Raw genomic sequence first — 72,089 nt, forward strand, 5'->3', positions numbered from 1 at the left:
CTTATTACACTGGAAAACGAAAACCATGAGAAATGTAAGCTAAACAGTAATATGGAATACTTTTAGTGTTGCTCAGGAGAGGGGACACTGCTCGCATCTCGTCTCGTCTCGATAGCGAGACCACAAGAGATATTTTTTTAATAACAAGCTCAGCTCGGCTCGGCTCAACTGAGAAGATGGCTCTAACCGGCTCTATTGGGGTGAACCATCGGCTCGAGCTGGCTTGGTAGGGATGAGCCATTTGCTCGGTTCGGCTCAACTGAGCCGAGGGTTCTAGCCGAGTCGGTTGGGTGAGCAGTTGGCTCAGCTCACTTCTCGGTTCGGGTCGATAGTGAAAGAGTGGTGAGCCGAGCTGCTCGAGTCGTTGACAATTCTAAACCCAAGCCGAGCAGTTTTGGAGATATTTGGCCAGTGCCCTATAACTTTTAACAGTGTTTAGCTCGAGCCAGAATACTCAACCTAGACCTTCAACCCAAATTCAGAAGCTCGTGAACAATGTCCTTGACTCCTAGACTTCACGACTAACGAGGTTGGCAATCAACTAGTTTTTTAGTATTCAAATACAAACCGCCTATCTTTTGTTTATACACAGTTAAATAATTAATAATAATAATAATAATAATAATAATAATAATAATAATAATAATAATAATAATAATAATAATAATAATAATATAAGTTGTAGTAGTAGTAGTGTCACTGATAATAATTATACTGTCTATGTAATATACTTGAAGAATGTACTCGAAACTACATACCGGATTTGGCTCGAGTGGACTCGAAATTCGACCCCAATTCGAGTCGAGTTGGAGGAAATTTTTCGAGTCGAGTTCTCGGGTCGAGCGCAAAGATGTCTGTTTCTAGTCGAATCGAGTGTCAAATAAAAATCTCTCGAACTCGCTTGTGTCCATCCCTACGAGTACGCAGTATGGCATTTTATCAATGTTACATTATATGAAAATGTTCATATATAAAGTAGGAATTTGTCTTTGCATTTACATAAAGCGATTCAGAACGTGCAATAATAATCTTATATATAAAAGAGAACGCACAAATCCTTTGTTAGCTCATCACGGTAATACGGCTGAACCAATTTCTTTCATTTTTGGGGGGTTATTAGGATTTGGACCCTAGATGGTTTTTATCATATCACTTTAATTTTTAATTACCAGTGTCTTGAGATAATGGACCATTCAAGTGTCCATAACGTACAAATCCTTTCTTAGTTCATCATAGGTAAAAATAAACGTATTTATATGCAACCCGCATGACCGTGTCACTCGGCGGGTTAACATAAATGACAGGCGATATAATGTTAACATTTACTGCAAGCATATTTCACGGGTATTAAACACATGAGATATGGAGTTGTGCATTTAAATTTTCATTTCAACCCAGCGAAGCGGGTAATATATGCTAGTAATAATAATAATAATAATAATAATAATAATAATAATAATAATAATAATAATAATAATAATAATAATAATAATAATAATAATAATAATAATAAAAATAGCGGTAGTAGTAGTAGTACGGAAAATTGAAGTCATAGTTTTTTTCACATTTTTAAAGTTTCGCACCTAAAAGTAACGCGTTAGTAACGCGTTACTTTCGAAGTAAAGTAACAGTTACTTTTGGGGGGCAAGTAACGCGTTACTAACGCGTTACATTTTTAAAGAAAGTAAAGTAACTTATAACGTGTTACATTTTTACAAGTAACTTACCCAACACTGGTCTGTATTAATGCTCCGAGAGGCTTCCTTTTATATGGTCGAAGACCCTTATGTTTTTTAGTTTACGTAATTTTATTTTCGCTTAAAAATCCGCAAAAAAATCTTTTGAATGCGAGCAACCGTCCCAAGCCTCTGAAAAATTCCATCGATCACTATAAGAAAAAAACTATATAGAAAAAAACTTGAATGTTGAGTTCGTTAAATAAAGCTGGAAGAAATCCAAGTAAGAAATACACAGTTTAAACAGATATAACTAACTAACTCTATGGCCTATGGAACCCGGAGGTTCAGTGCCGCGTTCACAAAAGCTCTCCACTGACTTCTATCCTTAGCTAATTGCATCCAGTTTCTACTTTGTATTCCTATCTCTGCGAGATCCATCTTAATATTATCCTCCCATCTGCGCCTAGGTCTTCCTAATGGTCGTTTTCCTATGGGTCTACCAGTCAAGACTTTGAAAGCGTTTCTACTTTCTTCCATTCTAGCTACATGACCTGCCCACCTAAGCCTCCTAGACTTGACGACCCTAACAATGTTGGGTAAACCGTATAAACTACGTAGTTCCTCGTTATGAAGCTTCCGCCATTCCCCATTCTCGTTCCTCTTGGGTCCGAATATTCTTCTGAGGATCCTGTTCTCAAATACTTTCAGTCTATGTTCTTCCCTCAGAGTAAGCGACCATGTTTCGCAACCATACAGAACAACAGGCATGATTATCGTTTTATATATTTTAAGCTTCAAATTCCTCGACAGAATTCGCGACGACAAGAGATTTTGAACCGAGTAGTAACACGAATTCCCTGCTTTTAGTCGACATTTAATTTCTTCGTGAATATGATTTTCGTCTGTTAATATTGATCCTAAATATTTGAAAGTATCCACTTTATCAAAAGCATTATTTAATATTTTAACGCCTCCACAATTTGCCGTATTACGGTCCCGACGCACTTCCATGTATTTAGTCTTCTCTGCATTTACTTCTAAACCCATGTCCCTGCAAGCGTTTAATAAGATCTCTGCTTTTATTTCTACTGTTCTCCTATCATCCCCTATTAAATTTACATCATCAGCATATGCCATAACCTGGTGAATGCCGTTCAACTCTAGGCCCTGGTTGCTATCTTTGATTTTCCTTATGGCGTATTCCAGCACAAAGTTAAATAATAATGGCGACAACACATCTCCTTGTTTCAGGCTATTTTCGACGTGGAAGCTCGGGGACAAAAATTTTCCTACCCGGACTTTACTTTGGGATTCACTTAAACATATCTTAATTAATCTAATTAGCTTTCTCGGTATTCCAAGTTCTGTAAGAACGTTGTATAATGTTTCTCTCCTAACCGAGTCGTAAGCCTTTCTAAAATCAATAAATAGTTGATGTACCGGGGTATTGTATTCCCACTTCTTTTCGAGTATTTGGCGAATGGTAAATATTTGGTCGATAGTTGATCGATTTCGTCTAAATCCGCACTGATAATCTCCAATAATTTCATCTGCGTATGGGGTCAATCTTGCTAACAGAATATTTGAAAGGGTTTTATAGGATGTTGACAGAAGAGAAAAGCCTCGATAATTATTACAGTCAGTTTTGTCGCCTTTCTTGTGAATTGGAACAATGATTGACTCTTTCCACTCTTGTGGCAATTCTTCCTTGTTCCAGATAAGGAGAATGAGTTTGTGTATCTTGTTCCACAATTTTTCGCCTCCAGCTAAAATTAACTCAGCCGGAATTTCATCTACACCCGGAGATTTGTGTTTCTTTAATTTCTTTATAGCGGCTTCCACTTCTATTTGATTGGGTTCTGGAATATGCGGTTCTGCGGTGTGTATCTCCTTTTCTCCACGCACATTAGTTTTTGGCTGCGTGTTCAGCAAATCGTCAAAGAAATCTTTCCATCTATTTAAGAGGCTATCCGTATCAGTGAGAACTGTTCCGTCAGATTTCTTTAATATATAAGCACGAGGTTGAGAGCCTTTCTTAAATTCGCTGATCCCCTTATACATGTCCCGAATATTTTTATTTTTACTATTATCTTCAAGTTCCTTAATTTTAGATTTCAAAAAATCCCGTTTCTTTGTTCTAAAAGTTTTGGAAGTTTCCCGCCTGATATCTGCGAAATTTTGTGTAGTTATTTCATTCGGATTTTGTAGCCACCGTAATTTTGCCTGTTTTCTCTTCTCTGCTAGTTTAATGCATTCTTGGTCGAACCATGGTTTGTTCCTACGTATTTCCGCGTGTCCCAATTTTTCTATTGCTGAACTTTTAATGCTATCTCTAATTTCAATCCAAGTATCCTCAACACTAGTGCACTCCGAGTCTTCTAAGACCGAGAATCTATTCGAAACTTCAATCTGGTATTCCTCTCTTACCTGGCTCTCTTCTAATTTCTTTAAATTAAATCTCTCCGTTTTCGGACATTGAATATTACCTTTATTCAACGATAATCTCTCCCGTATTAAACAGATATACACATACAAATAAATAGGCAGCCAATAACCAAGATGAAATTATAAATATATAACACATAATACTATATATGTAATTAAATATATGTCTGGCCAGACTTACCTTTATCAGTAACAAAATTATATACACTTTTACACTAATCCTTTATTCAAAAAATAAAACACAGTAAGGGCGAACACTCGTCCTTACAAATTAATGTGAAATTAGGCGTCATTGTAGCAAATGAGTATGCGTTTTTCAAATCTGGAATGATATTTTGGTAACGCACCATTTTAGGGGGCACAGGGGGCGAAGCATTAGATGATGGATCTTTATAAAAATTCAAAATTTTGTTCCGGAAATGCCAGTGAGGTGAACGCTCTACCACTGGGCTACCGCGTCCCCTTCTAATGGTAGCATACCAAATTCTACTTAGTAGGTCAAGTACTTGACTTTATCACACGTTCTTTAGGTAACTACGGCTGAGCCCGTATGGATGATGATGGGATGAATTGGTGGAATGAAAACAGTGGGAGGAAGCGGGACCACCCCGGAAACTCCCACGCACACGTAGTTTGTCCACCACAAAGCTCACATAGCACGAGCAGGGATTAATCCGACGACCTCTAGCACTAGATGTGAGTGCTTTTCCTAATGAGCCGCCGTTGTCCCTCGTAGATCAAGCATCGGTTCACATTCTACGCAGACCGGCCATAGTAACTAGTATTTCTCTCTTTCTTCTGTACTTAGAAGGTAAATTCGGTACCACCAGACATGTCAACTCTGACGCGAAGTCGTAGCAGTTGTAGTAGTAGGCCTATTAGCAGTAGTCGTCGTAGTAGTAGATGTAGTAATAGTAGTAGTAGTAGTACAGTACTTTAGAGTCTTGAATAAATAAAGAGTTAGTTTCCCAAACACATAGACTGCCAACATTAGTTTCCGATCCATCCTTCACCGTTTCCGGACCGAGCCGGGACGGCCCGGCCCGAATATACGTGTGTCCGATTCGGCCCTATAGCATTTGTGTAGGGATGCGCACGAGACAAGATTTGTGGCTGTCTCGTCTCGAAAACGTGCTGTAAAAGTGATGTCTCGACTCGAAAAATGTATATTTCTCTTTTGGAAGAGCCGTGTCTCGACTCGAATTTTGTCAGGAAAATCCTGTCTCGACTCGTCTCGTGCGCATCCCTACATTTGTGTCCGGCCCGGAATGTGCCTTGCCCAGTTCGGGCCCGGTCCAGTTTCGTATTACTTGAAACGGGCAGTTCCGGGTCGGGTAATCCGCCGGGTCGGGTAATCCGGGGAGCCCGGCCCGTGGAGGGCTCTGATGCCTATTATATGACTACGAGTGGAGATCAGACGATTAGGCCCGATTTTGCTTCCATGAGGAGGGGGGGCTTACAGGTTAACCTGTTAGACCCACTACAAAATTATGAGTATTAGCCTACGTCACTACGCTTGGCGATCAAACAAGAAACAACGACCAAATGATCTGGTGCAATTCCGATTACTTTTTCTTTCATGGGGAGGCTAACAGGTTACCAGTTACCGAATAATGTTGTTTTGTTGTTATGGTGAAGGCCCAAGGGAACAATACGGAAATACATAGTTTCATTATCTAAAGAGAGCAGATTGGCTATTTTTATATTATAATTTCCGTTTCTTTGGATTCGCTATTTAAACTTTTCATTAGAAATAAGGGAAGAAGTGTTTCATTGTGCTTGGCGATCTACATTTTATCACATCCTCTCGCCTTATAGTTTCTGGTTTGTAATAAGCTTGTGTTGGATTTTTAACATATCTCTTGCGCAGATCTAACGATATCCATTTCTTTCTATAATAGTAGAATCCATTTCTTGTATATAGTAGATACGTTAACTATCCTAAAAGCAAATGGATTAAAACTAAATTTGGCCAGATCATTCATATTACTCGAGACCGGATGTTAGGCAAAATGCCTATTCTTTAATATTAAAGATATGGTCAAAAATAACGTTTTAAAGTTTTTATAGGTTGTTATAGTTTCAATTTAAGCCAATTTTATTTTGCCTATTTTGCCTATTTGGCCCCTTCCTGCCTAAATAATTGCTACAGTGCCTAATGTTGCCTATTTTATGCATTTTCTTCGAAATAAGGCTTTATTGGTAAAAATATATAATATAGTATCTCAAGAAAGGATTCTGCCTCTTCGAGAAATAAGTGCTGTTTGTAGTAATAAGATGCAATAAAACTTTGGACTGCTATGTGTACTAATAAAGTGCTGTAAAACTTTGGACTGCTGTGTGTACTGATTAAAATGTATAGAATTGGGACTGTTATATGTAGTGATAAAGCGCTGTATAGAATGTATTTACAAAATACACATGGAATACATGTCAACCTTCGTTTTTATATATACATTAAAAAATATTAGAAAACAGGTGTTTCTATATTCTTTGAACAATATCTATGAGTTGAATTTATTTTTAAATTGTATTGAGTATTTATCTTCGTTATTTCGAGTTACACTTTAGTGCCTATTTTTTAAATTTTAAGTGCCTATTTGCCTGCCTAATTTTCTAGGTTTTTAATGCCTAAACATCCGGTCTCTACATATTACAAATATCGAATCCGATCCGTCATACTGTTTGAAAATGGAGACCTTTTGAAAATTTTAAACTTCATGACTCCCTTAATTTTGGGTAGTATAATAAAAAATAAAATGCTTTCTAATTTTGGTTCAAAAGACTTAAAGTTGTTCAAAAAGTTATTGAGTATTTTAAATGACTTGATAATGTGTGTCAAGAGAATTGAACCGGACATTGCCACACTAACGCAATGAAACCAGGCTCAGGTATCTCATTAGCTTCCAACTTTAATTATATTTCAATATACAGGTTTTGGTTGCATTTATATTTTTCTGGTATTTTAATGTGCAGTTCTCATTAGTTTCATATCGTACTTCTTTCATTTAAACTGGTTTTAAAACACCACTGCACTGTTGAAAATGTTTAGTAGAGCTATTTTTTGTTGTTCGTAACAGTTTATGTAAAAATAAAAATATACCTATTAGAACAACATTCTGATTATATTTCTCTTCCGCTTATCTTTGCGACCTCCATTAAACCCTCTCGCGACCTTCTTAGGAGTCGCGACTTCCAGGTTGAGAAACCCTGCATTAAGCTATTCTTCACGTGTGTAGGACGTACATTTGTGCTCGTAATAGTATAATGTACTGTGCACGACTCTGAAATTGTAATGTTTCGCATTAGCGTTTTGGTATTTGTTATCATGAGTGAAATAGATTACTTGAGTTTCTGTTTGATTGATGAACAGTTAATACAAAATAAGCTTGTTTATTTAAAGGAATAATACTCAAAGTGAAACAGAAGCAGTGTTATATTTTTTCTTGCATTGTACAGTCAACTGCAAAATGATACCTTTATTGTGTGAATAAGCACTTTCCGAAAAGTATTTCAGCCTACCCATTTTAAAACTTCACGTTACGCCGAAACGACTCGTGCAATTAGAAAAATTCCACCATTTTACATTGTAAACCATCTATTTCCAACAACTTTCCTTCCATTTTTTTCCTATCTTTACTCATAACGCAGTTGGTCAATGGCTCTGGACTTTTGATACACCCGGTATATGAATGTCCCTTTAATAAGATTTTTTACATATATGAATAGAAACTGTGATCATGTTCTTTCTACATAAGCAACCTCCAGCAAAAGAAATAAAGTCTTAATTTATATACTTTGCTAGTTTACAATTGGTTTTAACTGTTTTTATTTCAAAAATGCGTTCCATTATTGTTGGACAGCTTTTGATTATTATTCAAGAATGGGTATATCGGATATCGTTTTTCTTTTATTTACAGCACTATAGAAACCAACATTCGCGATTGCAAGACGGCGTGAAATTGGATGTGGAAGCGGAGGTACAAGACAGTGAGTGAAGTATATAATATTTTTTTGTGTTTTTTTTTTTTTAAAGTGAATTTGACTTCAGATTAAGGTAAGAAAAAAGGTTTAGTTAATTGAAAAAAGTCACGTTGAGCTAGCTGAGTAGTAAAAAATGGTATAGATTATATGTATTGAACTTAGGCTTACATGGTAGTTTAGGCCTAATATATAGATGAACATCTTGTGTACATTAGTGTAACATCTCAAGTCCGACTTTTCTGCTAGTGAAGCTTTATTTAATCAGCTAATAGTCGATTAAGTAGTTTTGTAGATTAAAACTTAGCTGTAGGCTTACAACTATAACTCAGCAGAAAATCCATTGCGTATTTTCTTAGTGTTCTTTACATGTTAATTTGTAGATTTAGGCCTAATTTATGGTTTTTAGTGTGATGCGGTGGTTATTTCATTTTTCGTTTCGGTGGCAATTTACATCAAATAGGTGAAAACTTCATAGAATAGGTTAAATCAAGATTTCTTCAACGTTAGGATTGCAAAACACGCGTAGGAAAACAATATGGAAGGTAAAAAATAAAAATTAGGTTATTTTATAAAAAATTAAGAATAAATTGAGAAAAGCAAGATAGTTACTTATGCAGTTAGGGACGCCGGCTACAAGACAAAAGAAGATGAATGGAGGGTAATTAAAAAATGCTGACCATTGTAATTATAGCCATAACTGTTGAGATCTAAAGTTTTTGTGGTATAGAAAAGGCTGAATTGCTTAGTACTCTTGCATTCGTACAAAACAGTGAGCTCTCTCGTGGCGAAGCGGTTAGCATACACCAAGTTCGGTTAAAAGGGAATTATCGTGACCTCGTATTTTTCAACATTTTTGGGTTTAAAATGTAGATTTCGATTAGCTATGTCCAATGGCACCACTTTTGATTTCCTGAACCGACCGCTTCAAGGTCAAATTAGGGGTCAAAAATAAAAAGTGGGACCATTTGGGCAATGCGAACCAGTGACCGATTGGGACGAAATGGGTGTCATTCGATTAGTATTTACATGCACATGAATAACTGATATTCCATTTTCCCGAAAATGTTATTTTGACCCCAAAAATTGAATTTTCCGAAAATAGCATATCAATTATTCATATATGTGTAAATCGAATCAAGTGACACCCATTTCGTCCCAATCGATCACTGGTTCGCATTGCCCAAATGATCCCACTTTTTATTTTTGACTCTTAGTTTGACGTTGAAGCGGTCGGTTTCAGAAATCAAAAGTGGTGCCAAAGGACACAACTTGATCTAAACCTACATTTTAAACACAAAAATGTTGAAAAATACGGGGGCACGGTAACTTCCTTTTAACCGCGTTCGTGTTTGAGTTTTTTTTTTTTTTTAATGAAGAAACTTACGATTTGTTAAATTGTAGATAGAATAAAAACGATCATGTTGAATTCCAAGAATTAAATATTTTAAATTGTTGATTATGTTAGAAGAATGCAAATATCCGATTTTTCTTTCGAAAAGTCCAGAACTAGTGGTGATGCAGAAGAAGGCAATTGAGTCGGGCGCTTCCCTTGTGATTACATCCGCCCCGACTGCTCCCCGGATATGTTGTATTGTAATGTAGATTACGTAATATGAAACTACCCTTTTCGGTATACAAAAGAAATAGCTGCCCTCCAAAACTTTTCTCTGACCGCCGTTTGCCGCCCTAAGAAATTAAAACTGGCACCGTCATTGCTGGAAACCCAAACTCATAGGTGTATGTTACAAGCTTGAACTTATATATACATTAGGTGTATAAATTAGGATTATTGAAGTTGTAGATATCTGTAGTTCCTTTGCTATTGGTTAGACAACTATTAAGTAGCCAATATGCTGATAGTTCAATTAGTTTCATGTTTCTTTCCATAAAGTAATTCTGTAGACCAAACAAAATGTTAGTCATCTTAATGATTAGCTATAAAATAATTATTTCTCTTGTTTATGTTTTTGATTTTTTGTTCTCGGTGGACAAGGTGAAAACTGTCTCCGAAACACTGGGAAGTTTTCAGTGATTTCCAGACGGAAGGATCCTTGCAGAGAGAACGTAATGTTAAATTTAAGGAAAGGTTGCATAGTCGATGGTGTTAGTTTACTCTTCAATCGTTTTCCTCCTTTTCATAATTACGTCAAATAAATCAATATTCATGCTTGATTTTCGTAAAAATACAAAAGCAGTACTGACGGAAGATATACGCATCGCGATTTGTGAGTAATAAAGTGTGTGACGTGACACATATTTCTTCTTCCCCCCCTCAATTGCAGATTTGAAAGCTCATTTCAAAAGCAAAGGGTATACTTTATTGCTTCCCCAACAAGTGAAAAATGAAAATCAAATCCGTAAGTTTTACGTCCCACAAGCTGAAGGAGACAGTGATGATGATAAATGAATGAAATGCTGGTATGAAGAAAGTGAGAGGAAACGGGAGAACCCCGAGAAACCCCACGCACACGGTATTTGCCCACCACAAAACTTACTTGACGCGAGCTGGGATCGAACCAAGGGCCTCATGCACCAGAGGTGAACGCTCTACCATTGAGCCATCACGGCCCCTTTCCGTGTAGTATACATGTATCAGTATTGTTGGTGTCACGTATTCCAGTTTTTATAAATGTAGGGTGATAGTAGAACTAGGTAACATCAGAAACTGCGAGTGGCGTTTCAGTTAAATAGCGGATGAAGGATAATCATTTTAAAACTTCACCAAGAAAAGTCGGAACGATGTAGATTTTGTAATAGGTCCCAAGCGACCGTATTTGATTATATAGCGACTATGAATACCTGTACTTAATTGACTTTCTTGTGTGTTTGGTGCGTGGTGGACAGGGTGTACTTCTCCAATAAAATATTAAATGATTGATGTGCTACTAATGTACAACTTCGGTTTTACGGTGATCCTAGGAGCGAGTAAAAGTGTTATATCTGTTTATTATGTATATGTATACACATTATATGAATACGTATCCGGTGGATAAGATGGTCAATAATACAATAGGTAATCTTAGCGTTATCCAACTCATTGTATAGTGCAGTGGTTCCCCACCGGTCTGTCGCACACTTCCATAGCTTGTGTCATGAAGTTTTAGAATTTAATGAACCAATTAGAATCAATTTCGAGATAGACTGTAGCAGAGAACGCCTCCGATGGACTTCATTTTCAACCCTATTAGTATTATTATACTTGCAAACGCTCGAAATAACGATTATCCACAAAGGTAGTAGCATAGATCATCCTTGGTTGTACTACTTGGAAGCTACTGTCCTTTGAAATACGTTTGATGACTCTACCAATATTTAACCGCTGTTACATAAAACAAAATATAATAGACTTTTCCCTTTATAACAAACAACCTGGGCACATACTGAACTTATGCATAAGTATATAGGTGTTTTTCGAATTTGCAACTACATCTCAAGTCTGTTCATAGGAGTCAATTCTCAAAATATGTTTTCCACAGCCCTGTGATTCCGTAAGGGCTCTACTGCTTTAGTATCTGTACGTTAAATAATGGTAAATATCGCAATTTTTAAAAAAAAATCCAGGAAACCGTACGCACATTCCTCTTCGTGATAGTATTAACTTTGTTCAGGGCGCAAACTTTCCGGTCCCCAGATCGCCATTGGCGACTAGGAATTTAGAGCTGGCGGTCAGCATTCAGTAGGAATGGTTTCTGTCTAAACTCGCAGGGCTGCACAGTTTCAGTGAAGCACGAAAATAATTGTGACTGAGTGAGAGAAAACAGGAAATATGAAGTGTTCACAACGGACATGGAAAGTGAAGTCTTCACAACGTTGTAGTTTGCCCCTCCTTTCCCATCCTCAATCAAAGGTTTGCCTCCTGGTACGTCAACGCGAGAGATAGTTTTCCCCACTGTTTGAATCTAGAACAGCTGCGGGGACAGCCCAGTGCCTAGAATACATCAACCAATCACGTCACGATGTCAGTGATAAATAAATAAATAAATAAATAGCAAAATAAATATATAAAATATTGTTAAAAAATAGATATTTGCGTGGGATACCATTATCACTGCAAGCGACAACTGGTACTTCAGTGCAGAGAGAGAGCGTTACACAAACGTGAAGTCTTAAGGTAAGATATTTTTTAACATGTATGTGAATTGCCCAGTTCAAAATTGATTATCCTGAATCTGAATGTCTGGTTTTGAAATTTTATGCCCTGATGTAATTTATTTATTTGTTAAAGCAAAGGCCGTTGGGTGGGGGTGGAGGGGACTTCTCATAATATGTATGTGAGAAATACTAGCAACCATCATTTTTGGATTCTAGATGCATCTGATTTTGAAATTTTGCGCCCTGGTTTGTTCCTTTAAGTGTAAACACTAATTAACAGATTGGATGTGAATTGTAACTTAAAATTTTCGATTTCCAATTTATATAATTTATATAGATTGTTTTGATTTTATTTTCTCTAATAAGTTATTTATTTATTTATTTTTATTTTAGAGTATTTTATTACAGGTTGATAATTACTGTTAAAATATATCCTGTAATTTCATTTGTTTTTCTTTTTCATTCTTTTTCTTTTTTATATCTTAAATTTGATATTTTGTAATATATTTTTAGTTTAGTTTCAAATTTTTTATCCTTGTTATTGTTTAATAAATTTTAATTCTCCAATATTATGTAGTCTTAAATTGTCATCTCGTTTAATACATTCCATTTTATACAGCCCAGCCGTAGTATCTTGGTTGCTGAAAAAGGTAGAAATTTTACCTGAAATATCAACCAAATTAATAAGACAGTATCTAGGGATTATTATTTATTTTCGATCAAGCTGTGTTAGCTCATATGAAAATTTTATAAATTTCCTTGATTTTAGCATCTCAGAAATCAAGGCATAGTGTTCGATCTGTATGTAATGTGAATCAAAATGCGTATTCACGTTTCTAAAGTTAGAAAATTGAAGAGAGAGATAAAAGTCATTTATTTGAAGTATTTCAGAAACAATAAAGTTGGTTTAATAATTTTTTATCTATAGAAAAAGTACACACTTGTACTCATGAATGATAAAATTTAATAATTTAAAAACAAAAAAGTGAAATTTTCGTATTTTAGGTTTACTCCTGTTAATATTTTAGTAGGAATTATTTCGAGCATTAGTGTTGACTTTCATTACAAGAAAACTTTCGATTTTGTTTTCAAATATAAAAACTAAATAGCATACGCTTATGAGATTTCCCCGAGTAACATTTTTCGTATTAATCATTGATGAAATCCAGTTTAGAGTCCTAATATTTTTAAATCATTCAAGTTTATTGGAAGTTAGATGTCTCGTGTATTGTATAACACACGTTGTGAACTATTTATATCTTTCAAGAATTCTTTGACGATAGACATTAAAATTTCCGATACCTTAACAAGCGAAATAGTCAAAATTAATTCTAAGAAACACAACGTGAACATTTCACTTTCTCGCATTAATAATTGTTCTTCATTTCCTCCGTAATTCGTGTGAACTTAAGTAATGTAGGATTTTAAATGAGATTATAGAAAATAGAACGGAATATGATAATGGTCTAAGCACATCCTAACCTATTTTCTTGTATTCCAATGTTTTAGCAACTTTGGTTTGTTTCTGATGCTAAAATGTTAATCTGAAGGATCGTAGGGGCCCTCGATACAATGATTCGATTGATTTATGTTTACGAGAGATCTCCAATATTTGTGCCTTATGCTGCGCTGACAATTCTTTCGGGACCCACCTTGCACACGCTTTCCGAAACTTTAGCCTATCGATTCATCGCCAGTCGTTGACGTCGATGGCCTGCTTGATCTTTCTTCGTCACATAAAGAAGTTCTTCCCTGTTTGAAACGCTCTAACCATTCGTAGATCTTGCTTCACTATAAACAGCTGTCACCATACTGTGCTTGCATTCAACGAATAATTTCCGCAGGTTCAACAACTTCCGCAAACAAAAAGCGAATCACTGCCCTCATTCCCTCCTTTGTGCAGCATATCGACAATGGAGCTACCATGTTTAACGGTCTGCTATACTCCAACGACTAATGCGGGAATAAAAGTGACATGTTGCATAGAAGTGTTGCAGTCGACACTAATTCAGCGCTGGATACTAGCAGGATACCAAATCCTAGTGCGAGAAACTGCAAGTGTCCCTTTACTTTCTTTCCCGTCGTAGAATATCGTGGCACCTTCATGAGTTCCAACACGGCTGCCAGTTCTCTATTGAATAACGATATAACTGACGTCTCCCTCTATCTCTGCTAGAGCTTTTTCGTTATGTAACATGAGGTACACATGCCCGCATAAATTCCTATAAGTTATCGTTGATATTTTCTTCAGCTTTTCCATATCCTGACCGTGATGTGTTTTTAAGAAATTCTTCTTTCATTTGACCGTTTCTTTTATATCTGCTACTGCTCCTAAAGATAGCAGGAAGAATTATAAAAGGAATTGAGGGAAGTTAGATACGACACGATATTGTGATATGACGGAAAAAGATCTTCCTTTGGTACAAAGTTAAGAATATAAAAATGGGGTCAATAAAAATAGGTTGGCAATGAAATAATCTAGAAGTAATAAAATCTTTAAAATTTTAAAAAATTCTTTTAGGTATATTAAAATTTTTGTATTGTTTATTATATAACGTCACTTTTAGATATTAATTTTTTATATTGTTTTTATGTGTCATGTGATTTTTATGTTTTATTCCATTGTTTTATATATTTATTTATTATGTTATATATATATAGTCTAAATTGTACAATACAATTTGTCTCTCTCTTCCTCTTGATTTCAGGCTAACGCCTATGATTTAAGTTTTGTATTTTCTAGCGTGAAACAAAAGAAAATATAATAGTTTACATACAGCCTGTATATAAGCTTTGCTATTTTCTTTTGTTCTTGACTATGCATAATGTAAACATCATTTTTGTTTACATTATATAAACAATAAATTTCCGACCCCATTGAAGGGCATTATATGAATAATGTCCTCCGTTCACTTCATGCCTATGAATACTTAGAACATGGCATGAATATCCACCTTTTTAATATCTTTTTTACAAATTAATTTTAATGTTGTCTGGTAGAAATTTTTCGAACTGTTCATTTTTCTGCGTTAAATCATTTACAGTATTTTTTTTCTTTATTTCCATTTCTTGTTATTGTATTTGCATTATATTTCTATCTTATTTGTATATTCTTTAATCACTAAAACACCACGTTAAATTTACGTTATAAAAATGCATAACTGTATTTATTATGAATATTTATTAGAAGTAGCTCACTGCTCAGGAGATATTTCTTTTCAGCGTTTCGGATAACTCACTTTACTAAAACTTTGTACTCTGTCTTCTCGGAGTAAGATTCCATTTCAATACAGATTCTTTAGTAGTAAGTTAAGAAATTGGTGATTTCTTATTTGTTTATAAATTTAAATTTTGTAATTAAACATGAAGGTTTGATGTCATTACCAAGTCCCTTCCCCTCGTAGAAAACACAAAATGAACGAGGTTCCAGGGATGTGTTCAGATGTGCCTGGCGATTTCCCCCCTTTTCCCCCTTCAATTACCACATTGTATGTATGTACAAACATTAATAACAATTTTGTGTATTTTTGTGCTTTTTTAAAAAATCATTTTGTGTATAACGTAGAACTTTTCTCTTAATGTAACAATTCTAGTGCCTATGAAGTCATATACTTTCTTGAGTTGAATCCAATGTATAACTTTCTCGCTTTTCTTTTCAGTTTTATTATTTTAGTGTTTGTATGCAAGTAAGTGTAGTAATATAACCTTGAATCTTTTTATTATTTCTCTCAAGTTGTGTATTTTTATGTATAATACATACCTTTCTCTGTTTCTTTTCAGTTATTGTTTTATTTTTATAATTTCTTTTACATTTATATATTTACATTTCAATCTTTTTTATGTTTATTGACATTATTTTGGTTCTTTTTACCTATTTTATAACATTTTTATAATTAAATTTTATATATTTTTAATTATAATATTCTTATATACTTGTATAATCTTGACTTTTAGTTTTTTTTAAAAAAAATTATATCATATTCTTAACTATTATTCTTTTAAATTTTGTTTTAGAATAGTTCCTTTTTTTTTACAATCTTTTTTCAGACATCTTTCACATTTTAAATTTTATACTTTCTGTACGTACGTATTACTCTGTTTGTGTGTTTTAAAATATTTGGATGTGTTTTTATATGTATATACAATTTTCCTATGAAACATGATATTTTCTTTCGTTGATAATTGTGTGTATAATAATGAAATCTCCATGCTTCTTAGCAGCTTTTTTTATTATATATGTCTCGAATTTTGATATTTCTTTATGATATTTTTATGATACTTATTTTTTCATCTTATACATAATTTTTATTCATTTATTTATTTTGTGTGTATTTACCTATGTTTGAAATGATGTTTTAATGGGTTCTGTATTATATATTTTTTGAGTACTTATTCTTTATAATAATTTTGTTAATACTTTTTGATATTTTACAATTTACATATTGTTTATTATATAACCTTATTTTTAGATATTTTAAATTTTGTATACTGTTTTTATTTATAATCTGATTTTTTATATTGTTTTTCATTGTTTACTGTTTTTAAAGTCTGATAAGTTAATATGCTTAATTCTAGTTAATAAGTTTAATTCTAATTAATTATCTAAATTAAATATAACGATGGGAGGGGGGTAATTGTCGCGATCGTCGAATGTTCGGAAGGGTGCTACATTTCAAGATAGTCGAAAGCTGGGAGGGGGGTATTTATTACAAACGTCGAAAACTACTACCTCTGATTGTTCCAGTTCATCGCCTTCGATAGCCAATGTCTCCGTTACAAGTCCACGCTGATATCTTCGAATCAAACCATCAATGCTTTCAGTGAAATAAGCTGTTCCAGTTCTCAGATTTCCATCACTATGTTAAGTTCTGTCGTGCTGGTCCATCTTAGCACTGTGCCATCTGCTGTATGTTCTCCAGACTTTCCACATATTTCATTTTGGTCAAGTAGAGTAGTTAGAATTCAGTAGACTTACATGTTCAGTTAATTCAAGTCAAACATCTTGTTTTTATAAAATAGTATAAAATAATAAATAATTAATATAATAATAAAATAATAAATATAATAAAGTGGTAATAAATATAAAATATTTAAAAAATACTATCGAAATATAGATAGTTTTTGAATATTTTATTCTTATTTCTTCGATAAATGTTAACTCTTAAAACTTATTTTCCAAAATACATAATTAATTGAATAAAATATATGCGTTAAATTTGTCAAAAGCCGATTTATGCACTTTACATGTAACTCTGTAAAAATTACCAAAACTTTTTTTTATGTAGTTGTTAATTTGTTTTCACTGAAGACTTTTTAGGTGCATTTTCTTCCTTTGGAAGCAAAATTAAAAACAGAATTATGTTTCCAATATGAAAACTGTAGTATTTTATGTAGCTTCTACTGGAAATATATTCTAATGTAATTCTTGAGGAAAGACATTAGAGGTACTTCGTTGTTACTTTTTTTTTGTAATTTAATATCCCACGATTATGTTCCAAGACTAAGTTAGACGGTGATCATAATAATATACGAGATGGTGGAATGAAAAAAGTAGGAGGAAACGGGAGAACCCCTGAAACGTCCATGACACGGTGTTTGTCCACCATATCAATAAGCCTAATTGGCGCGAGCTGGGATCAAACCAGGAATATCATGCACTAGAGGTGAGTTCTCTACCACTGAGCAACCGCAATCTATTACAAGTGCTTAATGATAAAATAATTAGCGTTTTCGCTTTTAGTTGGAAGACCCAACTTCGTTTTCTTGTATACTAGTGCATGTTTTTGGGACCCCACACAAACTATATATATATCCTTACAGCTAAAATTGAACATATAGCTTCAGAACAATCAACTAATACCTATAAAGACAGTTTTCTAACATTGTTTCTTGACTTGAATTCGTTGTACATTGTGAGTGAAGTAGATAACGTTGCAAAGCCTGCATTAAAATAAATTGACAAGTAAAGTAGTTCATGGTACTGTAGATAATGCAGGTTCTAGAGGGCATACATTCATTAGATACGAACGTAGATTGTGGGTAGTGAATAGTTGATTATGAATGTAGCCCAATAAACCAAAATGATAAAGAAAGTAGATGTAGTAAACATTCCGTTACTGATCAAGTTGATCTAATTATAATAACAGTTCTAAATCAATAAAACGTTATCGATTATCAACTAATAACAACTGCTAAATAAATAAAAATGTTATCCTACAGAAACTGTTAACAATTCATCTATTATGCTCTCCAATTTGCTAGTATCCATAAAAGTTTAAATTGTAAATGAAATAAGTTTATTGTTCATCATTTCAGTTACTTGACTATAACATTTTAATCTGTTATTCCTAAAAGAGAAGTGAAGACAGGTTATCTTTATTTATTTATTTATTTATTTATTTTTATATTTCTGAAATAGTATACCTTTATTTTATATTTAAATAATAATAATAATAATAATAATAATAATAATAATAATAATAATAATAATAATAATAATAATAATAATAATAATAATAATAATAATAAACAATGTGTGTAATCTCAAAACAAGAGATTTAAATTTTTCATAAATACTTCTTAGAATAAAAAGGGCAGTCAAATAGCAGATATTTTCTGACACGCTAAAGTATAGTGTTGTGACATACCTTTGAGGTGAGTCATAAGAACAACATGAAATTAACATTTGAGTCATCAGTCAAGCAGTTGTATTGTACAAAAAGTAACTGTTATAACAAATGGTATAACACAAAATCAAAAAGGTCTCTAACGGATGTTGTAGATACTGGTAGACTTCTCTAGAAATAAGACTCAGCACAGGAGCGCAAATAAGATTCCGATAGTCTTTTTTTTTTTTTTTAAACGATCCATTGGATTGCATGATTTTTACTCTCGCAAGATATAAATCTAATTTGCATTCCTAAGTTGTTCCAAAATGAACATAATTTTCCTAACGTGTTATCATCTTTCTTTACAGATAGGATAGCAATGGAGAAGATGAATCGAGTGCTTCAAGAAATTTCGTCTGCTCGCAGACGACTGGAAGAGACGTCCCAAAGTGTCCTGGCAGAAGGAGAAAGACTTCGGCGTGTGCTTGAGGGACACGAGCCAGGCACCAGCAATGTTCACAGTCAGGTTAGCTGATTCACATTATAATTAATTTAGAAAATAGTACCAGTAATTAAAAGAAGACCTCTATCTATATAAATTAAAATATGTGTGTGTATGTATCAGCTTAACTCTGGAACACCTGGACCATATTTAAAGGGGTAGGAACGGAGTTACGTCTTTCATAAATTTAACAACATCCCCTAACAAATTACTTCGTAACTTAAAACATGGTAATGAATGCCTACATAACAGGGGTTACGGGAGTAATCTCGCTATATATAAAAACGGATGTATGTGCGTGTATATATGTTCCAGCATAACTCCCCATGTCAGTGGTTCAAAATTTATGCTAAAAATGGAGCATTTTATGTTTATTTGATCATTACATTTTCATTGAAAAGTGTGTTTTCTGAAGCAAGGGAAACAGTTCGCCGTGCAAAGAATGGACATTCAGTTAGTTGCACATACTATACACCTTCTTGCAGAGCACCACCTTCAAAGTAATGACCTTGGACAGTGACGTACTTCTGTCAACGTTCATGGCACTTGTCACAACAGTTCCGGATGGAATCTTTGTCATCTCCTTCAGAATACGTGTCACATAGTCTTGATTTCGTTAGTTGAAGTGAATCTCCATTCTTTTGAGTAACTGTTCTATTGAAGAAATCTTCCAACACTCAGGGTGAGGAATGACTGTCGTTTGGATTGTACAGGAAACACCATGATTAAGTTAGCCTGAAACGCTTGCGTATCGGACACTTCCATCTCACTCATTTCTATTTAGTGACTGATGCTAACCTTTCGTACTGTGTAGACTATATCGTATCGTCCCACGGAATATTTGACAGGTTCTTGTAGAATGTTCAGAATACTCAGACGTCAGTTAACTTTAGGAGTTAATCAGATTATGTAGAATAATTCCGTTTTAAAATTTTTCCTGTTACATGTTATTGTTATTCTTACTTTTACTTATTTTCTTGATGTATATTTTACAATTTTGTCATTCGTTCTTTTAGCCATTTCACCTCCCCTGTTTTAATTTTTATATTTTCTTTTAATCTCTTATTTTGTCATTTTATACTTAAACTTCAGTTTTTAGAGTTTTATTTTGAATTTTTAATGTACAGAAAGTGTCAGTCATTGGCCGTACCTTTATTGGAACAAATAATGTTGCTGCTGACGTTCCCATTAAACTTCCAGTAATTAATCAATCACCCTGTTCAAAAGATATGGATCCTCGTTCACCCTGCTAGTTATTTCTCCATTGACCACTACAATCACTCTTCCTGTTACTCATTGGTTACTTCTTGGGAATAACGTACTCATACACTTTGCATCTAAAAATCTTCCATTAAGACAGCGTAAACTAATCCTTGAGAGAGTCAAAGTACGTTTGTCACGTCATATATTGACTGATTGTGGTTTCATAGGGCCTCTTCCTGAACTCTGACAGTCATTTCTCTCGTTCCATGTACAATTTTCTCCGACAGTAATTAAATCATTTATTTATAGATACAAACCATAAGTCTATCTTCCTCTAAAAGAGTACATAGAGTACATATAATAAAAATTCTACGATATGAGGTGCGTACAATATTACACGCCATTTCCCCATAATTCTTGCAGTGTTTATTTTCGAGAGATATATATGCTGCTGTCAGTTTTCAAAGGATAATTCCCGTTCACTTCTAGACGTCGTTGCAATCTTTGTATATCGCTATCAAAAGCGTCTGAGAACTATTTTTCTAGGGTGTATTTTAGACACTGGAAAAATTTCAGTTTAGAGGGACTTCTGGACTGAAAATATCTGTGTCGCAACGTATCTTTCAGTTTCGAAAACGGACAGAAATCACTGGATAAGGAACCCCTTCATATTCTTACCCTGTGAAAAGCCTTCTTCTCATCCGAGAGACCATCTTCCCTTCATCCAGCTGTCGAAGAGTCTAACGTGGTTTGTCAAAGTTTTTTTCCACGATACAATGTGAAACTTTTAAGGTTATGGACATCTTCAAAGAGCAGTTTTCTCAGATAGTTGACATATTTTCAGTTGACACACAATCCACTTCCATATAGTAGAGTCTACAAAGGGAGCATCCTTCCACTAGAGATGAATACACAACATGTAAACAAAATGTTTATTAAATACCTCTATGGTGAAATCAATCATTTCAGGATAGCATTAAAAAGAACTTTCTTTTACAGACGAATATATGAAAAACGAATATAGAAGCTTGAGATTTTGTACAGTTATACCTTGAAGTCCAAAGTCAAACAATGTAAATTAGGTTAATGTGTTTTTGTTTATTTGTTTTTGTACTGTGGCAAAACGACACGTAATTTTGGCTCGCATGTCGTATTATTTGATTTTAGGTAGAAAAAGAATTTTCCAGTTCTGAGAGTTTAGGTATCTAATTAAACTACTGGGGATACGAAAAAGTGGATAAATTAAACAAACTTTTGTCAGAGAAATAGATAATCATTTGTTAAAAAAAGTAAGGGAAAACAGTTTACAAAAATATGTAGGAATCCTGTAGGTGAAAAGACATTGAAACATCTGGTTCCATTCTGTAGCACTTACTTTCATGTATTAGCATTTTACATGCTTTGTTTCTTGAAAACCAACTTAGAAATCTTCTGAATGCTGAGCTTTATGTGAGAGTAAATGTAGCAAATATTGAACCAAATCCGGAAAGAATTGTCCGAAAGAAAAAGTTGTATGATTTTTCTCATAACATCTAGATTCTGGGACATAATTGTAGGTCATATGGAAATAACAAATATAGATCGGTAATTGAACCACCTGCCGACTATTACTTCAACGCAAATACCAGAATTTAAAGGTGTAGGGCAGCGACGCAATTAGGCTAGTTGTCGCCCAGGGCATGAATTGGCCTTAGCGCGCCCCCGTGACAAAGCAAACCAAAACACTTCCCGACTATACTTGAAGTTGGCGTCACAGTATTTCATTTTTTCTTCAGGTGGTAAAGTTCTGCTTCAAAATTGCAGTATATATATCCTTAAAAGATAGCTTTGATGGTAACTTATGCTCTATGGATATGATCCTAAGGTTGGTGAGTCGTTATTGTCCTGTTAAGTTTCTAAGGTATTTTTTTTTATGACCTTTAGTTTGCTAAACTCCTTTCCTTGCCTTGTAGTGAAAATAAATATCTACTCAGTTTTGCGCCCTCCAATCCTGCTCCCGGGACACAAGCCCCGTCCCCCCCCCCCTTAGTTACGTCACTGGTGCAGGGTCTGTAGCTTGCCGTAAAAATGAAAAAGGGTCCGCAACTCTGAAGTAATTGGGAAGCACTGATATACACTGTATCTACTGTTGTGTCATTTCTGTTAACACTGACACAGATACTAAGTGTTATAATAGTGTCAGAAACTGTTAGGCATAAATACGACCTAAAAGATAAAAGGAAATAAATTAGTGGTTTTATGAAGAAAGAAAAAAAAGCAGAAAATACTCACCTCAAAGTTCTATAAATTTAATTCGGATAGAAACCGATACCAATCAATGAGAACGAGGCAGAACTACACCAGAGCAAAATTTCAGGGGTGGATTCCTTATGGGTAGACAAGCAAAAAAGTTCATACGACCATATGTCGGGAAATGCATCATTACAGAGTTACGGTCATTGAGCCGCCTAATGGTGTGAAATAGCTACATTCTGGTCGCTCTTTAATGTGACTCAATTTAAATCTCAATAACTCAGACCCTAATTAAGCTAGGAAGACAATTTCGGTATCTATGTATCTCTGAAGAACGAGGCTTTCCGCCGATATGTATTTTATGTATGTAAGGGGTACCACGGCTGACAGGGAGGACAATTACGTGTTCTTTTATTTTTTGCATCAGGATTTTGGGGATGGCATTCCTTCCCCTTTGGGGTACACTCATAAAATACATATCGGCAGAAAGCTTCATCCTTCAGGAACACATTGCTACTAAAATTATCCTTCTAGCTTAATTATAGTCTGAGTTATTGAAGTTTAAATTGAGTCACATTAAGGAGCGACCAGAATGTGACTATTTCACACCATTAGGTGGCGGAAATTTTGCAGTACCTTCTTGTTGCACCCTGTATATTATAATTTATAAATAGAAACCTTTGTACACGCTGTTTATTTATTTCCTCTTTCAGATTGACGAGTTCATTGCCAGAGGCATCAACTTCGTAGATGACTTAACAGAGGAGGAGGAGCGTTTGAGAGAGACCATCTATAGGACAAGGTTGGATATTGGGACATCCATTCTGCAGTTGCAAATGGAACTTGTGACACCTGATGTTGAGGTCAGTACACTTAGATTGTTCAAGACTGTATGATATGTGATTTAATGACAATAATAAGGTAAAATGTATAAGCGAAAATGTTAGTGCTATTTTTATCTTTCTTTAAAATTAGTTTATATGGTTCTTTTGTGTGTGTGGTGACTATTGCAGTAGGTAATCATATGTAAATTTAAATATTGTGATAGACTCCACAATAAATGGATCGTATAAACCATATATAAACATATGCTCAAAAAGTAACTATACACCTATATGTTCAGAGACTGTATTCTGTGTGCTGCGAGTAATGCTTTCTGCAAAGATTGGTAATCCCTTATTGTGAGCAGGTTGCTTCCGCAAGCTGTTAGGTTGGTAACCTTGAGACGAGATGTCTCTATCTCTTTGCTGTTCATTGTTGCTCATCACCTTTAAATGATTGAGACCGTGTCTTGCCGAATGAGCTCAGAATGATGTTACGTCGTGAGCATGGTGACAGTGAAAGACCAGTTTCCCATTAGATTTGTAGGTACACAGGTTCCTAATCTCCATGGAGTGATAATTAAGAAATTTACGGGGACTAGATCGATAAAGAACTATGAGAAAATGGTAGACTATCCATACGCAACGAAGAGAAAGTGCACGATATATTAACAGCTATGCAACGTAGTCGTAACAAATACTGCGATGCTACATATTGTACTACTGCATGATAGGTGTATAGTCTTTCCGAAAGTATAACTGAAAGAAGTAACAAATGACTTTCCTAAACATTTCTCTCCAAAATTATCATATAAATGAAGAATTAAAACCTCAATTAGAATCGTGAAATAGATTTTTCTTGATACACTTTTTATTATTTTCAATAAATGATACATACTATTCAATTTTTCGATATTGTTTGAAGAAGGATATGTTAGAAGGGTATGTTATATTACAAATTATAATTTAAAATAAAGTGTGTTTTAAGCTTTGGTCAGTGTTTCTTTTGTTAAAATAATCAATCCAAAGCCATGGATAGTCTTACTATAATATTCAAGTTGTCTGCTTGAGCTCCTTCGTGGTTAGCGTACGCGTCTTTAGCGTGGGAGACCCGAGTTCGGTTCCCGGCGGGAGCTCATGTTCGGATTCAGTAGGTCCCGTCTCATATAGCCTCGCCGCTGAAAGGGGTGTTAAACTCAAAATCAACTGAACTCAACTCGTCTGCTTAACTCGATACAGTATATTGTTAAACTGAAGATTTAAAATTTCTTTGACATCCGTATTATACATATAACCGTAGCTTATTTCATGACTTCATTAATTTCGATACTCTTTCTCTGAGATTTTATTGCTTATCACAATGTTTCTACTGCCTTGCTAGCTTCTAAATTTTGACCTTACGATTACCGGTATGAAAAATAAATGAAATTTCTTTTGATATTTTAAAATGATTTCTTTCATATGAATCAACTATTAAATAATACATGTTTTTGTTTATGCAATATTTAGACTGAAACTTTATTATTATTGTTATCATTTTAAAAACTGAAATGAATTTTAGTTTTACGCCCAATGATTATGCTCTTTAGAGTAAAGGACGGATGATAAATAAAACTGAATGATTATGTAAGAATTGGTGGAATGAAAATGTAGGAAACGTGAAACTATGGATACGATGTTATCTACCGTAAGTTCACATGATCTGTGATCGAACCAGAGGTAAGCGTTCCATCACTGATATCCCCAATATTTGATTACTATTCAAATATTTAACAGTTAGTGTACAAATATAGATAAGCTCTTTCTCTGATATATTTGAACATACGTAGTTTCTTTTAAAACAAAATGGTTAAATTTCTTCAATGTTGCCACTTACATTTCTTTCCTCTACATATATCAATGATCAAACCTTAAAGATTTATTTATTTATTTATAATTCTAAAAATATTAATCAAATAAAATTTATAGATGTTTGTACAGAGGTAATTAGATGATAAATTTTATTGTCAGAGATATTTAAATTTATTTTAAGTTACTTACTCGCATTTTTAAAATTTCTAAGTACATTATTACGGATGTAAGTGATTGGTGCAGCTAAGGTTCAATATTACAAAGTAACGCGCCTATGAAGTACTCGAACTTAAGCAAGGAAGACCCGGGTTCGATTTCCGGCGGGAGCTTCTGTGTTTCGGATTCCACGTTAATCAGTAGGTCCCGTCTCATATAGCCTCGCTGCTGGAAGGGACGTTAAACTCAAATCAACTCAATCGAACTTAAAAAAACGTGAAATGATAACACTGCAAATACTTTTGTCTAAGCTTTTTATTAATGCCTGTTTAAATCAGTTTTATGCAATTTGTATTTGAATAAACGTTCGACAAATGCATATAGTGTGAAATGGTTGTACGAAACTTTTGAACGTCAGGTTTGATCGACCGCCACAATGTACTTTAGAAAGGTGTTGTCCCGTACTGCAGTAGCCACCAAATACTCACATTACTCTTTCTTATTGGCTTTTTTACTGTTCTGTTAAAAAATCAGAGACATTTGCTGTGAAGTTATATGTTTATCAAATTTCAACGATATTTTCCCATGTTCGCCTCATTCCTTGACGTTCAATGGAGTTCTGATCCTGTATCATCGTCAACACTTCTGCATCCATATCTGCAACGTTTCGATCAAAGTTTTATCCAATTTGTAACAAAGCTTAGGTTAGGATATTGCCCTATTTCGATATGTGTGTTTCGTACGATGACTTCACATTACATACATTTGTCGCAGGCTTACCCAGATACAGACTGCATCAAACCAGCTTAAATAGGCACGAACAAGAAGCTTGGACAAAGGTGTTTCCAGTGTTGTTATATCATGGTAATATTTTAAAGGGAGGCAGCTGTACTTTAAAAGTTTAAAACTTATATAAATACAGATTAACTTTAAGAAAATGAGTATAGACTTTGAATAGACGTTAACGCTGTAGAATTTTAAATGTATATAATTTTCTACATCATCATCATCATTATTATTATTATTATTATTATTATTATTATTATTATTATTATTATTATTATTATTATTATTATTATTATTATTATTAGTATTATTATTATTATTTTAGGAGAATAGTTCTGATTCATCAGAAAGCTTCTACTCCATCGATTACACGGATATGACGTTAGAAAAGAAGAACCCGGATTTGACAGAAAGTGAGGAAGGTATCACTGAAGACAGTAGTAGCTGGAGTACTGCGTCTGAGGTATGTCTGCATCGAAGTTTCTACTGCTTTAGTACCTTGTAATTTTTATCTTAATATTTACGAAAATAAATGTAACTTTATATGAACGAATTATCAGACTTTTTTTTTTTTTTTTTTTTTGCAATCGATTCATCGTCTCAAGGGAATGTGCTATCACTACCAACAACACTACGAAAACCGAGAGTGGTTGAAATTTACAAGTACTTCCGGTTTTAATAGGACTCTCCATAGAACAAAAGCAGTAAGAGATAGCAAATAATGGCTTTTTGATATGGATGGAGGAACAGGTCTTATTTTTGATCTTATTCCTCTGTTGGAACCAGTAGTTATAGAGGTACTACTTCAAGTTTAAGAATTAAATTTGTATAATTTGGAAGTCTACCGTAGTTTCACACGAAACTTGTTTGTTTAATAATATTTCGTTTATTTAATACAGTGGACCACAGTTCACGAATCCCTCTATTCGTGCAAAAATCGGTTCACGAACGATATTTCGGGCTATGAACACACACTTGTATGCACGCTATCAGTAGTGCTTTCAAGCATTCGTCATAAACATTATTTGTCGTTGTGTGGTGTTCAAAAATTTCTTTGCACTTTTTTGTATTTTAGTTTTCATTATATCTAGTTTAGGATAATTTAAGAGTATTTTCATTTATATTCTTCATCACAAAAAATATTTAAAAAGGCAAAAAGTTAAAAAAAAATACATAGCATGTTTCTGCGGCCAGAATAGATCAATTGTTGTGTATATTTACATTAATTTCAATAAAAAAAAATTTTAGTTTTTAATCACTTCAGCGTCCGAAGAATAGGTTCTATCTCCTCCCTTAACTATTTGTTCCAGCTGAAAAAGGTTCAAATTAACTATTCAAAAACAGCTTACGAAACGGATTAAATTAGGGACCCGAGGGTTCACTGTATTTAATATGAATATGTAATTCTTATTCAAACATTTTATTTATTATATTCTGTAGTTGTTAAATATATTTTTCCAGTGGCATACGCAGAATATAATCAGGGGGGGGGGGGGATTCAAGGACTCTATTTCATATACTTTCAGGACAAGTGTGATTTTCATATATATAGGGTGCTCAAAACAACACCGTCAACGTTCAGAAGGTGATGTATCATTTGACGCTTATATGTATTAAAAAAAATACGTGAAATATGCTGTGGCACATCTCACCTTAGCATACGTTATTTCCAACACGAGGAACCGCGGATCTGGGGTTCCCTAATACTTCAGACGCCCCGCTTACGTATTCCGTATTTACTGTTGTCAAAGCTTACCTTTTGCCTACTTAGATGCACCTTTTAAGTCACAGTATATCTAAAAATTCTGTTTGTAGCATGTCTGAAATTTATGTTGTGAGGGAATCCCTTGCGTACACCTCGCACATTACTGAAATAATGCATTATTGAATGGCATGTGGCTTCCTTTACACTCATATGTAGCACCACTCCATGGTTTCTCTTGTTGCATTGTAGCTTTTTCACTTTGAGGCAGTCCTAGCTGTGAAACTAAGCAACTTTCTCCATAGGTCCATATGAATGTTCTTTATTAACTGTGTTAGGAATCACCTCTCAAACGTTGTACTTGTTGTTTTGAAACACGATATATTGGCCAGAACGGATGACTCACCACAAATAAGTATCATGCTTATGAATACACAAGAATATTCTCATTTAAATACGGATGTACATTGATATAAAGATACATTTCAGGTTAAAAACACATACAAAGGATACATTTCAGTGATAGAAACACAGTGAAGTATACACGCTTGAAAGCGAGTTCAATATTTGGTGTACAAACCTTTATTTTTTTTTTTAACGCTGCTTAGATACGAGAAGGCATGGACAGATACAATTTTTCACAGTATTCTGGTGAAATTTCTGTAACAGACGTGTTTTATAGCTTTTTTTAATTGAGAAACTGAACTGAGGTTACGTTCAGCCACTTTCCGCTTTAAAATTACCCAACAACTCCATCATGTTGGGAGTGGGTACACTGGTTGATCTCCATAAACACTGGTAACTACTCGTTAAGCATATCGAGAAAGACAGTTCCATTCATTAATATCCTTTCAGGCATGAACCACAATTCTTTAGCAGAAATGGCACTCAGACCATGATTTTAGCAGCATTCTTTACAATGGGAATGATGTAGCGTTGAAAATCCCTTGTATTAGAAGGTCATCGTATGTATCTACAAAAGGTATAAAATTGCGATACTTGGGTCTCTGCCAAAAGTATAACTCTTTTCTATTGTTCAGTAGCTCATCCCTGATACTTTTTACAAAATGTCAATTGATCGGCAATGTTGTTGGTCGGCAATTTCGACTTTTTGGCAATCTTATAGGATTTGAAATTGGCACATAATAACCTCCTGCGGATTGTCCTTTGGTTAGGTAGATTCCTATCTTTTAGTAAACCAGCCAGGATTGCTTTGGCTGATCTTCTGGGTGACTTCTTTCCTGCCAAAAGTATGGCCTGATCCACACACTTAGTTGTGCACTTTTGACGTCCTTTTGGCTTTTTCGAGCCATAATTTCCAGTAGTTTGGAACTTACTTTTACTTATTGCTCTGGCAACTGTTTTTTGTACCAACCCAATCTGGCAGAAATTTGGCGAGTACTGTAGCCTTCTTCACTCAGAATCCTTATTTGTGCGTGTATTTCCTATGAAATTCTTTTCCCAAGCATAGTCACTATTATTGTCCTTCAACGAGAGTAGAAAAAGAACAGCACGCCTTCGGTACGAACAATACAATCTCTAAACACTTATGAGTTACCCACTATGAACAATTAACAGACTACCAACCTAGCAGACAACACTATCACCTGTAAAGAGAATGTCCACTACGTGATGGAAAAAAACGATTGAGTCATCCATTCTGGAACTTTCCCTTACATACGCCACTGTACTTCTCATTTCTTTCAAAAATTCTTTAATAATATTTGTTTTTCAGTTGTCACTTCTTTCCGGCTTTGCTATGTATGTCTTCGATAGGCGTAGCCCTGGTTTCCATTACAAATGGGAGTACAGGTGTAGACACTCGGAGAGTTACTTGAGTTTACAAGGTTCAACCTCCGATAAAATCACATCGGAAGAAGATGCACAGGCTGGCAACAGCTCGTGAGCTGAAGTGATTACTCATAGCTCGTATTCTAATTTATCTTTTGGTCCAACTAGATTTTTTTAAAAGAATTCTATTGTGTTTACATATATTATTGATGGTTATCCAGTTAATGTGACTTACCTCTGTTTTCTCTTTCTTTGAATTAGGATCTAACAGCAGAGAGTAGTGTTGAGAGTTATCTTTTTCCTTTTGAGACAACCTCAGTGTTACCGTCACATCCTCAGTCCATGTCTGTATCGTGGCTGAGAATGATTCTTGGTTATACACCTGTATCATTTTTGGCTATTGTTAGCGTTTCTGAAGCCGAACGTATCAGAAGCCTGCTGATAATAGCAACTGCAATAGGAGTACCTACACCCCGCCTGGTTACTTGGCAGACGATTCAGGTGGGGATGCCATGGAACATCGTGGACTTACCAGAACACGATTTCAGTGGTATTCCTCCTGAAGAATCGCCACTGACCATTTTCTTCAAATGTCTATGTTACCTGTGGCGCTTACTCCAGTTCAAGAGACGGGCAACACAGGCCATTACAGCTGGAGAAGATTTGGTGGAATCAGGTGTAGCTGAGGTTGCATCTCAAATGGAGGATGGACTGCACTCACGCACCGAGGAGGAAGTTGGCAGCCACAGGGAGGAAGAAGAAACAACTGGAGAATCGACCGTCATGGAAGACAGAAGAACTAAGCGTGTGTACGGTCCAGTTGTTCGACCGCCTCCCCGTTCCAGGTAATACTTCAAAGTCTTATTTGTTCATATATATTCTTCTGAAAATGGTTTGGGTTATGCACTTTTAACGACCGTAGTATTTCTCATGCCCAGCTTGTTAGAAACCTGAGAATTATATTAATGATGTAATAAGACTAAAAAACTTAATTGAAATTACTTACACTAAACTAATTTATTTTATTATTTGTTAGTGTACTAAATTGTATTTATGTTCACACGAATTCTAATTACTTTTTTATCTTAGACTTTCCAGGTTCCACAGGATAAGAAGCTTAATCTTCCGGCGGAGACAAAGCGGAACGGTAAGACAACAAAATAGAAATTAATTTTTAATCAATAGGAAGTTTCTTATTTTTATTTATTTATAATTATGAAATTTATAAGTTTATTTTTTCTCTTTGTACTAACTCTAAGCGTAAAAGTTGTGACAAAAGGTTTAAATTGTTTATGTGAAGATATTAAGATAGAACTTCCGAAGAAACTAAATTGACGCTCACAATTCTTAATTTAAATTCAGGAATGCGTGTAACTATGCGTTAATGCCGAAATATTCAATGCAAGTCACCATCTTCTTCAGCGTATAATGGATCGTTGCATCAAGAAAATCACAACCCAAATATTCTTTGCAGATTGAAAAGTTTGAAGCAAATCATATCTACTATTTCGAGCTATCAGGGAAAGTGATATTATCAGCTGAGCTTTATTAGTTAATACAAACTTTTTTCTGAACTAATTGATTTTATTTTTATTTTTCACCATATTACCAGGAAACATAACTACACAGATAAAAAGAAAAAATTCTCACAACACAGATGAAACCCCAATAATTAATTGAAACAGAAATCTTAATGTATTATAAATTACCATATTTGCTACAAACTATCCAATGTTAGATGTAAACTTAGCCATATCTGAAATATATATATATATATTTTTAATTATGTGATGGAAACTATAAAGGGTGATTGAAAAGAGCAGTGTGTGTTTATGTAAATAAATAAGCTTCTGAAGAAGATGGAGATTTCCATTGAAAATTTCGGTATTGACAGCTGGTATTTAGACACATTCCGGAGTTTAATTTAATAGTTGGTTAGGACATAGTTTAACTCAGTTTTTTTTATTTCGCTGCTACCTCTCTGAAAAGGAAGATGTGAAATTGTCATCCATATTTATAGTTTTAACCTCCTGTCACAGAAATAAAGCATAATCCACTAATGAAACGTACCTTAACCCAATTCTAGAATACTCTTAGCGTTTAATGAAAAAAATGTTCACAGATGAGAAATATACCAATCGATAGAACAAAATGATATGTGTGATTTTAAAAGGTCATGCGTAGTTTTTGAGAGAATGGAGGGAAAAAATAATTAATTTATAAAGTTAAAAATTTATTCTGTACCAGAACTTATTGAATTAAAACATGTTAAAATAACCTTCCATTAAGCTTTTCATTATGACATAGCCCTAATGAGATATAGCCCTAAATTATCATGAACTCTTAAATTTTTATTTTTATTTAACTAAAATATTGTCCAAAGATAAGACCATTGGCACAAATCCCTCTCAATCTTGGAGCTGGGGGAAATGTGCCCCCAATAATCCGATTTGAAATGTGTTTTTTTGGAGGGGGGGAGAAATGTGATACTATTTGTGTCTACTACAAAGAAAAGTGAGATGAAATTGATGTTTCTTGCTGTATAATACACAACAGGTTCACCTCGGAAATCAAATTCATCTACCGTAATATGAGTCTCATCTCCCCTCCCCCCTTCCAGAATAAGCCTCAAATCTGCTTAAAAAATGAACTGTCTTACCCGTTCCCCCCAATGTTGAAGACAGATTTACTCCGATGGAGAAGACAAATCGATAGATCCACGGAAATGAACGAAATAATGTCGTTCTTTACAAATAATAAATGACTGTTTTTAATATGCTGGAAGAAATCATACTACACATGTGGCAAAATTCACTTGAAGTAGGAGATTGTACTTATTGTGGACACAAACACTTTATATATATACTATTGAATTCCCAGCTGTTAATGATGTTTATATGCAACTAGAGATATTATGTAGAAAATAAAAGTACAGGGGTATTGTTACAAGTAAGATGAGTCATTGATGAAACAGATTTGGACTGGAACTAAAATAACTTGATTTATATTTCGTAGGAGGAAGTAACACGAAAACGGACCACTCCACCACCAACTGAGGAACGAAGTCATCCCACCTCTCCTCCTGGGACCTCGCAGATGGATCGTGAGACGATGGTCAAAGAAGTTTTCGTGGAGGAGATCAAGGAGGTAAACTGATTTATTATTTATTTATTGATTGATTGATTCCAATGATACTAATAACAGTATTAGATTGAAGTCATGCAAATAGTTATTTTAATATTTACTTTGCAAAACTCGCCGATGTTGAGATAAGCCTAGAATTAAAGTCGATGTTTAGAATACTCGGATGTTGCTTTCTTTTTAACCCAACAATCGGCACGTGTATAATACCCTTGGTGTAACCACGTTTTTACCAGTGCGTTGCATCCCATTCTTCTAAAGGCTTTCCTACAAGAAGTTATTCTCAGAGGTGAGATACGAGTTTCAGCAAGGAGGTAGTTTCTTTTATCTGTAGTTACGTTGTTTATTAAACTGAATGCCTTAACTCTCAGCAATAACTTTAATTATTTTTCTTGCCTCCTTGATGATTTGATGAATTTCTGCTTTAGGAAAACCTTGACTATCTACAAACACTTGAAAATTATTTAATGTGGTGTTAATCATCTCTTCGAAAGCTGGAAAGGAAAGGAAAATAAATATATTAGATTCTCAAGAACAATACTAATTTTTTCTTTTTCATAAGTGCTCCTCTATTAGGTGGAGAGGTGATTTTAACAACCAGTTCGGGCGAATCAGTGCGAACTAGCTGAATGACATCACTGATACTGATTTTTTTTTCCGAAACGCAAGTAGCTTAGAATTATCATTATATATAGTTTTCTATATGAAATTTCAAGAATAATAAATAATGCTTCTCTATTCTCATTAAATTTCTATTGTTTTATTATAGCACGAACGGCGACAGGAACCAAGACCGAGAAAACAGCGACAAGAGGTGACCGAGAGGTCACCGCGAGAAGTCGATGATGATAATCTGAGGGAACACCCAGTTCAGGAGCCGCCGTATCCATATCCCATATCTTGGCGAAGTAGACTTCTCTGTGTGATCAGTTGTGCAGCTAGATGCGTTGTCGCCCCGTTTTCGGCTTGTTTGTGCTTTGAAGTGGACCCCTGCGACAATTGGTGTAAGTTATTTTCATATTTTAATCTGTACAAATTAGTGTTATCACCATAAGAGTTATGATCATTAATCTTTATGAGTTAATCTTTTATGTACCAGTATACAAATGTTTACTTGGTTACACGGTGAAACCATGTTATAGCACTGATTACTGATGCTGTCCGTTGAACTGAAATGCAACTAATTCATACCTAGTCCAGTAGATTGCAACTTTTTGTGGCAAACAAGTCTAGTTGTCTATATTTATTTATTTATTTCAAATTATATATATATTGTTCAAATTATATATATTTCATTTAAGTTTTCTCTTTGTGAACGAGACTTCCTTCGAAATTGCAAAAGAACTTTTCGTGTTTACTGACACGTAACATCGTGACCCATCTGTCAACAGAGATCAAGCAACCTATTTCTTCCACCCTCCATTTTTTGTTGACACAATGTTGTACGTATCAAAATTCGAAATTGTCTTGATCATAGCAATAAGAAAATGGCAGTATTCCTCTTTTAATAGTCGCAGTTGGATTTTCACATTTAAAAAATGATACAAAAAGTGCTACTATTACGCAAGTGAACACGGTAGTTTGATTATAAATGTTTAGGTCATTAGCGAAGCCATGACTACTTATATGTCGGTCTTACTCGACTTTTGCCCGAATATCACCCATTTTTTGTATGATTGGATGCCTACTGTGAGGAGCATCTTGGATATAAAAATTTCCACAAAGAAATTGATTGTTATCTTATCTTGCCCATAAATAGCACAAATTTCTTAAAAGGTCTGTGCAATATTTACGCCTTTACTGAAATAAAATTGTAAAATGTAGCGCAGTTTTGCGGGAAGTTCACTTATCTTAACGGTGCAGTACCTTACGTCTAACTAACTTACTTTATGGCCTATTGAACCCGGAGGTTCCATGCCACGTTCACAGAAGCTTTGCACTGACTCCTATCCTTAACCAACTGAATTCAGTTTCTACTTTATATTCCTATTTCTGCGAGATCCATTTTAATATTGCCCTCCTATCTGCGCCTAAGTCTTTCTAATGGTCGTTTTCCGATTGATCTTCCAGTCAAGACTTTGAAAGCGTTCCTGCTTTCTTCCAGCCTGGCTACATGACCTGTCCACCTGACCCTCTTAGATTTGATGACCCTAACAATGTTGGGTAAATCGCATAAATTATGTACTTCCTCGTTATGAAGTTTCCACCATTCCCCTTTTCCGTTCCTCTTGTGTCCGAATATTCTTCTTAGGATCTTGTTCTCAAATACTTTCAATCTACGTTCTTCCCTCAGAGTAAGCGACCATGTTTCGCAACCATACAGCACAACAGGTATGATTATCATTTTATATATTTTAAGTTTCAAATTCCTGGACAGAATTCGCGACGACAAGAGATTTTGAACTGAATAATAAATAAATATAGATTTTGAACTGAATAAGTACGAATTCCCTGGTTTTAGCCGACATTTAATTTCTTCGTGAATATGGTTTCCGTCTATTAATACTGATCCTAGATATTTGAAAGTATCCACTTACTTCTAATTGTAAGAATCCCATAACTTATACATCTACTAGCTTCAATTATCAACTGTGAAATGATTTTATGCCGGACACGCTGCGACTTATATACCCAGAGACTTGAGACAGTAGCTCCATTTTGCACGCAAAAAGCCTTATATAATACTGTATTCAACGTGTAACCTCCCTCTAAATATCATTAGTCCCCATGAGTACTAATAGTTCCCAGATGAACCCAAGTACAAAAACTGAAATTAGAAATAATGCTATTTAAATTGTATAAAATATAATAATTCAAATCCTCATTATTTTTATATTTTTGTTCATTTTAGATCAACGAGAGGAAAGAAGAAGAAGGTGGGAAAGAATGTATGGAACCAGGGATCTTCCTCCCAACTTACTTCATCTTCGCCATGAATCTCAGTGTGGCCGCTGCTTCAAGTTTTATTTTTGTCCCTGCTGCTGCTGCATTCCTTGGTGCGACGAAGAGCGAGAGTGCTTCCTCTAAAGAGGAATTGAGGTAAAAAGATAAGCATTTCTAAACATAATATATCTTTCGTTTTATCAATTCGCTTTAATGTCCTTATCTGTATTATGTATTTGTAAGTCTTCGATATTTCTCTTTGACGTCTGTGTCTCGGATTTTCTGTATTAATTGTCTGCAGTTATGATTTCGGGTAATTTGACGGACTCTCAACTCGGCGACTTTTGAGAAATATTTCATCTTTTTCAATCCTTTAGGTTGTCATTTTGCAGAAGGGTTAAGTATTATGTTAAGATTAAATAGATCTTTATTACCTATCTTTTTGCCTCAGAATATTCCAGTTCCTCACGAACTAAAATTACATCCATTAAACCAAAGGATGATTTGTATATATATGTGTATATAATTTATGTAGTAATTGTAGTTACTCAAAATTCAATAGTAAGCTTTTGCTAATTCTCAACAAGTCGTTTTGTAGAATCTAATATAGTGAAACCTCACAATAACGGACACCTCCATAATACGGACAGATTTTTTTTTTAATCCCGTTAAAACTGTTTGTATTATAATAGGACAGGAGCCTCAGCAGTCTTATTTTCCCCCAATGCTTTAGTAAGCTCATTGTTCTCAGTTTATACATATTCAGCACAAAAAATGCTCCCTTCAATTTAAAAATAAAACGTGGTCACGCTAAGGAAACAGAAATTCTCTTCTCTACAAAACATCTTTCAAATTCAATCTCAATAAATTGGTGAACCACCACACACAACATTCTTCATTTTCCTGTACATCTATCCAAACTAAATTGCTTCCTGGCGTTACTGCTTCAACACTTTCTATGGTGGAGAACCAATTATAAGACCAAGAATTCTACACGAAATTTCTTTTCTTCCCTGAAAAAGTCACTACTTCTGTTTCCCTTGGTACTTGTATCTTCCCTTGCAACCCCACATAAACACATCTCTTCAATGATACTTCTATTTGTTTACAAAACGAATTCCTGCTTTACTCCCCCAACAATTGGAACATGTCTTCTCTGTAACTGTCAACTTTCATTTACAGACAAATAATTACGTCCTATCAATGCCCGTTATTGAAAGGTATCACTGTAGTAGGAAGATTTCTGCATGAAGTTTATATTGTATTGAGTTTATAACAGTATTTAATGATTATTGTTACACTTCTATTCTTCAAGAAAACAAAAATCATCATTACTTAACCTCAGAAGATCAAAGAATGTTTCAAATTGTTTCATGTAAGTTTCATATAGAACCAGTAGTACAGGACTTGTTCCAACGATTCAAGTGAAAAATGTTGAGTCATCCTTCCTATATCATTGGCCTGTCACGTTGGGACCTTCACATCTTCGGTCTGCTGAAGAAGCCACTAAGGTGACAGGTTTTGATGAGATGACATTTCACATATGATGAAATGAAGGCCACCGTACAACAGTGGTTCAAAGACCACCTTCCCGAATTCTGTGTGGAGGAATTTAAACAGCATCATAATTGGACAAGTGCCTGAATGTTTGTGGTGACTTTTGACAAACACACTGACTCTCAGTCACATTAAGTAAATATTTCAGCGACTGTAGATTTTAAATACAAGAGAGAACTATAAAATTATCTAGTACATAGTGTTAAAAAGTCAGGTCAATGTATTCACACATGATGGTGCTACACTTCCAAACGGGTTTGATTTATTTTAAAAATTAAAGGCGGTTACGAGTATCAAATCTCAGACTTAGTGATCGAAAGTTAAGAATACTAATATTCCAACTGTTTCTTTACACAATACATATGCACTGTTATAGACTCAATATAGAAATCAATAAAAATAATAATAATAATAAAATAAAAAAGTAAAAAAAATAAAAAATATAAAAAAGTAAAAAAATAAAAAATAAAAAAGTAAAAAAAAATAAAAAAATAAAAAAGTAAAAAAAATAAAGTAGGTAGAAAGTAGTGTTAAGTAGAACAGTTGTGTAGAAAGTAGAATGTAGTGTAGTATAGAACAGATATATAATATAGAAATAGAAAATATATTGAGTAATGCAGAAATCTGAAAAACAAAAGTAAAATAGATTCCAAGCGAAGTAGAAAAAAAGAAAAAAAGATTAACCCTAAGTACAACAAATCAGGAGAAAATGAATCACTTGCTAAGCGTCACAACATGTATTTTGCTCCTTTTCCACAACGGATTTCGACTGGATTTTTGACACGTATGTACGGTGTTAGTCTATTCCTAATGCACTGTACCAGGTACATCTGGGCGTTAATAGCAAATCCAAATCGACACAACAACGGTTGGCTAACACTTTTAGGACCCATAGCAATCCAAACAAGCACTTTCTCTTCAAATTTCTTCTTTTTGGAAAATTTAACACTAGATGGGACTGTAGAGATTTAAGATGTATAGAAACCGTCATTTCCATTGATAGAGGCATGGGACAATGTAACATAGGCTTCATCATCCAAGATGAAATCACGAGCATCGAATTTTTGCAACAAGTGGCCACACTTGAGTTTAATCATGCATTTTTGTTGCTCTGTGCGCTTCGGGATGGTCACTCAATTCCATTCTTACATCTTTTAATGATGTCGTAGGTTGTTCTACGCGGTACTCCTTCCGCTGTAAAATGTTTTACTGTGCACATTTTACCCGTGCTTTGTTGTGTCCCGTAGAACTTGTACACACATTAGGTCATCCTCGCCGTCAAACAGGATCACGATAGCACCACTTGTTCCTGTATCTGTTGGTGCACTACTGGCTCATCATCCTGACAGGTCTACCGCCTGTTCATGTACTACGTGAGACAGGTGCTGTCCTCTAGAAGTTTGTATATATTTATATTGAACACACTTTACTATGTGACAGTAACATTTTATGAAAACTGATAAACCTTCTCTTGGCACATTTCTTTTTCTTTTTCGCCTCTTTCTCAAACATCGATTTTGTTATCAATATATGTAGTATATCTTCCAAATCGACTTCTCAAAATAATCCTGAATGTCATGTCGCTGTAATTCTCTTGTAAATATAATTGACCATATCAATCGGTATTTCGCATGATATTATGTCTTCCTGCCATGCTTGAAGTTGCAGATGCTTCTTCACTATAGTGTATTTGTAGGTCATCCTAAAAGCTATTTTCTTTTATTGAAATTCCTGTTTCGTGCGCATCGACAAATTATGCTATGCAAAGAGATTTCATGAGAATGTTCACGTGTTCTATGGCGCTCTTTGAATGATTAGGGCACATTAGATGGAAACATCTTTTGTCATGATCATTGTACTCTAGGGTTAATTCCAAAAAACATTAGAATTAGATTGTAGAAATATAGTATAGTGTAGATTTCAAATGAATATCAGTTAATTAAAGAATAAAAAAAATAAAGTATTTGTTGTAATTAAATGAATATTAGATTAGTTGAAAAATGGAAGTCATTACGCTTGGAATAGAAATGAACCACATATTTCGTAAATCTTGACAATTTTTAAATTCTACACTGCTTGACAAACTTTAAAAAATGCTTACTAAAATTAATTGACATATTTTTGTTGAACTTCTTTTGTTTTGATTTTCATGTGTATATTCCATTACTTAGACTTGATTAAAGACCATAATAAACACTGTTGTAATAAATTAAACAAGCTGAGACTGCCTTCCGTGTTCCACATTTTAAATGCTTCGAGCTTGGATATTTCAGCATTCTTCAGTGTCCACGTTTCTGATCCGTAAAGCGCCACGCTCCATACCAAGTCATAATAAATCATTTACGAACATCCAACGACACATTTGTTGATGTTAGCAGTCCTCTTTTTCTATTGAATGCATGTTTAGCCTGTGCTATTCTGGAACTTACATCTTTTTCACTTCCGTCCGAGAATATTAGACTTCCTAAATAAGGTAACCCTTCGATTTTTTTCTCCATCTAGCCATACGTTTGCCCCTTCCTCTGCTGCTCTTGTGTACTTTATCGCTTTGGTTTTCTTCTTATTTATCTTCATTTTGCATGTTTTTCCAGTTAATCTTTCAAGTTTGAAAGTCTGGGATGATAGCTATGTATACAATGTCTCATGTACCCCCTTTGAACTAACTTTTTATAATGGGTTAATACCTCAACTTATCCACTATGCTTTACTTTCCAATTTTCAATGTTCATTTTAGTTTTAGTTGGGTTTGTTTCAACTTTAGGCCATGATTTTTCAATTTGTCGTAAATATTCTAGTGTCTGTTAATTTAACAGACTTGTTAATAACAGGTCTGTTAATTTCAAATATTCAGAACGTGTCTCCGAAGTCTAATATTGCTAAGAACTTGAATTTCTATCACTCTACCATTACAAACACTTCCCAAGATCCATGATTTTTTATCCAATAAAGAGTAACCGATTGTTCTGTGTTATGTGTCTGGTTTACATTTAATAAATTGAACTGTTAGTTCTGAGCTGTAAATTAGTCGCTTTTTCAATAATCTCTAACATGACAGCACACACTTTTCTTTATAATAATAATAATAATAAAAACCAATGTACATACAATTTTTACTAAAGCTACAAGAAGCATGTGACAGCTAGAATTTTCTAAAAAGGCCATTTATGAATAGTTTCTGATAACAGTAAAAACTGTTTTTATTATTTGTTAAATTTTTTCTAGATTCTTTCAGAGAAACTGATGTTTCCCAATAACTATTGCAAGCTTTTTTGCAATAATAGTTTCGGAATCACCATCAAAAGAAAAGATTTATGCACAATAGGCGAAATAGCTATGTTTCTTCACGTGGTTTTCCACTAAAATACTTATTTGTAAATAATAATAAGTAATAAAATAAAATAAATAAAAAAGAAACATAAAATTAATAACTAAAACATAAGAGATCAAACATTTATGCACAATAGGCGAAATAGTTCCCTAACTTCATAAGTCTTCTGATTCTACTTAAACATTATGTAGAGAACAAAATAGAGAAAGTAAAATCACACACTATCTGTAGTGCATCATTGAGCTTACATCACTTACACATATTCCTATGCTCATTACTCGAACTTGGTTCAGTTAACAATGTTCTTCTTAATAAAAGCGAATATATCCTTGTTGGCTACTGGCCTTACATTTGTTTCAGTTATTTCTTTATAATCCGTAGAACATTACTTAAAGTAAATTCGAGTAGTTTTCACGAGGAAAGGACTGCAATTCACATCAAATGTGACTCATAGTCTACAGTACCATTTCGTGGTTGAGTGTTTCTTTGATTGCGCCTAATATCGGGTTCCACCCTGAGAAGTGGTTCGGATGTTTGTCTCATATTGTCTAGATGCTGATAAGCGATGTTGATGAGACCGCAGAATCCTTTGGGAAACGATGAAAAATAATGTCTTTATTGCAACTTCTGCTGTTGTTCTTCAAGTTGAAACAGCATTTTCTTTAGATATTAGACATGCACTCACTCACTCAGCATTAACACATGAATATATGATAATAATGAAAAAATACACACAACAAAACACAGCCCACAACACAATCACAAAACAAACTAATTTCTAACATAAGTGCTTCTCAAATTCTTGTTTTCAGCCACACATGTTTCCCATTAATTTGCATTTGTGTATGTGTGTGTGTTTGTCCCTTTAGTTGTCGCCATGTGACGTCATAGTTTGACCTCTGCTTCCATGGAGAAAAAAGAGGCGTGTCTGACCCTAGCCTTAAATAGAGTAGTCTTGGTTCTTTCTGTAAACAGTCATGTTCTGAAATATGTATCAAATTTTGGTGAAATTTGAGTGGTACAATTCTCTTCCATTACAACCCTGAGTGATAAATTATACATTCATTCATTCTCTGGTACTTATATGATTCTTTCTTCTAAAAAATCTCTAGAACATATTATAATCTTCGTATCTGCTTCTTCCTTCTCCCAATAGCTTCGGTTATGTTTACACGTCTTCTTTCAGATATTTCTTTGTCTTCAAATGGTTGCATAAGTTCTTATACGTCCTATTAACTCATATTCATACATAAAGTGTCTCTTGATTTTTCGATTTGCATCTTAACTACTATAGCACTAATGATGCATTACGTATCTTAATCTTCACAAATCCAAAATAAACAGTTAATGAGAAAGTCAACATTACATAGGTAAATAATATCATGAATGAAAAAAAAAAAAAAAAAAAAAAAAAAAAAAAAAAAAAAAAAAAAAAACATAATTTCACTCCATTCAATTAACACAGTAATTTTGTCAAGCAGTGGCATATAAATGTACATATTTATTATATATTTTTTAAATAAATAAAATCCCCTTCCTGTGGGACGCCTACACGTGCAAAATGATATCTATTGAATTGTGTTCAGTAGAAATCTGTTGCAGCGAGGCAGTTTGTGCAGTTATTTAGAAGTAAATAAAGTAAACCAATAACCAGATAGTGATTTCCTTTGGACAATAAAAAAGAATTTATTCTTCAGTTTGCATTTATACGTTTCATATTCAAAGCATAACATCAAAAAGTAATCTGATAGATATTATTTCGTAAAAAAAAAAAAATAAATTGGTGAATTCTACCACTATCTTTTGGCTGTTGCTTATTAGAAATTAGAAATTGTACTACTATCTGTTGGCTGTTGCTTAATAATAGTTGTGCAGTGTCTCGTGGCGAAGGGGGTGTCCAGGAATAGCTCCTCTTCATATGATGAAGCTATCCCTGGGGCGAAGGGCTCACTAGAGGTAAGAGGTAATTAATATAGTTATAATTAGTATATTTTTAACTAAATTTAGTTCATAAGCATTGAACGAGTTTAATATAGTGTATTTTTTTTAATTTTTTAATGAAATGGTAAGAGAGTAATATTTTTGAAATATTCATAAAAACGAGAAAATAATAATTATATGTCATGTTTTCAATTATGTTTGTAATTTTATTGTAAATATTTTAATATATATATATGTCATGTTATGTTTTTTTCTAAATAATTATCTTTGTATATTTTATGAGTAGATAATTATGAAATGTTCATATGATCATGCTACTGCGTAATTATATATTTAAATGTGTTGTTTTGTTTGTTCATGTTTTCATTTTACATTTTCATTTTGTATATACTATATATCAATGTTTTTGTTACTAACTTGTTTGTTAGCTTTAATAATTATTACCAATATAGTTTTGTACTTAGCTCAAATGTTTTCTTTTCCTTTTAAATATTGAATGTATATTAACAGTGAATTTTGTAAAGTAAGTAAATTAAGCTGGCAAAACAGGATAGTCTGTGATAAACTTTCTGTTGGAAAGGAAAACAAACACTTTATGTTAAAGGTAAATACAAAATATTTATTGTACTTATAAAGATGTAAACAATATCTTAAGAAGATATTGTACTTTGATTTGTAACTTGTTAATGTAGCGTTGTTGCTATATATGCACACAGGAGGGCTATTTTTTCAATCTCTAGTAAAGTAGAAATAAGAACATGAATACATAAATTCATCAGAATAAATCTAGTCATCAAAGTACTCATATAACAACTTCACGTAAACGTTTCAACGACCAAATTTTGTCATTCTCAGTACATGTTTCTTAAGAACATCACACTGTTTGTGGAACTACATTTTCTCATCTGCTGTAGAAATAATGTTAATAAATTTTGAATTACTGCCTTTAAATTACCTTGTCAGGTAAAAGATGCCTGTGAATTATATATCTACACAATGCTATCTTGTTAATACAGCTTTACGTGATGGGAACTGGTATGGATTTCTTACTGAATCACGGGTGGTTTACCTCTTAAATCTGTTTTGTTTGTCCATTTTACCTGAATTCAAAACTTACTTTCAGTTCAACGAAATCCTGCAACTTATATAACAATCCTCAGCACATTTGTAAATTCATTTAACTTGCTATGAAGAACCGGTACGAATATTTCATTGAATCATTTTGACAAAACTTTTAAACTCTGCATTGTTTTCAACTTTACCGATACTCAAGTGAAAATTGTGGCAATGCCGACCAAGATACATATCTGTGCTCCAAACTTAATGCACTTAACAAAATTATAAATCTTCGAGCAACACTTTATTTTTCACTTGCTAAATATTGTTCTAATGTTGCTAACTCAAGATAGCACACTCTGATATATCACACAGGAGCAATCCTGTGCTATTTCTACATAGCTACCGTTGTAATTAAGGCATTTATCATATCTTTGCAAGAATTTATGCCCTCCGCAAAGTAGATTTTTTCCCCTTTTTACTTACTTATGGTCACTATAAGCCTTTGTTAGCTTTGAGGTGCACTTTCATCTCTATAATCTTGAACTGCACACATGTCTTGTCTCTCGTAACAATTTTGTCCAGGAAACCCTCCCCTTTCGCTTCGTAGCGTTCCGAAAATTTCAAGGCCGAGTCAGCAGACATTTCAGAAATTTTGAATTTACGTCTTTAATCAATTTCCGCCCGTGACTTCCTTTGCCATTCACCTTGGTACGTCCCTTTTAAAACTTTCTATGCCCTCGTACACATAACTATCATTCATAAAGTTCTCGCTGTAGAGCTCATTCATTCGATGACAAATTGTGGCTGAAACCTAGAGAAAGCGATTTACAGCATTAGATCACACTTGGTAAGCACTACGATTACACTTGATATGTTCCTACGCTTGATACTCGAAAACTATTAACATGGAGATTGAAAAAATAGACATCTATATTTATAGTATGTGTAGGTAGCATGGACGGAGTTATGGGGGGCATTGCCCCCCAACTTTTTCGACAAAAAGTAAAAATGCCACTTATAAGACTCTTCAATTCTCATTTGTATTTATCGTGCCCCCCTCCCCAGCAAAAAAAGGTCTGCCGCCCAGCAGACAATTTCTAACTCCGCCCATGGTAGGTAGGTAGGCTGATATAAAGGTAATAAATCGTAAGAATCGTTCATTAGGACTAAAATAAGACATACCGTATATATAATGTGTAAGTGTGTTGGTAAATAGCTAGATATAGAGGCAATCTTAGATTTTAAGAGTCATTCACTCGGGCTAAAATAGGATGTAGTCTTGAAATATATATATACAATATGTGTGTGTAGAGGTAGGTAGGTAGATAAATGTAGAGGTTACCATAAAAATCATTAGACTAAAATAGGAAATATCCAGTAATATTACAACGGATATAAAAGTATGTTAATGTAAAATTGATTTATTTGATATAATGTTGTTTGGCAAACTTTTAAAATTAGTATTAAAAAAGTAGTCTTGTCAATGAATGAACTAGATTTTCCATTTTTCCTTCATAGGGTTGTAGAATTAGAAGAAATCGCAATTAATTCCAGGTATATGCTATTTCTCCTTTCGATGTAGTAAAAGAGTATTTTTTTTTTTTTTAAACAATGTTAAACGGGTTAAATTATGTAAGATGTGGGTTTCTCAAGAATGCTAAGAAGTTAGGGTGTGCGTGTGTGTTTTTAAGTAAGATTAGATGGTAAATAAGTAGTTACTTCATCGCTTTCTACGAAAAATTATATTCTCCCTCCCTCTCTCTCTTTTTATTGAAGAATAACACAATAAGCTTGTTTAACTAAATTTTCATTTCATTTCAGCAAACTGGTAATTTAGAGGTAATTTTGTTGTTCAAATTTCATATATATTGCATATCAGTAAATAAGGTTACATGTGTTATTTTAATAAAAGATAAATTTTACAAGTTGTCGATTACCTTTCTTCAAATATGTTTATAATTCGTTGGTTTCCAATATTGATAAGGTCATTATGGGTATTAGTATATTTATAAGGTTGTAATAATAGTAATTTTTCACGTAGAATGTTTTCAACATCATAAGTAATAATCTAGTTCTATTCACATTGCTTAAATTATCTAAGTAATATGATAATATAATGTTCCTATATGTTACTTTTAAAAGAATTTAGTTTAGTAAATTTTGTCACTTGTCAATCCATTGTATTGGTTTTATATAATGCTCTTTTGTTGTCAAATGGAAACCTATTCTCTGGCTTCTATCTTTGATCTGTGGTGTATTAGTTAACAACATCGTTAATTGCCTACATATATAATTATTAAAGTCAAATGTGTTTTGTGTATCTTCAGTCTAGTCTTTTGGGGTTTGCCCAGTTTGCATAAGGTGTTTGTCGCCGCATGTTGAGAGTCCGTCTATGTTCGTCATTATATATTCTGTTTATTTGTTCAGTAAAACTTTCAGTTGACATATTGTGTATTATAGGTCTCATTTTGTTTCGTTTTTGTCTTCAAATAATCTTGCTTTACTCTTGGCTATTTAAATAATTAATCTTTTTTCGCTAAGACTAATTTTTCAGTTTGTTCTGGAGTTCTTCATAGGAAGAAGCTATTTAAAAGGTAAAAGGTTATTTATTGATGACTGATATCGTAAGTATTCTGATCTTTAATTTCCTACTAGATTGGTGCACAGTAATGCAGGATCTTGGTTCACAGGTTCCAACACCATCAATATAGTTCTGCCAATATCTGTGGTTGTAGAACTGATAAAATCTCATAACGCATTCTTGATTTGGTTATTGAAGACGTGTTCGTGCAAGAAGCAGTCCAAGTGTAGAAAAAGGTGATAGTGGGCGAGAGGTCTGACGAATATGTTGGACGATAGGTTGAGTTTCGTATCCTAATAAGTGTTCGACACTATTATTACTAACATGATTGAGCCTTTTATGTTCAACAATGCTGGCCATAGGCGTTGAACATTTGATGCATTTGGTCAATTTCCTGATAATTTTCAATCTTGATGGATTCGCGCGAATTGAGGGGTTCACTCCATCTAAAGATCACTACATAATTGCCATGATCTTCGGGTATAACTGTTGTATTAGAAAGTGTTTAGAAGCAGAAGCACAATCTAGCTTTCGCGCGAAATGTCATACAAGATCTACAACGCGTTCTAAAACCGAATGTGTTTTATTGTGCAGGAGCAGCGTTTACTATCATAATCAAAGATTCAGTGGTAGAGCGTTCACCTCTGGTGCAAGGGGTCCCTGGTTCGATCCCAGTTCACGCCAAATGAACTTTGTGGTGGACAAATACCGCATGCGTGGGTTTTTTCAGGATTCTCCTGTTTCCTCCCACTCTTCATTCCACCATTCCATTTATTTCTCATCGTCACTGTCTCCTGAGCCTCGCCGGCATATACGTAGGATATAAAACTGAAAGATATCGTTTCATTCATTTTATTTCATAATCATAGATTCTACCATTACTGCAGGTAGTTTGTCGCAGCTGAGACGCTTCCATGCATCACGTTCTTCAGCTAATCCCTTCGTCTTGATGTATTAATTTTCTTTTTTAATACCGTTCATCAGCTGTAGGCTCTTTCCCTCTTTCTTTTCAACTTCACCTCAGCTTCTGATATAATGCCTTCTCAGCGAATGTCCCAAGTAGTTTCTCTTCCTCTAAATTGTACTTTTCTCGTCCACTATTTCTAACACTTTCTTATTGATTTCCCGTTCAACCTAGGTAAATTTCTCTACTCTTCTTCACAGCTGTATTTAGAAAGCCTCCAATCTTTCTTTTTTTTTCTTAATTAAAAGTACCAATTTGTTCGATTCTTTGTACATTCTTGTGCTACGAATGTGTCCATCTTTTACTCATTTCATAATTTCTCGAATACCGTGCGACGGAAATCCTGTACAACTTCTCGCATCGTTGTCCCCGAGTCTGGATGTCCTTTAATTTGCAATCAGCATTAAACCACTGTTCGGGATTTACTTTATCTTCAGGCTTAAATACCGATGACAGAGCTGGCATGCTGCCCAGTTATTTATGTACGCCACAGTGAAATTTAAATTTGTGGAGGTAGATTCGACAGAAATGGTTTCAATACATCAAAACGAAAACACAATCCATACTTTATACGAGGTGTATATCTAAAATAAGTAACACATAAGCTGTTGAACGATATATAACACGGTATATATATAGATAACATCACTAGGACCACAGTTATCTTTTAAATTAAGGTACCCCAAATCCTGCATTACTTGTGCAACAACTCACTACTTATCAAATAGTTATGAAGGTACTATAGTTAAAAGATTGTATTAAAACTAGTAGTTTAGCAAATATTCTAACCAAACGTCTTCTTAAGCGTTATTTTGCTAGAATCTTTCTGTTATTCTTGTTTCATGTTTGTGTTTTGTGGCTTTTCCAGGAACGAAAAAGAAGGAAGATATCAACATAGCATTTATCTAGTATATAAGGGAAAGAAGAGACATGTTTAACCTGGTAATAGATTAAGTTTAATAATAATTATAATAATAAATAGCGATTACCTAGGTTCTTTGCGATCCGAGACAAACCTATAACTCACATTTTCTAGTAATTTGAGAGTTAATAAACCGTTGATTTATTGGTTGGTTGGAATTTATCATCCATTTTCAATACCGGGGTTGTATGAGATGTAGACCTATAAGGTGCAATACAAATTTCGGTAAAACAATCAAATTTCAAAGTCCTCCGACCGAGAATCGAACTCGAGGTCACGTGTATCAAAGGTGCGCACTCTAGCTACTAGCCAGTGGAGACGGATAATAAATGATTGAGAATTGGTGATTGGTTGCAATGTGTGCTTCAAATAATTCTTCTTTCTCTCCTCAGTCATAGGTTGTGGGCAATATGCAATTTTAAAACTTTTCCCTCCCTTGGAAGAGCTGTTTTATACTTTTGATAAGGTCTCTTCTTCGTAACTGCATCTAGATATTCTATCGTTGTTCTTCCTCTTCCTGGTTTTTCTTCTGCCTTTTCCTCTATTAACACGATAATCCAATCGGAGTGCCGAATAAGATGGCCAAGCATGCTGTTTCTTCTTTTTCCTATTATCTTCATGATATGTCGTTCTTCACCAGCTTCGTTTAGTACGTCTTCATTCCTTTTCCTTTCGGTCCATGATACGCACAGCATTCTGCGCTAATACCACATTTCAAATGTTTCCAGCTGGAATATTTCAGGTTTTCTCAATGTCCGTGTCTTTGATCCGTAAAGCGCCACGCTCCATACCAGAGTCTTAATAAATCGTTTCCGAACGTTCAACGACACATTTCTTGATGCTAGTAGTCCTCTTTTCTTATTGAATGCTTGTTTAGCGTGCGCTATTCTGGAACTTACGTCCTTTTCACTTCTTCCGTCCAACAAATTAGACTTCCTAAATAAGGGAACGTCTTAACGTCTTCAATTTTCTCTCCCCCTAGCCATACATTTACCTCTTACTTTAAAATAATTAGACACCATCAAAATAAACAATGATATGATTTTTTTTAACCTTTATGTGAAGTCGAACTTCCCAAGTAAGGAAAAGAATCTTAGAAATATACCGCGATCTCCGTGTATATATTGGAAACCTCTTTTATATTTCATAATTTTAAATCTAAAATGTTCGCGGCCGTCGTCTTGAGTTTTCAGTTTAGTTGATATTTATTATTATTATTATTATTATTATTACATAATACGTGGTATGTAGTACATTATGTCTATAAGGTAAATAGATGTTACAAAAGAATATGATCGGTTGTATGGTACTAGCATTGAGTGCATGAATTAATGAATTATTATTAAGGTTTCCGATCTTGTATCTTATTAATATTTCACTTTTTTAGTATTAATCAAATGAAACTAATTCAATAACAGGAATGAATAGTTAATGTTCTTTAATCTGAATTCATTTTGCAAGATTTAGTCTAGTTATGTGCTACAGAATAGAGAATACATTTCAACTGGAAATCGTACATGAAACTACATGCACCGAAAACAACTTAAGAGTCGAAACACAAACAAACAAACACATAAACTATGAATAAAAAATACATATAAATGAAATATATATAATATTCTTTTGTGACTTCTATTTTATTTAGTGTTTAGTTAATGTATGTTTTATTTTTAAGGAAAACTGCAGAGGTGACTGCAGTACATTTTTAACTCGCCTAAGCCGGTCCCCAGCCCGGTTGCAAAAGCAGGAGGGAAAATGTACGGCCAACTTCACCTGGAGGAAGATTCAACGGCGCCTGGAGTCAAATTTTACGAAGAGGACCATGATTGTGTAAGTTGAGCCTAAAATCAGTAAAGGTATAAAAAATTAAAATATGCATAATAAAATTGTTATTTACGTTGACTGCGTAGTTTTGTTTTAATAATTAACCATGTTTGGTCCTTATACTAACATGACAATGTCTACAAAATAGTGTGATAACGGATAATAAGTTGCATATAAAGAAAACTATGCATTCAAGATAAATGACAATGTTAATGTTTAATATTATTAAAGGTATGCTCGTCTTAAGTAGCTTTTACCTACAGATTACCTCATGTTTCGCGTGGCTTTCCACTATTTTAACTTATATTAAAAATATGAATCCTTCAGTCAAGAATCGAATCGAACCCAGGATATTGTAATCTGTAAAATCAACTTCTGCTTGTGATATATAGGTAGATAGATTTATATGTAAAACTTACTAAAGAATTTGAGTTTTGAATTTTAGCACTTTAACCTAAAATTACAGTTTAATTCAGCCATTAAAAAATAATATCGTTATTTTGATGTTACGTTCTAGATTTTCCGTTTGTCTCTTGAGGAAAAAAAAGCCTATTTGCTAAGAAAAGTGGATCACCTTGTGCCTCTGTGTTTATTAATAGAACGGAATAGTTCCTTTTTCTCAGGGAATATCAGCATCATTTTTATTATTATATAACCGGTCCTTACTTGTACGAGAGTGGTTCAGCATGCTCCGCCTCTGATCCCTGTCGGAAAACTAAACCACAATTATTTTTCAACGTAGTTCCCTGCAACATGAACACATGTTTACAATCAGTTTTGCAGTGCTTCAATTCCAGCGGGGAAAAAAAATCTTTTGATTGGTCCTGCAACCACTCATTCACAACATCCGTCACTTCTGAATTACTGGCAAAATGTTTTCCATGAATACGTTTCTTCATGTTCGGGTACAGGTGGAAGTCACTTGGGGCCAGGTCTGGAGAATAATGGGCATGAGACACAATGCTGAGACAATGAGAGACCCTGCTGCATAAATTACACCCACCGCAACTTGGGAGATGTGGGCGGGAGCATTTTCGCAATGAGATTTGCAAAATAAACACCTGTGATTGTCTTTCCCTAGTGGAGATAATCTATCAAAAGAATTCCTTCTGTTGTATCCCAGAAAACAGATGCCATGACTTTTCCCTTTGATTGTTGAACCTTGAATTTCTTTCGTGGTGGAGAATTGGGGTATTTTCATTGCATACTATGGCGTTTAGATTCGGGATCGAAGTGATGAACCCACGTTTTATCCATTGTAACAAATCTCTTTAGAAATTTGGCTTATCAGCCTTTATTGTCCGTAACAGGTTCTGACTTGCCACACAATATGTGCTCTTTTGGTCGGCCGTCAGCATTGGCGGGACCCAACGTGCAGAGATCTTTTTCATTAACAAAGGTTTATGTAGAATGGAATGCACACTGCCAGTTGAGATGCCATATGAGTATGGCAGTCACTCACTCATCGTTCTGCTAAAATCATGTCATGTACTTTTGTAATCCTTTCTGATGTGGTCACTACCATTCTCATCTTTACAGGTCTACCGATCACATTTAAATTCATGGCAACATTTCTTCACTAGGTCGTATGTAGGGCTAGAGTGTCCAAGAGTTGTCACCTTATCTGCATGGATGTCGTTCGGTGTTACATTTTTCTTTTTATCACTGCTCGGACCTCTGATTTTTCTATTTCTTCAAATGTGGCTACACTTCAGTGATCATCAGCTTGTAACAAAAAAAGAAATTGTTGTAAATTCTTGAAACTTTGTGGATATTAGTCTAATATGCTCAATATTATGTATAAAATTACAAGTCTCTACTTTCATTAGAAACGGGTCAGGAGCGGAGCATGCTGAACCAACATCGTACATTTCCTATTGTAAATCTTGTTTTCTTTAATTAACGATTAGTGCAAACTATTCAATGACTTAATTGTGATTTTTGATTATCGTTAATAATTGTGTATTTCACGTCAATTCTCTGTTTATAAAAAATTCCATTTACATTAACAGCGAACTTCCACAATATGTCTTTAATTTATATTTAATGTGGATGTTCCTCAATTCATTTTTGGCTGTTGTAAACACTAATTCCACTGGCAGATTTAACATTTCAAAATTTTGTGAATTTTTGGACCAAGGTCATTGAACACCTATTGTGGTTTGTGTAGTTTGTCAACTAGATTTATTCTGAAAGCTAGTTCAAATTTTTGTTGGCATCAAAGTGTGAATTTGTGAAATAATTTTCAATTGACGATTCAACTCCAAGTGAAGGCAATGTATCCAGCTCCAATGTTTGAAGTAATGTAAAATATTCTCAGAAAACATCTATTGAGATTCTGTTTAGGTTCCTTGATAAGACTGAATCTTAACGGTGAAGCTGTATAAAATGGAAAGATACCAATATAGGATTCATTACATTCGAACGAAATATTGTAGATCCCTGAAACCAAATCATCTTTAAAATGATTTTTGTATGTTGATGAAAAACTTTCGAAAGTGGTACCAGATTTTACGAGAAATTAATTTCAAAGGCACTGCCTACTTACTTTCTTTAACCTTCCAGAAAAGACTGGCCAGAGAGATAAGGAACCCATGTTTTGTCAACTTTCGTGGTTCTTTTTTTCTTTTTTAAATAATATTCTCATGCTGAACTTTTTCATTTTTCTAGCGTGTGTGTGACAATGCCATTTTTCTTTCTTAATCAAACAGTGTTTCAATGTTTTTATTGAGTTCTGTTCTTTTGTAGAATACTTGATTGCTCTCAAAAGAAGTTTTTTCCAAATAATCTGTTTGATGGGGTGGGAATGTGCCGATTCTTTGTGAAAAAAATCTTAGGCTTTTATTTTTTCGTAGACCGAAGTGAAGAATTTGTTGTGTTTCCTATAAATGTTTATGTCCAGAAAATTAATGGTGTTTTCTGACTTTTCTTCTGTGATGAATTTTATACTATTGCGAATGCTCTTGAATTCTTTGACTAGGTGTGAGAAGGTGTTCTGATCTTTGTAGATGATCAAAAAATTATCAACATACACTATCTACCAAAAGTCACCTGTCAGTCTGCTAGGACATTGCCGTAAGAAATCCAGAGCAACATGCAGGACGCTATTCATTTGTTTCGGTGCAGAAGGTATTTATGAGTGATCGTGCGTCAGACGAGGAGTTAATTTGACTGAGGATGGCGCACAGACAAGAACTTAGTGAGTTCGATAGGGGAGTCATCATCGGCTGTCATATTGCGGGTTTGTTGAATCGTGCTATTAGTGCCCAATTTGGCCACCCAAAACCAACGGTGGGTGATGTAATCCTGAAATGGAAACGTCACGGTGTCACCAGTGTTCCTAAACGGCCCGGCCGACCCAAGAAATTGACGAACAGGGACCGGAGAGTGATGAAACGATTGGTATCCAGCAATCGCCGTCAAACTGAATCTTCCATCTAGCACGAGTTTCGCACTGCATCGGGCACATTAGTTTCACTGAGCACTGTCAGGACAGAACTGCATGCACTTGGTTTCCATGGTAGAGCAGCTGCCCACAATCCACACATCACTCCAACGAACCAAGACAGGACGTTGGTATAGTGTAAGGCTCATCGAAATTGGATCCTAGACCAATGGAAACATGTGTTATGGAATGATGAATCACGCTACACGTGTTTCATGTCAGATGGTCGGATGTGGGTGTGGCTATAGCCCGGGGAACGCTTCTTACCAGACTGCATTGTGTCAACAGTGAAATTTGGTGGTGATGGTGTAATGGTGTGGGGTGCATTCTGTTGGTTCGGCCTAGGCCCACTTGTTGTTGTGCCTGGTAACACGAAAAATGCAAATTATTTGGACGTTTTGGACAATTCAGTGCTTCCCACATTATGGAAATTCTTTGGAATGCACCCATGTTACTATCAGGATGATAATGCCCCTTGTCATAAAGCTTCGAATGTTATGTCGTGGTATTACGGGAACAATGTGAGGGGTCACAAAGCTCCAGTGGCCTGCTCAATCGCCGTGGAACATCTGTGGGATGAATTGGAGCGTCGTTTAAGGTCCAAACCAACTCGTCGAAATTCAGCTGCCGCACCTAGAATCGCCTTGCAGGAAGAGTGGGCTGCCATTTCATCTGATACCTATCAGCAACTGATGGAAAGTCTTCTTCGGAGGATACATGCTGTGATCCAGGCCCTACCCAATATTAAATAAGTCACGATTTGCTTCATTCCGAAAGATGTGGGGTGACCGGTGACTTTTTGGAAGATAGTGTATGTACCAAAAATATTTCGGGAATTTGTATTTCGCATTGCTACGAATTTTCTTTTCGAAATTATCCACAACTATATAGTTAAGTAGAGGAGAAAATGGGTTTCCCATTTCAAGATCTTTTTCGTTGTGAATATATTCTTCAAATTAGATAATTATTGTCGAGACAGCGTTAAAGGAGTTTTATGACTTCGTAAATGATGAGATCGGATGCCTTGTTTCTCTTAATTTCCTCTGTGTACAGGATATAGCTAAATTGATCACTATTGAAGTAAACACAGCTTTGACGTCCACCGAAGGTAGATGTAAATTAACTAGTGATATGGTGTCTGGAATGACTTCCATACCATTCTTGATGGAGTATTCAAAAGGTGTGGTGTCAGAAATGAAAGATGTTAGTGAATTAGCCAATTTGTAAGTTAAAGAATTTTTGCATGACATGTAAGAGTAAGAATCTGCTGATAAGTAATAAAAGTGGTGCTGGTGACGTTCCCAGAGAGGAAGAAAATATTCAATTAAAGTACTAAACATGGAGGCACAAGGTGAGTTACTTTTCTTATGAATACGTGCCCTATAGCTTCTATAAATGCGTGGGTCAGTCAGAAAGTTAGTTGCACTCTTTTGTAAATATTTTCAGTCAAAGGCTATTTTGATGAAATTGTGTGGTAACACTACAGACACGTAGCTGTATCGTGTGACGTAGTGGCTTTCACGAGGCAAGTGGAAGTGCTCTGATAATCAGTCGTAAACATGTCTCGACAGCTGCAAGTGGCGTCCAAATTGGAAATGCGTGCAGTGATTCTTTTTTTGTGAGCGAAAAGGTGTGGTTGCACTGAAATTTATCAGCATTTAAAAGTCGACGGCCAAATAAACTGTTCAAAAGCATTGTGCAAGAACTCATGCAGCACAACAAACATGCGAACTTCCGACAAAGTTTAGGTGGGAAGTGTGGGATCACCCTCCTTATAGCCCAGACCTTTCACCTTGTGACTTCCATGTGTTTGGTCCCATGAAAGACGAACTTTCAAAATTACGATACCACTCGGATGATGAGGTGAAAGCTGCAGCCCAAGAATAGTCATCGGGCATTGGATAGGATTTCTTTGCAGAAGGCATAGAAACACTTGTACCACGCCTCGACAAATGCTTAAATAACGGAGGTAATTACATTGAAAAGTAGATTGTGAATGGAACTTGACGATACAAACAAAGTTATTGTAAAATTTCTATCCTGTTTTATTTTCTGAAGTAGTGCAATTAACTTTTTGACTGACCCTAGTAGATAGTCTGGTTGATATTTTATAACCACAAATCCGCGATTTCTGTTATATTTGTCCATATTGAATCTTGATATGTCTTTCTATTTCTAGTTTTCAATTGACAACTATGAAACTCACCATAGAGAATCTTACAAGTATACATTTCCCTTATTTGATTGACTTGTCGGAATTTAATGTCCTCAGTACCGAGGCTATAGGTGACTGGGAGTTACCTCTTGAAGTAGAATCCAAACCATTCCTATGATTTATATGTGAGGTTTCGTATCCTCACCAGGGTACAAATCCGGGACTGTGTGCATTAACTATTTGGAGACAGGGAGTCAAAAAACTGCCACGTTTGAATATAGAGAGGAAAACTGGTACCCTTTCACTGAGTTCAGGGTCAGACAGATGGAGATAAAATCATCCGAGTGTACCCACAAAACATGTGACGAGTTCACTGACGTTCCGCATGTAGAGTTCAATTCGTGAGGGATAATAAATGTTTTTAAAATAGTGACTATACTATAAAGAAGAAAACGGAATTTTTAGATTACATTTCGCGATGTTATTAATATCTTTTCGTGTTGAAGTAGTTGTGATATTGAATGTAAAAGTTAGAATAATTTTATAATAATTGATTGCGGTTTATTATCAGAAATAGTAGCTGCCAGAAGAAATGGAAGCATGAATAAATATAGTGGAGATAACGTGAGGTTTCCTGTTAGTTGATGGAGATATTCTGTTAGCACAGAATTATTATGACTGAGAATTGTGCAGTAGCAGCTGGCATTTAGGTTATTAAGACACTAGAAGAGCAATCTCAATATTAAGACCAAAGAGCCCAATCTTACGCCTCTTGTATTATTTAATAAAAAATATTCATAAATTCCCTATCAAAAACTTACTAATGATAAACATACTTCGTCTAGATCAGTTACACACAAAATATATAATAACAATAACACGGAACTATTTCAGATATTTGATTAACACTTTAACGCAGAATAAAGGCATCCGCGTGAGGGAAAAAAGAAGAAAGGAAGAAAGAAAAGAAAAGAAATTGTATGCCGAAGAGAAACTTATTCATATTAATGACTCTAAGATAAGAATCAGGCGGTTTCAGAATTATCAAAACACCTAAGTAAATCTAAGCATTCCATAAAATAAACTAACATTTTGCACAACATTTCTTTGTTTGTAAAAAGACGTAAACGTTTATAGAAAAGAAAATACGAATTTAGTTCTTCGTGGCTAAGCGGTTAGCATACGCATCTTTGTAGTAGGAGACCCGGGTTCGATTTCCGACGGGAGCTCATGTTTCGGATTCCACGTTAATCAGTAGGTCTCGTCTCATATAGCCCCGCTGCTGAACGGGACGTTAAAATCAACTCAAGGAATTAATCAGAACCAAGGACCCTAATTAAATTTAGATAAAGGTAGTATAGACAAGCAATGGAATAAATAAAAAGCAATAGACTCGGTATATACAGTAAACTTCCGAGTATCCAGCGTAATGCGGTGGAAGGAAAGGCCGGATAACAAAAATGCCGGATAGGCCGGAGTTCTGTGAACTAATTTCTTTGCTCCACCAATACCAAAAGACAAAGTTTTCATACCAAAACTCACTGATATAATACAGTACGTATTTTCTCACTTCTTATTTGGCTCTGTGCTGGTAGTTTATAAATGTTCATGTACTGCACTGCACGTTTCAAGAATTTATTGGATAAAAAGTAAGTTAAAGAATACGTACAGTATGTGTAAACTGTTCACATTGTAACATAAATTCTGTAATGCAAAACTTAAATGCAGAAAACATAAACAAAACATTAACGTAAATCGTAGGTGTAATTCTTAAGAAAGTTGGCTCAAACTGATTTTACAGTATATAGATATGAAAAGGTAGTCCTAAGATAAGAGTCAAAACCTACAGTTTTTAGTTTTTGAAAAAGTCCTAAAAATACATTAAGCATACTTCAAGAACAATTTACGAATACAGTACTATATGTAGTGTACAGTTATAATCAGGTACAGCGGCAAACGTACTATATTGAGGTCCGTTACATACTGACGAAAGAACGAACAAGGAGCAGAACGCTGCACTTTTCCTGTCACAACTTGTATTTTGCACACGACATGTAGAAGGATTGTAGCAGACGCCCACTTCCAATGTCTTTGCAATGTTGCCAATGCAACACCTTGCCTTCCTCATTTAATTACAATAAAAGAAAACAAGGCCGTAAGCCGGACGCTCAGGAGTCTAGTGTAATACAGATATATGCAGTATAGAATACAAGTGGGAAACAGCTTATTATGCAAGTCTCTGTCTCCGGAGAAGTAAATTAGTTTCTGAAACAGCCAAAGTACTGATTTACAAAACAATCGTGACCTATGGGGCAGAGATATGGGTTTTGACGAGGAAAGATGAGATGAGCTTGAGAACGTTTTACGTAGAGGAAGGTGTTAAGGAAAATATATAGATCTGTAAGGCAAGATGAAATCTGATGCATAAAATACAATGAGGAGTTAGACATATTAATAAAAAGAGAGGAATATTGTAAGCCGTATAAAGATTCAGCGAATTGAGTGACTGGGTAACCTGCAATGACGTACGTCAATAACCAAAAGAATATATATAAAGGGAGCAAGAAAAGAGGAAGACATAAGCTGAATTGGTTCCATGATATAATAGACAGTAGGTATATCATGAAAGTAAAAGAAAGGAAAGAGAGAAACAAAAATAGAAAAAAATATAGGCATATCACTGAGGATGCCGGTGCCTACACTGGGCCACCGGGCTGTTTGTCAGGCAATATGTAAACTAGGCAATTAAGTGAAGTAATGGAACTACATGATGAATCACATAAAACTATAAACTCTTATACCTAGTGTTATTGTATCGATATTTCATTCGAGTCAGTACACTTGACAAAACATCCATTTAGTCGACTTTTATAGATATAGAAACATTATTATTGCAAAAAATGATGACGGACACTATATGCTCATCATAAATTGTTCTGGGTTTAGTTTTCCAATTTTCAGAAAAGCTATAAAAGGCATACTAATCTACTCAGTTTGACCTTAAGTGCTGAAGTTATCCTTTTTTCGTAACACAATAACCAAAACATGAATTAAGAAGCGGTTCAACTCCGGAGAGTAGGACTATAAGAATATGCGAAGAGTGAATTTGTGAATTACAATCCTAAAATAATACTCCTTGACGCGCCACACAGGTAATAATATTGGCTGTTTTATAAGTGTCAAATCTGAAACTCTATCGAGTTTTGAGATAGACGTCTACTTCTGTAACTATTACTAAATTCCACTTGCTTTTAATGGAACATTTGCTTTTAGCTAATATTAAATGAGGCACCAGATACAGTACGAAAATTAAAATGGGCTGAAGATACCACAACAAGAGAAAAGAAACACTGGACATTTAGTAAACCCAGTTAAGATAACTAAGATATAAAACAGGGTTTGTTCAGTTCAGTAAGAGAATTACTTCTCTTACCTTTCAGAAATAAAAATAAAAATATTTTTTTATTGTTCTTATACAGGGTGCGGCACGTAAAATCGGCCCGTCGTAATATGGTATATTGCATTTTTGGCTACAATTAAATTATTTTCAGCTTTCTACCAAGAGATGGCGTGTCGAACCTGTGACAAGACACTTGACCTGCAGGTGCACATGTAAAGCAGCTGCAGCCGCAGCCAGTGAAGTGTGTTCAAATAAGTTGAGAAGTAAGCCTCGTTGTGTGAAGTGATAATGCCGTACTTAATAACCGAGCGTGTTGTCATTATTGATGCGTTCATTCGTACTGGATCTTTTGCGAAAACAAAGAATTTGTTTCACGAGAAATTTCCAGAACTGTCTGCGCCAGGAAAAAGCACCATACAGGACTTGATTGAAAAATTGCGGCGTACAGGATTTGTTCAAATTACTCCCAGGAACAGACCACATCTACTAAATACGGAGGATACTTTCAGGGTCGAGAACACTTTCAGCGCCTACTGTGAAGGTGAGTAATCATATTCAAAACATTACATTTCATTTTATGTGTTGAATTTGCTTAATCATTGATTACGTTCATTTTCTGATGTCTTATGAACGTTTTACGTGCCGCAACCTGTTAAACCATTCTGATACTGTAGGCACATAGTTTCATCTCTTGCCACTCCTCCATGTCGAGTCTTAATGTTCCAGAGGCAAATCGACTTCATTATTTTGCAGAAACTAAACATTGAGTGAACTGATTGATTTGATTTGATTTTGAGTTTAACGTCCGTTTCAGCAGCAAGGCTATATGAGACGGAACCTACTGATTAACGTGGAATCCGAACCGCATAAGCTCCGCTGGGAATCGAAGCCGGGTCATCCACGCCAAAGGCGCGTACATTAACCGCGTAGCCACGAAGGTGCTCATGAGTGAATTGATACTAGGATGAGAGTAGAGGTACATTGTCGAACGGATTCTTCAGCTTGATTTGATATGTTTCGAAGACGAATGGTAAGCCGGAAAACATATCTCTGAGGTGCTTGGTGAGATGCAGTGAATATTAAAATGAACGATGGCATAATTTCAATAATTTCGCGGTATTCAGTGCTAGTTTGCATTATACTAGAAACTGCTACTGCACATGCTACGGGAGATATGATCACTTGTCTTAGGATAAATGATGCTGTTAAACTGTTAATAAAAATATAGTGAGATGAATTGGTAGGAGGAATGAAGTGTGGAGTATGAATGCTTCCTTCTTAGAGGTCAAAAAATGTTTTATCTGTAAAACTAAGTGTTCTCAAGTAAATGGTCCTTCTTCAAATTATAGAAACAAAACGGCTCTTCATTTCGGTATATACACAATCTGCAAAGTAGCTCAGTTAAAGGGCAGTGTTTGTCTTGCCTTATTATCGTATTTACTCGGTTCTAAAATGCACTTTTTTCTTTTTTTGCCTTCAAAATCAAGGTGCGTCTTAGATTTGAGTTATGTAGACTTAGGCTAGGTTAGATGGAGTTTTGCGAAAAATTGCAAATCCCGTTAGTCACGATTCTGTAAATAATGTATATTTTGTGTGAATTTGGCCATCAAAAGTGGATAAATTGAGAAAAGATAGTGATGCCGATGAGGAAATAGATGATGAGCAGTAACGTGCCAGTGTTGTTTTTGCGAGTGTGAGTGCAAAACAGGAGAAAAGAAACAAGTTTAAATAATTCCTGAATAATTTAGTGTTTGTTTGTTTGTGTGTGTGTGTGTGTGTGTGTGTGTGTGTGTGTGTGTGTGTGTGTGTGTGTGTGTGTGTGTGTGTGTGTGTGTGTGTGTGTGTGTGTGTGTGTGTGTGTGTGTGTATTGGTATAATATACCAATATAATATACATATTGCTATAATATGATACCGATAATGGTTGCTATAAAACTGACGCAAGCAAATGTTGTACCGTAATTACATTAGGAAAAAGAAGTATCAGCAGATGCACATGAATATACCGTAAATTCCAGTAGTAAGTCCAATGTTTCTTTATTTTCCCACAGCATTATTTGTTTTCCCATGTTTATTAATTTTTTTTTTTCATTCTTTAAAATCAATGCAGTGTAGGTTTTCATTTTCGCCAAGGGTGCATCTTGCATTCGAGGACCTTTTTTCTTTTTTTTTTTCTTTCTTTTTTTTTTTTAATTTTTCGTAAAAAAATTGGGGTTACGTCTTACATTTGAGGGCGTCTTAGATTCGAGAAAATACGGTACCGTACTTATTTTCTGGAATGAAAAGTGAATCGAAATCAGATCAAAGACTAGCATATGCTCAAATAATAATCGTATATACTGTGGGTATGATACCTGCTGGGTTCAACTGCCTCGGATACGAACCCGAGCAGTGGTTCGAATTCTACTTTAAACAGTAAATAATATCTCATATAGCCTCTATGTTCCAAAGAGACATTCAACTCCAATCAACCAAGCAATAATTATGTTAGTAATAATAATAATAATAATAATAATAATAATAATAATAATAATAATAATAATAATAATAATAATAATAATAATAATAATAATAATAATACAAGTCACATTAAACCATATCTCAGGATGATAATTGAGTAATAAATGGGCTCTTTTATTAATATTTAATTTACTATTAACTGTACTGTTTCGGTGTTCCCTGACACCTTCCTCAGCAGTCTGTGCATCTCACGTGTAATTCAGCTTATTTCTTCTAATGTTGTCCTGCACTATTTCGTATGACGACAGACTGTAGGCAGGTTATTCGAAATTTTCTAACGGAAAAAGGGCATCAACAACATCAGCCAAAATTAAGAAAATCGGAATTTCAGAATTTAAAAGATTGGCTGATTATAAAATCAGATAAAGAAGTTACATTTACTGATTTAGATAAATAGGATAACGCAAAAATTAAGAACTAAAATTAACAACAACTACATCATTTTAATTCCAATTCACTGAATGAAGTTTCACAGAAAATCAATAACTTATTGGATGAATCGTAGGTGATAGATGAAAAACTAGCTAAGAGTCTAAAAACTCATTCCCCAATTCTGCTACTAATCTTTGGTTTACCTAAAGTGCATAAAGAAGGTACCCCTCTTAAGATTCATAGTTCCTGATAGGAACTTTATAACTTCCATTTATAGAAAAGCGAAGTGGTTATCCAATTATAGGCCTATTTTTAAACACGGAAGAAATCAAATATATCATAAATAACAGTGTTGATATTAAAACAGAAAGTTGCTCATTAGTCAATGACAATGGTTGAAAATGAACGACGTTGGACGTCGTGCACGTGTATAATTTCACTCCGGTCAATCTTGCTATCGAATGCACTCAGAAAAGGCTCTAAATCAATCCAATTCAACGATTTAGGAATAAGCGAAATTGTAACGTTTTGGAGCCTTGCCTTACCACCAGCAATAACTTAAAAAAAAAATCGTCCAAGTCAACTGTAATTCAGTATATGTGTAGCGCTATGGAGGATATACAGATGATCGGAGATTCAAAGATCAGGAACAAAACGAATGATCACCAGGGAGTAATAATGTCAGCAGTAAGGAATTCAGCCCTGGTTGTGTTAATCGGTTGTGAAGCATGACAGAGTGAGTGAGCACAGTGCAGGAAGGTCAAGAAACATATCAACCTCGTCGCCGCATTAGACAGCATTACCAGCATTTGACAGCATTCGAAAGGGGCCGCATCGTGAGGTTCCACTAGGTCGGCAGGGCGTTTCGTGCAATTGAAACACATGTGGAACATTCTATTGTCACTGTGGCCCGATGTTGGAGCTAGGGACGCAAAACAACGCATGACGTGAAGGTTCCAATTGACCACGACAGATCACAACACAGGAGGATCGTCGCATTGTCTCTGAAGCATTACGTAACCCTGTCACGCCTGCCATCCAAACAAAATAATGGACTCTGTAGAACACCTTTTGTCCCCTGTGTAGTTTTCCAATAACGGCAGTGCATAAATAACAGCGTATGTAGTGGTGTTGCACTCGGGTAGCATGCAATTTTCATGAATGATAGGATCGTGTTGAGTGATGAATCTCGATTCTGCAATGACATTTTTACATAAAGTTCTCGGTAAGTTTTGGTAAGTTGTAGTCTGTACATTTTTTTTATTAGAATAACAAAAAGAAACATAGAAACAGAGTTAACACATTAGAGACGCATGAAATGAAGATACTGCTGAGTCAGGTATCTCGAAACGTCTGTATTTAGACACACTATTGGATAGTTTAAACTGTTGCGTAGATCGTCATCTTACATTGAAAGAAATGTGAATGAATCACTTTTCATCAGAACAAGGATTCGAAGTTTGAATCTGGACAAGAGGAGCGTTCAGTGGGATTTCAATATGAAAGTAATAATGTTTATTAGTCAAATGAAGTTCAATATTCATAAAGAGATGAAACGAAAGACTAAATTATCTATAGTAAGCATTTCGTAAGCCAAACACACTCCTCAGAATCCACAAATAGGTTTAGTAACACTAATCAAAATTGTTAAGATTAGTTACTACCCAAAAGTGCAACAATTTACAAGGAAACTTCGCAACAAACAATTGAAAGAAGCTTTTCACAGTACCAACATTTTTAAAAGGTGATTTTAGTGCAAAAAATTTACACGATCACATTAACAAGTTTTTTTCACTTTTTTAATATTTTATTTTATTTGATTTTTTTTATACCTTGCACACGAAATATTGAAAAGTGAAATTCTAACAAGTGATATAAATTGTGCGTGAGTTGCAGAGATCTACTGAGAAAGGTGTCACAGAACGCCGAAACAGTACAGTTAACACATTTCAGTCGGGGCCCTTTGTTGTAAATTTTATCCCTCAGTTCGGTGGTTCCTATCACGTTTTTATACAGGCTGATTTATTAAAAAAAAAAAAAAAACTCACGGATTCCATTTGGGTTTAAAATTTCTAATTGAAGTCCGATTTTCATGGGGTTTGTGGCAAATTATCAAGGATGAATGGGTGATTAATGGGACTATGCTTACTGATTTAAATTCATTCGGGGTAATATCGACCATGTCTCAAAACAACAAATATTCGCCAGAGTACCTTACAATGGAATGAGGTTTTGGATTTTTAAAGCGAAATTGCAGAATACAAATTAAGTGTTAGTGAGAACACAAAGTAAATGTAATACCCATAAATCACATGTTGAATAGCTATAGCCGTTTTTTTTGCGACAAATGACGAAGAGATTTCTTGGGCGACCTAAGGAGTCGATAGCTGACATCTTCCACAACACCCACCTGCAGAGTCCGATGCTTCCCTGTCTCACTCCGAAGCGATTCTGTTTCTTCCAATTTATTCACTAGTGATCATATTATGTTCCTCTTTGGGGCAGATCGTGAGACAAATTTGTTTCTAAATGCCCTTTGCGTAGCAACAACAGATTCCGTTCTCCAAAACCTTTTAACGATAAACTCATGTTGCTCCAAAGAGTATACTATTCTTACTTTGCCCTAATCATACTCACACAGTAGCACAGAATTGTACAGCACAATTCTCAATACAACGACCCAGCTTCTTGTTTCTTATTGACCTTGGCGATGTTGCCATCTAACGAATAAAACTCAAATCTCTACACCGCAACACACCTCATTCAAATTGTAAGGTACAGTGGCGAATATTTGTTGTTCTTCTTGAAGCGTGGCCGATAATAACCCGGATATATTTAAACCAGTAAACATAGTTCCATAAATCTCCCATCCATCTTTGATCAGTTGTCACAAACTGCATGAAAATGGGACTTCAGATAGAAATTCTAGACCCAAATAAAATCCGTAAGTTTTTTTTTTAAAAATCACCCTGTAGAAAAACGTGATAGGAACCAGCGAACTGAAGGATAAAATTTACGACTGAAATGTGTTGACTGTACTGTTTCAGCGTACCGTGAGACCTTTCTCACTAGATCTCTGCCACTAACGTACACTTTTCTCACTTGTTATAATTTTACTTAGCAATATTTCGTGTGCACGGTACAAAAATCACCCTTTATTTTTGTAATAAATTATTTAGAAAATTTTGGATAATCTAATATTTATTTTATAGAAGATATACAACAGAATATACTATATGCAAGCCATTTATATACGTCAATCGCTCCAACCCAATAATAGAGAGGAAAGAAAAGGAATTATGAAAATAGAATATGTTATGCGCGGTAATTGCACCACGTTGAAGGAATTTTATCATTGCTGAAAAGTAAAAGAATTTTGAAGTTCAACATTTGATAAAGAGTTTCAAGAAATTCTTTGATTCAGTCATATGAATATATCGCATTTACAGGACACAAAGAATACATGACGTGAACTATGATAGAAATTTTTAGTCTATGTTGCAAGCACTAGCTAAATATGATCCCACAATCTCACAAACGACCAGTTTACCTGAGGATTATATTATACCAGTGCATCCCAGTTCAAAGTCATTCAAAATCAGATCATTTATGGCCTGCTTCAAAACTAGAAGATAGGCTGTACTCAATATTAGTACTAAAACTTTTGCTTAGCTTAACAGCATTCTCTTCTTTGGTGTGAGAGATCCGGATTCGATTCCCGGTGGAAGCTCAAAGGATTCTGATCTTAAAGTAAACTGTATGTTCAACACTCTAAGCAAACAAACAAACAAACAAAAAAACTTGTCAAAGAAAGATAAAATAACTATTGTTATTCATTATGAACGTTTCAAAAGAGAAAGAGAAATTTTAAAAATTAGTAGATTTGAGTCAAGAAAAATATACATTTTGGAAATTTATGTAAAAGATTTACACATGTTCTATACCAAGTGTGATTTTATTTAAAATTGCAACTCTAGTGTTATGATAGTTTGAAAAGTTGCATTTGGACGTAAATATATCCTGAGACTAGTGATATAATAAAATTCCAATGATGAATGGTGTGTAGAAATTGAGGAATTAGCTGTATCTACCCACTGCATAGAACATAATTTAATCCCATCATCAACGATCGAGGAAGAAGTGTAAGAGAAATATTAAACAACTTTCCAAGATTTTTGCACATGTTCTTCAGTCATATTATGAAAAACTGTAGTACTCTGTCATCTTTGGCCAATAAAAAAATAAAATATAATTTTGAAATGGCTCAGCTCCTCCAGATTGCCAACAAGCTATTACTTTTACAATCTGGAAGTGTAAGTATGAAGCGAGGTGCCATATATTTTTTCTTGTATTTTTTACATAAATTACAAAGATTAATTAAAAATAAAAATAAACAGAAAACAAAAAAAAGATAAAACCTTCCCATTTTCATATTTCCCTTGATATTTTCATAATTTTATTTATTATTTTCGATACTTTCATTTGCTCTCTTGCACTCCTACTCGTCCCACCATTTTCCTTCACCAATGTGCATCTACGATAACACTACCACATGATCATGCATTTCAATATGGCGTCCATCAGGATACCTCTCAGCTATTTATCTGTTCTTTATATCTTTCTTTTCTCCCAACTTCTTCCCCATATGGTGAAGTATTTAGCGAAAGATATCTAATTGAGATTTCAGTGTTGTGATCATGTTTCTGCTATTTTCTGGTAAGTAATTATTTATGCAAAGTGTGACATACCTAGAAGTAGTACTAAATTTATATTACATAAACGGAAGCAGATGCACTAAATTGGTTAATGTTGTGTTGAAGCACCATCCTTTCTCTCCTGCATGAAGTTTAAACTCTTCCGAATAGGGTGTCACTCCGTCAACATCTATAACCACACTGTGTCGGAAAATGGATCGTGTGAAAGTGAAACAAACATCATTAACATAGTTTTTTTTTTTTTTTTTTTTTTTTTTTTTGTGAAAGCTTAAAAGTTGTCAACTAAAACATTCCAACTGATGATCGGAGCATGTGATGACGTTTGTATGTCCATAGTACAAGTCTTTCAGTAGCGTAAACGTTTATCTGAGGGAAAAGAGTCTTCAAGGCAATGATTTTTTAGCCAAACCACGGTCTTCAGTTACTGACACAAACATCAAAAAGTATCGAGGTGATCAAAAATTAACTATGCAATGGCTGAACTAATTGAACTTGGATAGGGAATTTGTTCGGAGAATTATCACAAAAGAATTAAAGATGGGGAAAATCTGTTCCAAGGTTATGCCGAAAAATATCTCGCAGGAACAAAGATAGCGCTTCAAGAATTGTGTGGCTATGTTAGAATACATCGAAAAGGAACCAGGCTTGCTGGAATCTGTAATACCTTCGACTAAACATATATAATTTGCCTACAGCCCAGAGACTACACAGTAATCCATGCAGTAGAAATATCCTGCTTTCCCAAGATCGAGGAAAGCACGCATTCAAGCTCAAAACTTCAGGCAATGCTGCTTGTTCTTTGACGAACATGGAATTGTAATAGTTGAGTGCCTCTACTGGACAAATAGTCAATCAGCACTTCAGCGTTCAGATTTTGACCCCCGTCGCAAAAAAGGTGAGGAGGAAGAGGCTTCAACTGTGGAAAAATGAATGAATTCTGCACTAGGACAACGCACCAGCCAATAAGATCCTGTCTGTCTCCAATAAAATTACTCCTCATACTCACTGGATCTCTCAATACATAGCTTTTTCTTCTTTAAGTCTAGGGTCAAGGAACTCGTTTTGCGAAGAGATTGGGTTTCCTTAGGATTCTCCCATTTCCTCCCAGCTTCAACCATTCATTTTTATTAATCATCCGTCTTACTTAGCCTAGAGGGCATAAACATGGGACGTAAAACTAGAACATTTATTTTATTTTATTTTTAGGAAGAGGCAGATCTCCTAATTCAACTCACAGAAAAAGACTTCTAGTATTGTTTCCAACGGGGCAACAGCATATGCACCTAACCTTTTAATTTGTTCCACGGTCCTCTAAGAGTTCTCAGACCACCAATCGGGGTTGTTATATGTTTCAGTGAATTAGCAGAATGCCCGTTCTTCCCACTGGAAGAAAAAGATGTATTGAAAATATTTGAAAGGTAATACAAACATTTTCTGCTTTTTAAGATACTTGTTGAAGCAAGTTTGATTTTCTCTGAAGTTATGTAAACTCTCACATAATTGTCCCTAATAACATTCTATAACAGAAATAAGGCTAATAGTTTTCTTACAATCCAAATAGATGGATTTATCCAATACATGCAAATTGTTAGGCAAAATCTTTATAAATTCAAAATACGAAAATACGAGGGCTAGAAAGATATAAGTGGTAACATATAAATTGTTCGTGAACCTTGTATTCTACAATCATGAGACTTCTACAGGCCTTCAACGTAATCCTTTGCATCATGTTTCACCCGTTGCCAGATGTGGGAAAGTAGCAGAATACCAACAGCATTGCCTTCTTTGTGGATGTCTGCAAGAAAGCGCTCTATAGCTCGAAATATGGCATCTCTGGTGCGAAAACGCATCCCTCGCAGTGGCTCTTTCATTGTAGGGAACAGATGAAAGTCACGTGGACTCATGTCGGGTGAATAGAGTAGGTGCTCTAGAACCTCCCACCCCCATCATGCAAACACGTTCCTCACAGCAACTGCGTTGTGACAACAGGTGTTTTAGTGTAAAACAACCAGAAACCTGTGGTAGTACATTGCATTTAAGGTCTGGTTCGGAGGAACTGCATGCCGTACTATGACACTATTATCAGCATCACCTTCACATTCCCCGGTTCCTGACACAGCTTCTTGGGTCGGGGAAATGATGGGTGGTGCCATTTATTTGATTGGCGCTTAAGTTCTGGCTCATAAGAGCACACTCATGTTTCATCAAGTGCGATGATCCTGTCCGGAAACACGCCACTTTCCCGCCTGTAACATGCCAAATTACCACCGGCGAGGGCGTATCTATGCCATTTTTGAACATCTGTTAGGTGCTGCGGTACCCACTGGGATGCAATTTTTCAGCAACCAAGGACATTGAGCAACATATTCAACACTGTAGTATGGGATGTTTCTACCTCGTTAGCCAATTCCCTGGCAGTTCACCTTCTGTCCATGTACAGCAAAAATTGAATCAATTCAATGACTTGATTGTCGACACCATGTCGATCTTCACCTGGTTCCTATTGCACACTATCACGTCCTGCACGAAACGCTGCAACCCAACGCGCCAGAATCCCATATGGTAGTGCGTCATTACCGCATGCTTCACGTAATCCTGAGTGACATTCCCTGGCGTTTTTTTTCACGGGTCACTTCGATCTTTATCGATGCACGTTGTTCTACCTTGGAAAACAGCCATTTTAGAGAGGTGTGATTTGAGAACCTACATTCAACACACTCCACTACTATCACTGCAGCCTGCAGCACCTACACTAGCGGTCCCACCCGAGTTGCAAAGCTCCACCCACCCTCTAGATGTGTTGCTAACAGCAGCTCGAACAAAAGTACCTGCGCGGGGATAAAATAGTGTTGCTTCTTTCCAGCCCTCGTAGAATATTATAGAAATTCCCCTTTTTATCGTTTAGAAGAGGAATTTTCGGAAACACTGAAGCACGTGTTCGCTTGCTTTTAACGACGAGTTTATATACCGAACTTCATCTCTCTAGATTAAAGGGTTTGTGAGATGCCATATCCTTGACAAAAAATTTACCTCCTTAGGATATATATTTCACTTAAAGTGAAATTACAAAGCTCCATATCGATCCATATGCTACGTTCAAAAATTCACATTTCAGGTTTCAAACAGTGCAGTCGCGTGTCGTGACAAAAGACACAATATCAATTTCACTTTTATATATATTGACAGTGACTTTACAAGCACGCTTAATTATTCATTCTTATTATTCTCTGAAGAAGGACAGTTGCTAAGTGGTACAGCGCTCCAGAGGTAGAGGTCCTGGGGTTCCTGTTTTGATCCCCAGCCAAATAAGTTTGTGGTGGACAATATCGTGTCCGTGGGATTTCTCGGGGTACTCCCGTTTCCTTCCACTAGCTCATTCCACCAATTCTTTCATCATCGTTCACTTTCCTTAACCATCCATTTCCCTTAACCCAAAGTACATAATCGTGGGATGTTAAACTGAAAGATTTCTTCACCACCTGACTCAAACTCATTACATTATAATCCAAAGCACTTCTTCTCCACTGGAATTGTAGACAAGTCCTGTTAGGATATAAATATGAATAAAATCAAACGTTAAATTCAATGGCTTTGATAAATTCTATAGCACCAAAAGCATAGTCCTTTCTCTTTTTTCAATGTATAAGAGTGACATAACGGTAGAGCGTTTACCTCTGGTGTGTGGAGTCCGTGGTTCGATCCCCGGCCAAGTAAGTTTATGGTGGACAACATCGTGTCTCGGGTACTTCCGTTTCCTCTCACATTCTCATTCTACTAATTATTTCGTCATCACTCACTTGCCTTAATCATCCGTCTTCCGTAGCCTTAAAGGCATAATCGTTGGACGTTAAACTAAAATATTTTACTAATTAATTTTTTTTTTTAATATCCAGGTTTAGCCGAAATGATTCATCGGGTTTCAAATTACTTTTTGTTTACAAGTATACGACGTACAAAGACGGGTTATTCATGAAATGATACATACACTCACCAAGTTTCTGGTACATTCTACAAATGTTCAATGCATGCGCCCTTGGTCACCCGGTACATATCCAAACTGTAATCCAGTTCCTTCATACGTTCACTAACATGCTTTCGTTTATGTCCGTCACAGCAGAAGTCCTGTAGTTTATGCAGTGTTGTTGATATTGGGGGTACATAAACTTTGTTCTTAACATAACCCCACGGAAAGAAATTATATGGCGTGAGATCTGGCGACGTGGGTTCCCTTGCAGGGCTGGCCCTAGGCAATTTTCCGCCCCTTGCAATGACATCATTTGCCATCCTCTTTCTCCAGAAAGAACAAATCTTAAAAGGCACGTTTTTAAGTAAGGTACTCCATCATAAACGAAGGGAAGGGGAAGTGCACTCACACTCAGAAAGGCCTAAACACTACAAATACAATCTCATTGTGTCTGTTTTTTTTTCTAGCCAACAATCTATTATGTTAGTGACATAAAGCAAACACACCAGGAGAGAAAAGACGGTTTATAGAATTCAATATCGAGCTTCAATCTCAATATATCAATTTGCAATTCCAGTGTAACTAGCTCTTTTATCTTTATGTCTTGATTTTAGTTCTACATTTGTTAGAAATTAAAAAAAAAAAAAAAACTTGTTCCCACCTTCAATGATATGGAACTTATTTGTGATAAAGGCAAAACTAGTTTTCGTATCAAAACTGATAACTAACTAAATGGAACAGGTGTTCGCTACTGTTCGAGAATTGTGTTCTTGTATTTGATAACAATCAAGCAATTCATGTTGGGATTTGTCTGACCATTTGCTTTAGCACTATCCATGTGACCTCAAAAGAATGCGACCCAAACACACTGGCGGATCCACGTGGGGGGCGGAGGGGGCGACCGCCCCCCCCCCCCCAAAGGTGTTTTTTTTTTAATTTCAACATTTACTGTTGAGAAATACAAATATGGTCTTTTCCCGACCGATCCAATCTGTGTGACAAGCCTAGCAGAGTCTAATCAAAATATGTGGTACTTAATAGTACTTAATATAGACATATTTGAATTGTGAATACATCTGTCCTAGTTCCTTGAAGCGGTCACCATTAACCCCAAAGTAGCGAGAATATAATTCATTCGACGGAAGAACAGCTGTAGGAAGAAGAGTAAGACGGCTAATTCTTTGAACTAAAAATGTATATTTTAAAATTGTGTTTTGGAAAAAGAAGTGGAAATGGAATTCGGGGAAACATCAATTACCTTTACCTTGAATAAACAGAATCAGAGTTTTCAGCGCTCCTTACCGAAAAACTCTTTGAATCTGAAACTTTTTAGTTGGTTGATTGATTGATATGTATTTATGTCGTTTGTCAAAAGCGATGCTTTAGAGAACGAAAACTAGAGTTTAAGTTGAATATGAACCATTGTAATGCGTTTGATGCATACTCACCTGGAATCAAACCGCAAA

At 35.0% G+C, this 72,089-nt stretch overlaps 1 protein-coding gene across 1 annotated transcript; it reads left to right on the top strand.

Moving 5' to 3' along the window:
* The first annotated feature begins 7,963 nt into the window (after window positions 1-7,963).
* On the top strand, window positions 7,964-42,202 carry LOC145675167 (uncharacterized). The gene is made up of 9 exons (XM_081745538.1): window positions 7,964-8,114; window positions 19,177-19,334; window positions 23,459-23,608; window positions 26,685-26,822; window positions 30,114-30,697; window positions 30,942-30,999; window positions 32,868-32,999; window positions 33,763-33,997; window positions 35,845-42,202. Exons 1-9 carry the CDS (start codon window positions 7,964-7,966, stop codon window positions 36,018-36,020), a joined length of 1,782 nt encoding a protein of 593 aa, XP_081601664.1. The 3' UTR covers window positions 36,021-42,202.
* The last annotated feature ends 29,887 nt before the right edge of the window (window positions 42,203-72,089 follow it).

This window comes from Thermobia domestica, chromosome 18 (genome assembly GCF_964235325.1).
Source record: "Thermobia domestica chromosome 18, izTheDome1.hap1.1, whole genome shotgun sequence".
NCBI lineage: Eukaryota > Metazoa > Arthropoda > Insecta > Zygentoma > Lepismatidae > Thermobia > Thermobia domestica.

Excerpts from the sequence above, each read along its gene's own strand:
- LOC145675167 (XM_081745538.1), top strand. The coding sequence starts at position 7,964 with ATGCGTTCCATTATTGTTGGACAGCTTTTGATTATTATTCAAGAATGG. Across the intron at positions 31,000-32,867 it reads GGCGGAGACAAAGCGGAACG|GAGGAAGTAACACGAAAACG; the intron begins GTAAGACAACAA and ends TATATTTCGTAG. Across the intron at positions 33,000-33,762 it reads TCGTGGAGGAGATCAAGGAG|CACGAACGGCGACAGGAACC; the intron begins GTAAACTGATTT and ends GTTTTATTATAG.